The sequence below is a fragment of the Manis pentadactyla genome, chromosome 9, assembly GCF_030020395.1.
Source record: "Manis pentadactyla isolate mManPen7 chromosome 9, mManPen7.hap1, whole genome shotgun sequence".
NCBI classification, from domain to species: Eukaryota; Metazoa; Chordata; class Mammalia; order Pholidota; family Manidae; genus Manis; species Manis pentadactyla.
In genome coordinates, this window is record NC_080027.1 from 21,919,961 (window position 1) to 21,992,049 (window position 72,089).

At 37.1% G+C, this 72,089-nt stretch overlaps 4 protein-coding genes and 1 pseudogene across 4 annotated transcripts; all 5 read right to left on the reverse strand.

Annotated features, from left to right (window-relative positions):
• Nucleotides 1-8,162: 8,162 nt before the first annotated feature.
• LOC118908097 (olfactory receptor 8H1-like) lies at nucleotides 8,163-9,104 on the reverse strand. Its single transcript, XM_036877155.2, has one exon. It carries the CDS (start codon nucleotides 9,102-9,104, stop codon nucleotides 8,163-8,165), a length of 942 nt encoding a protein of 313 aa, XP_036733050.1.
• A 6,061-nt stretch (nucleotides 9,105-15,165) lies between these two features.
• On the reverse strand, nucleotides 15,166-17,244 carry LOC130685021 (olfactory receptor 8I2-like). Its single transcript, XM_057508186.1, has 2 exons — nucleotides 17,230-17,244; nucleotides 15,166-16,125 (listed from the first exon to the last, which is right to left on the reverse strand). The coding sequence occupies exons 1-2, from the start codon at nucleotides 17,242-17,244 to the stop codon at nucleotides 15,166-15,168; spliced, it is 975 nt and encodes a 324-aa protein (XP_057364169.1).
• Nucleotides 17,245-22,703: 5,459 nt separating this feature from the next.
• LOC130678806 (olfactory receptor 1052-like) lies at nucleotides 22,704-23,735 on the reverse strand. The gene has a single exon (XM_036877127.2). The coding sequence runs from the start codon at nucleotides 23,640-23,642 to the stop codon at nucleotides 22,704-22,706; it is 939 nt and encodes a 312-aa protein (XP_036733022.2). The 5' UTR covers nucleotides 23,643-23,735.
• Nucleotides 23,736-33,048: 9,313 nt separating this feature from the next.
• On the reverse strand, nucleotides 33,049-33,995 carry LOC118908103 (olfactory receptor 1052-like; annotated as a pseudogene).
• A 32,693-nt stretch (nucleotides 33,996-66,688) lies between these two features.
• On the reverse strand, nucleotides 66,689-67,621 carry LOC118907984 (olfactory receptor 1052-like). Its single transcript, XM_036877060.2, has one exon. The coding sequence runs from the start codon at nucleotides 67,493-67,495 to the stop codon at nucleotides 66,689-66,691; it is 807 nt and encodes a 268-aa protein (XP_036732955.2). The 5' UTR covers nucleotides 67,496-67,621.
• Between the last annotated feature and the right edge of the window lie 4,468 nt (nucleotides 67,622-72,089).

A 72,089-nucleotide genomic window follows, 5' to 3' on the forward strand; every position in this document is an offset into this window, starting at 1 on the left:
CTTGTCTGTAAACCCTTCAGTATAAATACTGTGGGCAGAGTCAGCCTGCATGTTGATAGCTCAGGGGGACAACTGAAGATAGTCATAAAATTGTAAAACATATTAATATGAAAGAAATACACAAAATTGCTGACCACCTCACTGCAAAGGTCGCATGACCCCCCATTCTGCCTCCTCCTGGTCATTGCTTCCTACCTCCTAGGTTGCGCCAACTCCCTCACTCACCTGAGCGGCTTGCTCAGTCTGTCTTTCTGTGGGCCCAACATCATTAATCATTTTTTCTGTGATATCCCATTACTTTTTCAACATTTTTGTTCTGATACCCAATCCAATCAGATATTATTTATTGTCCTCTCTGGAATGACATCAGTGACCACCTTCCTGTTAGTGGTGTTTTCCTCTCTTGGAATCCTTCTCACTGTCCTGAAGATACAGTCTAGGAGGAGCAGATATAAAGCCACCTCCACCTGTGCTTCCCACCTGACCACAGTGACTCTCTTCTACGGGACAGTGATATTTACTTACCTGGGAACCACCTCTAGCTACCACATTATAAAGACAAAATCTTGTTGGGGTTTTACACCCTTTCACTGCTAATACTAAATCTTGTGATGCATAGTTTGAGAAACACAGAGGCAAAAAGAAGTAGTGAAAAAAATTATTGTGAGAAAGATATTTGCTCAGTGGACATGAATTTTCAAGCAGGAACATTTAAAGAATATTTATTGATGCTACTGGCATTTACACTGTTAAGTGCCTGTGAACTTGTGGGAGAAGAAAAGAATGGTATTTTCTGGGCAGTATATGTGCAAAGATATATTTATCATTGGCTTTTGGAAATACACACACATATATGACATGCATTTTTTGTGTGTGGGAGGGTATGTGTGTGTGCTTATACAAAGACATACATATGCAATGCATTCTGTGAGGAAAGAAGATATTTCTTCTACCCTCTTTGGTTTACTGTCAAAAGACAAATGAAAGGAAGAGATTTCTGTAGGTGCACAAGTAAACCAGCTTGCTCTGTATTTAGAGATGAGGTATATATGCTTCACTGAAGAGGGATAAGGGAAGGGAGAAAAGGCTCCTACAGGGTAAACAAATGGGCTTTTAAGGGACCTAATGAGTGATGAGAAGTTTTGTGATCCCATCTGGTATGGTGGGGAAACTGATCTCTGTCTCCTTCCTCCAACACCCCCAGAGAAAACGTTTATGGCAGGCTCGTTCTCAGAACTTTCTGCTTTCCATTGGATAAGGGAAACTGGAAAACCCTCTTTCGGCCTCAGTTGATTTCCAAGTTTAAGATAGTCTTATGCCACTGTGTCATTTGGATCCCTCCAATTCTCAAATTAGTGTTTTGAATTTCTACTAACTGCCTATTAATAAACTTTTACCACCTTCTACGATTGATTAGTTATGGAATACTGTCTTCAGTTTTGATGAGGAATGTAGAAAAATAGGTGACAATCACACACACATACATACAGAAACACACCCACACTCAGAATGCACACAGCTAGGCAATTCAAGAAGAAACAGTTACAGAGGGTGAGTCAATCTTCCTTCTCCTCTAGAAGGGCTGACCCAAATTACAGATGAGTAAATAAAAGATCAATGGAGTTAAAAGGTTACCCAAGATCAGATGACATTAACATTTGAGAGGTAGAATTTAAACACACATATATTCATATACTCGTACACAGGCCTTCTCCCATTTTACATAAATAGAATTTCCTGTATGTATATTGGATGCCATCCAATTTGCCTAGAACTATTAAGATTTGGATTTCAACTTTAAAAGAATTCCACAGGCACAGAGAACTTTTCCTTAAAACAATTCAATTTTTTGTCAGTTTAACAGAAACACCAAAATAGCAATGTAAATATATTTTCCATTGTATCAGCGAACACTGGAATTCACTAAAAATCAACGTTAGGAAAATTCCATAAAGCAGTTAAGCCATTTGACAGTCCTAATAGTTTTTTTTTAAATAAAATGACCATTATAACCCTATTTGCTTATATTCATCATTCCATATAGTTTTTGTTGTTCTTCTTACTCAACCAGGCATCAAAAACTCAGTCCAGTGCCATTGTTACCACCGTAACTGTTAAGAAAGCAAACACAGCTTTTGCTCATGACACTTTTGCTCTGTGTAGTGAGCAATGGTTTTGAGTGTGTGAAAGAATGTTTATAACCACAAATGGAATAATATTTAGTTCACAGCAATAGATCTCATCTATTAAAATCTAGGTCTATAGACATTTTTCTTACTGCTTGATTGTTAAAGTTATGTAAACATGTAACAAATGCGTCAAGGTAGATTTTATTTCGTTGCTTCTAGGCAGCCCATATTTTCATTTTCTCCCAGAATAATCCCAGTGTCAAATATTTTGACTGCATATCACCCTAACAGCATTGCATTTTTGAAAATGTAAGTAATCACTGTTATTGTTATAACCAAGTTTTCAAAAGAAAACTCTCACCTAATGAGGGATTCCCTAGGACATGGGAAACAGCTTTCTGAATATCTCATAATCACGGACGAAAATTTACTTCCACATTATTGTGTGGTTTTGGAAATACACACACATACATGACATGCATTTCTGAATATCTCATAATCACGGACGATTCCGTGCTTATGCTCCCATTGCTCCCCTCTCTCTCTCATTGCTCAACCACTCTCTCACTCGCCCTCCTGGATTGTTCTACTCACTGTTTTCTCTTTCTTTTCTGACTCATGAAAGAAATGGCTCTTTTATCTTTTATGAATAAACGATCTTCATTTTGTTTTGTCTTGCTTATAATTCATTAATGTTACCTAAGTTCTATCTTTTTGGTTCCCCTATTTTATTAGGTTTGTGGAGGAGGAAAAAATATTTTCATTTTGCCCTTCTAGGTTCTAGGCTGAGTCCCTCCTGTAATAAAAGACACACAGAAATTTTGTAAAACGTATGCCTTCTTTACACATGGAAAAGTGAGCCACTCATCCTTATTCTCTTTCTTGGATTATTCTAGCCATGTTTTCTCTATCTTTCAAGTTAGCTCCTCCTGAAATGGCCCAGACACAACCTTAAATACCACTTCCAGCTAAAGACAAAAGAAGCTGTTAACAGGTGGGGTGCAGTTATGGAAGGTTACCAGAAAAAATAAAGGAAACAAAGGTAAGGTTATTATGCAGATATAAGCCCCTGTGTTCTCCATGGATAAATTTCTAGAGATTTAGTCAGCCTTCTCTCACAGGCAAGGAAAGGGAGATAACCTTACAAATGAACATTTCCCTTACAGATTTATTATACTTAAAATTATATTATATTTTCTCTAATACATTTATATTTCATAATACCGATATTTCTATAGCTCCTTCTCTGGGAAGTGCAATTTTTTACTTGTTTTTAGGCTATTTTTGAATAGTTTATCTACCCATACCTCCACCACCATATTTTGAAAGGCATATAGCCTGTGCAAACTCCTACTATATACTACACTACTCTCTGGGATGCATTTCTCAATGGACCTCTAACTTCTGAGAAACAGCATAAGTGCAAATCTGACTCTACCTGATATCAAGAAGCCAGTTTCATTCAATTTATTTCATTTTCACTAATTTGCTTCTTCAGGAATTCCTGCAATGCTTCTTTAAATAGACCTAGTCTGGAAATATATTCATACTTGTTATTTTGGTAGAGAAGGTATCATAAAGGTAGTAAAATAGACATAAGCTTAAGGAATAAAAATAATTAGCAGGAACATTACAAGAACACCACAGCAATAACAGACTGAAAAATAAAACAGCATAGGAGGGGGGAAAAGATGGTGGCATGAGAAGTGAGACATAAACCTCCTCCCAAAACTACATAAAACACGAAAATACAGCAAATACAACTAATCCTGAAAGAGCAACTTGAAGACTGCAGGAGATGGCCTACATCTGGGGAAAAGAGAAGAACTCAAAGAAGAAGGTCATGATTCAGTAGCAAAGTCATGATTCAGTATGACCCAAGCCTTCCCCCAACCCCAGTTCACAGGCAGGAGGAAGAGAAATGGAGCAGGGAGGGAGTATAAGCCCAGGACTGCTAAACACCCACCCCTGGAGAACTGCTCTGGGAGCATGAACCCACATTACATGGTCCTCTGGAGATTAGAGGAGTTGGAAAGCAAAGACAGGCAGAATACTCAGACTGAAATTCCAGCCTCTTGTGGAGAACAGGTACCCACAACTGGCTGCTCTGGGAAAAAATAAAAGTGGGCACTTTGAAAGACTTCCCATCAGTGAGAGGGGTGCTAAATGGGCAAGGATTATACAGAATTTGCTGCTTAGGAGAAAGGCCAGATGGACAAAATCATCCAGGTGCACTCAGCCCAGCAGGTTGGGAACTTTCAGGAGCTTCAGATGCTCTATCCCACTAGCTAGCAATGCAGCGCTGAGGCCCCAACTGCAATATACATCCTGTCACTCCTTCCTCCCAGCAGGCACTGGTCTGCTTGCCTGATGCCCTCACAACTGCACCAGGCCAGCTGGAGGGCAGCCCTGCCTCTGGCAGCTGCAGGGGCATAATGCAGAGGCTCCCCCTTTGTATTTGGCCCTCTGGACCTAGAAGTGGAGGTAGGCACTGCAGCCAGAAAACAGGAAAGAGCTCTTTCCTCCTGGCAGGCACTGGGACTGCTCACATGGGACCCCCGCCATTGCTCCAGGTGCTGGACAACCCTAGAGGGTAGAGGTTCTGGCACTAGAGGGTGCTGCCTACACAAAGTTATTATTCCATAGTAACCATTAGAAATATGAAACAGAAAAAGAACTTTGCACAAACAAAATCATACAAGCACCAGAAGGGGGCTAAGTGAAACTGAAATCACCAATCTTTTCAACAATGATTTCAAAATAAAAATTATAAACATGCTCAAGGACCTACAGGAAAATATCGCAGAGAGGAGTTCAAGAAAGAAGTGGAAACTTTGAAAAATACAGTATCTGAAATGAAACATACAATGGAGGGACTTAAAAGCAAATTAGATGAGGTAGAGGACACAGTAAATGAAATAGAAATTAGAGAACAGGAAAACAAAGAAGGTGAGGCACAGAAAGAAAAAAGGATCTGTAGGAATGATAGAATAATAAGAGAATTGTAGGACCAATCCAAACAGAACAACATTTGCATGATAGGGTTACCAGAAGAAGAGAGAGAAAAAAGGGAAAGAAAGTCTCTTTGAGGACATGGAAGATTTCCCCAATCTGGGGAAGGAAATAGTCTCTCAGGCTATGAAAGTACAGAGATCTCTAAACACAAGGAACCCTAGGAAGACAAAACCAAGACATATAATAATTATAATAGCAATAATTAAGGACAAGGAGAGAGTATTGAAAGCAGCCAAAGAGAGAAAAAAGACCACATACATAGGAAAACCCAACAGGCTATCATCAGACTCCTCCACAGAAACCTTACGAGCTAGAAGGGAGTAGCATGATATATTTAATGCAATGAAACAGAAAGCCATCCAACCAAGAATACTCTGCCTGGCAAGATTATCATTTAAATTTGAAGGAGGGATTAATCAATTTCCAGAAAAGCAAAAGTTCAGGGAATTTACCTCCCACAAACTATCTCTACAGTGTATTTTAAAGGGACTGCTATAGATGGAAGTGCTCTTAAGGCTAAGCAGCTGTCACCAGAGAAAATAAAACCACAGCGAAGGAAGTAGACTACTCAATTACTAAGGAAATGCAATAAATCACCTACTCGCAAAGTCAGTCAAGGGGTAAACAAAGAGTACAGAATATGACACCTAACTATATAAAGTGAAGGAGGAAGAAAAAGAAGGAATAGAAAAAAAAGAACCTTTAGATTGTATTTGAAATAGTGTAATAAGTGACTTAAATTAGACTGTTAGATAGTGAAGAAGCTATCCTTGAACCTTTAGTAACCACGAATCTAAAGCCTGAAATGGCAATAAGTACATATCTATTGATAATCAAACTAAATGTTAATGGACTGAATGCACCAATTGAAAGACACAGAGTTACAGAATGAATAAAAAAGCAAGACCCATCTACACACTGCCTACAAGAGACTCACTTCAAACCCAAAGACATATACAGGCTAGAAGTGAAGGGGTGGAAAATGATATTTCATGCAAATAAGAGGGAGAAAGAAGCAGGAGTTACAGTACTTCTATCAGACAAAATAGACTTCAAAACAAAGAAAGTAACAAGAGACAAAGGAGGACATTACATAATGATAAAGGGGTCAGTCTAACAAGGGGATATAATCATAATAAATATCTATGCACCTAACATAGGAGCACCTAAATAAATGTTGGCCAGTATTAACAATTCACCAGGTATGAAAATCTACTGCCATGAATGAAAACACTAATTTTTATATATTCTTTTTTATATCTTCATTTTAAAGCAAAGAAAAATCTACAGTAACAAATTATATTGAGGATTTTGATTTCTGTGACCTATAATAAGCCATAATCTAACTAATTATGTTAATTTCTATGTTTTGTGGTCAAACAGATCTGTTTTAAGATCCTGGTTCTATCATGCATTTAGTACCTGTCTGACATTGGTCATGTTAACTTGACTACTATTCTGAGATTTAATAAAACAGAGTAATAATACCAACTTACTTCATAAGGCTGTTATAAGGATTAAATAAAACAATATAGACAAACCAGGGAACTCTGCTTGGTAGGGTCTTCTGGTGACGATTGGAGAAATTATCTTTTTATATAATCAAAAGTCTTGCTATATCTGAGAAGTTGATTTTTGTTGCCCTTCTATATTTTAGCCTACTGGGAAAATTCACCCTACCATTTTTAATAGCTGGAGTAAGAAATCTTTAAGGACATCTGGATTCCTTGTGGCTTCAATGGTATTCCTAAACAATACCTCTATCTGTAATTTTGTAATGTTTCTGAAAGGCTATTTCCTTTGATTTCACCCCTTATATTTGATTTAATTTGATTCTGCTTTCTTAATCTTGGACCGATAACCATGTTCTCAAGCTCATTTCTGAATAAAAAGGACAGAGTAACTTTATGCCCTCAAATTGTGTCTTATAAAATCCATTGATAATTTCAGGGCTGAAGAGCATGATTACTCAATGTATCTTCATTAATTTTCACCTTATTGGTTTTGACTTTTTCTTCTCACACATGAGATGTTATTATGCAGTACATTCGTTATATTTCTGTCCATAGGTTATAATTAAACTTTTAAATAAATATAATTTTATTGATGAAATTAGATATCATGCAAGTTTTTTGGAAAGTAATTTAGCAAAATATTAAAATAAAAGTGTTTATATGTGTTTCACCAAAGAATTATATTATTAGAAATCGATTGAGATGAAAAACATTAGAAAAATTAAATTGTTTTATATGCATACATTATCAGTATACTATAAATTACTTTGTAAAATTAAAAACTCTTAGTATAACACAAGGAGATGGATACTTTGGTAGTTCTAATGTAGAATTAAACTTTTGTCTGTGATTAAAAGTTATTCAGAAAGCTGCTTGCCATGTCTTAAGAAGTCCCTTATTAGGTGAGAATTTTCTTTTGAATCTTGGTTATAACACTAACAATGATAACTTATACTTTGCAAAATACAATGCTGTTATGGTGATAAGCAAATCAAAATATTTGACAAAAGGATCATTCTGCAAGAAAATATAGGTGACTGAGAAACAAAGAAATAAAGTTGCCTTAATACATGTGTTACATGATTACATAACTTTAATCATCAAGCAATAGGAAAAAAATGTCCATAGACACAGATTTTAACATAAGATTTGTTGCTATAAGCTAAATATTATTTCATTCGATAGATATAAACATTCTTTTCACAAAAGTAAAACCAGTGTTTATCACATTGGAAGTCAGTAGAGATTCAAAATAATAATTTGGGAATAGGAGGGATCTAAAAGACACAATGTCAAAAATTATTTTAAACTGAAGATACCTGGGAATCAACTGAGACAGAAAGTATTGTTCAGAGTCCCCTTATGCCATGAAAGGCAGAACATATTTGGTCAAGTAAATGATGAATCAACAGAAAGACAAACAAAGGATTCAATTGCTTTTGGAAAGGGAACAAGGAAATACACAAAAGAGAAGAAAAACTGCCTTAAAAATTTAGCATCATTGTTACTTTATTTTCCTGGAGTCCTTCTGCATGATTCGAATGAGAGCATTTTTTACTTCTTTGTTCCTAAGACTATAAATGAGTGGATTCAGCATGGGGATCACAATTGCATAAAACACAGAAGCAACTTTATCCTTTCCCAAAGAGTAGGACTTACTCGGTTTTAAATAAGCAAACATCAGAGTGCCATGAAAGGTAGTGACTCCCAGGAGATGGGAGGCACAAGTAGAGAAGGCTTTCCGCTTCCCTGCATTGGAAGTAATTTTCAGGATGGTAGACAGAATGGAAACATAGGACACAGATATTGTGATAAGAGACACCAGGAGAGTGGAACCAGCACCAATAAATAACATCATTTCAACCTCATGTGTGTTGGTGCAAGACAGGGCTAAAATTGGGGATGGGTCACAGAAAAAGTGGCGAATTACATTGGAGCCACAGAAATGCAATCTGCTCATGTAAAGCACGTTGACAGTGGAATCCATAAAACCAACAAAGTAGGACCCCAAGATGAAGGAACAGCAGAGTCTTTTGGACATAACAACTGGGTAGTGGAGGGGGTTGCAGATGGCTACGTAGCGATCATATGCCATCGAGGAAAGAAGAATACATTCAGAGGCACCCAAAAGAACAAAAATATACATCTGGGTGAAGCAACTCATGTACGAAATATACTTGGTGGAAGTCAGTAAGTTATGTAAAGTTTTAGGTGTGATGACAGTTGAGTAAGTGAGGTCGAGAAAGGACAGGTGACTGAGGAAAAAGTACATGGGGGTGTGAAGCTGGACGTCCAGGCGGATCACCAGCACCATCCCTACGTTCCCCAGCACTGTGATCAGGTATATCAGCAGGAACAGCAGAAAGAGGACCAGCTGGACCTCCGGGGAATCCGTCAGCCCCAGAAAGATGAAGTAAGGCACCTGTGTGGTATTCCTTCTGCCCATAGTGGTCAGCTGGTTTGAACTGCTGAGAAGTCAGTGTTGACATTAAGCAGCAATGAATTCAGAAATGCTTGTGTCTGTATGAACGACATGGAATATATACTTTACTGTTATGTTGCCAGAAAGTGATAACAATCAGTGAGTTAGAGAATACGACTGAAAAAAAAAATCTTAGTTTTATGACCAAACATAGAAATAGGTATACACTGACATTTAGATATGACATAATAATAGCTAACATCTGGCATAATTAGAATGAACTTGACCTGTTCTAAATGCTTCCTGTTCATAATGCATACAGTTCACATGAGAATATAATGCCATAGGCACCGACCAGTAGCTACATTAAGAGGAGAAGCAGCATCCAGTTTAAGTAACTAATCCAGAGTCAAAACTATTAAATGTTGACCATGATTCTACCAAGATAGATTGACTCCAGAGACCATTTTCATAATGCTGTATTCCTGTTTGCATTTAATTTCAGCAAATGTGAGAAAACATGCTACAGATATAATAAACAATGATAAAAAACAATTTTTGTACATTATTTACCATCCCTTTGTTTCCAGGATACATGACATTTAATATACATGACAAAGAAATTTCCAGCTAGGTAGCTTTAGTAGGCTGTATTAAAACTATGGAATACATGTGAATATTAATTTCAAAAGATATGATCTTTTCCTAACTTGAGCACTCAAAAACAGATGTATTTCAAATACTGTACTTCTAAAATAGGTACATCACTTGTAGACCCTGATTCCATCAATTCTCTGTATTTGGTTCCACAAATCCTGGCATTATTCTTGGTAAAGTCTAAATGACATGGATATGCACACTCATCTCCTAGCATCCCCATTTTATTTTATCTTAACTAGAGCCCTGTAGACTCAAGAGTAATACTTACTGTGAGCCAGAGTTGGTGCAGAAAAAACTTAGTCCAATATTAACTGTCTAGAAATTTGTCAACCTCACATGTTGCTCACAAATTAAATTTGATAACTGTTTTTGTTGAAAATTTCTGTAATATAGTACTTGCGTTCCCTGAGACAAGTTCTGTTTAAATTTTAGTGTGTTCATTTTTTTAAATTTGAGATAAAAAGAAATCAACCTAGAACTTTTGTTCAGGTCCTGTTCAAATGGAAAATTTGATCTGAGAGAACCTCAGGGAGCTCCTGTGAACATAAGGAAAGCAGAGTAGCCTTTCTTACCTCCCGTGCTTTTAATTCCAGGGCCCCTCATGTACTGGGGGTACATGCAATGTTTGGTTATCTCTGGGGACCAATTTTCCAAGGAATGCTGCTTGGCCTGTTTTGCTTGACATGTTTCCAAGAACACAGGTTCGAGGACTAATTGCAGCCCCCTTAGGGTTCCAGGAACCCGTTGCCTTTTCCCTTAGAGGCCACACGGTGGGAGAGCCTGGGGGTTTGTCTTCCTTTAGGATGCTGTGATTTTTTACTAGAATAGTAGAGAAGCCATTACTAGGGAAACAGACTAAACATTTAGACTAAGTAGTCTAAATACATAGACTGATATTTCTTGGAATACTATGACTATTGTTATATTATCAGTTGATAAAAACCATAATTTCAGTATAAGCATTGACAAGAGCCCCATCACTAGCTTCCCCCAGAGGAGTTCATCAGATGATACGTAGATCTTTTGAGGCATCACAAGGAAAATGTGGTGCAGGCTCCTTGATTTGATCTGACAGTCACCTCATCCACCCACAGAGCCATGCATGTGCAGCGGGGCAGACTTTTTGTGTGCTTGTTGGATATTTTATCTTATTTTATTTTATTTATGAAATATAAAAGAACAGAAAGGCCTTTTTATCATGAAATGAGGTTAGATACTGACTGTACAGTATAATAATTATTATTCAAATCTATAGGTACACAAATAAACATTACATGAAGAAAAGAAAATAATTGGGAGAAATTCATCAAGATGTTACAAGTTTTTATTTGTTTTCATTTTGTTATATTCTAATTTTCTCTTAGTGAACATATTGATTCTTATGGTGGTATCACCCTGTTAAATATAAAATGTTTCATTGTGAAAAATGAATCATTCTATCCCAGATGGTATCAGTCACAGAGTAAGGAGGTATTTCTCTAGAAAGAGCTTCTCCACCATTCTAGTCAAAATTTAGGGCCTTACAAAGGAGACAAAGCCCCAGGTTCTCCACTGTGTGGCCTCTAAGGGAAAAGACAACAAGTTCCTGGGACCCTAAAGGAGCTGCAATTAGTCCTTTAACTTGTATTCTTAGAAACATGCTACGTAAAACAGGCCAAGCAGTCTTCTTTGGAAATTGGTCCCCACGGAAGACTAAATATTCTGTGATCATCCACCCCCGGTACATAAGGGCCCTGAAATGACCAGCGTGAGAGGCAAGGCTACTTACTCCTCTCCACTTAATGTTCACAGTAGCTCCCAAGGTTCTTTCAGATCACAATTTCCATTTAACCAGACCTGAACAAACGTTCTAGACTGATTTCTTTTCACCTCAAATAAAACCAAATAAACACACTAATATTTAAACAGAACTTGTCCCAAGGAAAACAAGTTTTACACTACAGAAATTTTTTACCTAAAATGGTTTTCAAATGCAATTTGTGAGCAACATTTGAGATTGATGATTTTCTACACAGACAATATTGGAATAAGGTTTCTTCCCACCAACTCTGGCTCACAGTAGATACATTCTCAAGACTAGAGGGCTTTAGCTGAGATCAAATAAAATGGGACACTACTAGAAGAGAATGCATAACCACATCATTTAGACCTTACCAAGAGTAATGCCAAGATTTGTGGAACCAGAAATAGAGCGTTAATGGAATTAGGGAATAGAAGTAATGTACGTGTTTTAGAAATGCAATATTTGGAAGACATTTGATTTTGAATGGTCAAGTTAGGAAAACATCATATGCTTTGCAATTAATATTAATATATATGGCCCATCGTTTTAATACAGTCTTCTAAAGCCACCTACCTTGAAATTTCTTTGTCATGTATATTAAATGCCCTGTATGTTGGAAACCAAAGGATAGTAAATAATGCCCTAAAATTGTTTTTCTATCATTGTTTATACAAGTAAAATATGAAACAGCTTAAAACATGGGGGTTGTGGAGGAAAGGTATAAGGAGCATCAGAAGTAATATGCTCAAGGTAAGGTCACTGAAAAATTGGCATTTGAGAAAAGATTTGAAGAAGTGAAGGGTTGGTCATGCAAGAACACAGTAGGAAAGTGTTTTGGATGACAGGGTGGTGGGATACCAGTGCAAAGGCCCTGTGCAAAGACCAGTGCAAAGGAAGAGAAAGGACTATGCATTAAGAGATTCATTCTATGGGGTATGAGTGTGCTGGAGGAGGGGTAACAGGAGAAACAAGAAGATTTGGTATGTCACAGGAGATAAGGACTGTGGAGAAGAACACAGCCACAGTGGAGAGGCTGCATGGGGACAGTTGGACTTCCTCTCTTATAAAACCTTTTTCAGAGACCTTCAGTGATAGGGTCACACTGAAAGAGGTGAAGAAAGAGCTGTATTTGGAGGAAGGGGCATTCAGGCAAATGGATAGTAAAGAAAAGGCTCTATAAAATGAGTTCCTTTACCCTAATGTTTTGTATCACTTTGTTTCGGTAAAAACTGCAAAAAATGTCATTCACTAGAATTTGTATTTCATCTCACTCTGATAATCCTTGTCTTTTTAAAGGAATTTATTATACTTAAAAATATTGTATTACTCTATTTCTCTAATACATTTGTATTTCATAATACCAATATTTTTATACCTTCCTTTTCTGGAAAATGTATTTTTTTTATTTGTTGTTTTTAAGCTATTTTTAAATAGTTTATCTATCCGTACCTCCAACCCCATATTTTGAAAGGCATATGTCCAATGCAAACACCTACTATATTTTACACTACTCTCCGGAATGCATTTCTCAATGGACCTCCAACTTTTGAGAATGAGCTTAAGTGTAAATTTGACTCTATCTGATATCAGGAAGCCAATTTTCTTCAATTTATTGTATTTTCACTAAATTATATCTTTAGGAATTTGTGCAATACTTCTAAAAATAGACCTAGTTAGGAAATACACTCATATTTTTTATTTTGATAGAGAAGGTATCATAAAAGTAGTGAAATAGACACAAACTCAAGGAATGCAAATGATTAACAGGAACATTATAAGAACACTCCAGTTTTAAGAGACTGAAAAAATAAAACCACTCACCATGTTTATTTTGAAGTCTGATACATCAAACATATTTAGAATTGAATGCCTTTCTTGAGCATAATAATAATAATAAAAAGATGTCTGACAAATTTCACACACTATGATCACTTCTGGAACATAGCCCCAAATATCAACTGGACAGGTCAAGAGCAAGAGTTCTGGGAGGGTCTGTCAGGAAGACACCCTGAAGCCGAGGCACAGACATGCCTGACCCACTATGGAGAGATGCATATTACAGAGTCTAGAGGGAAGGTACAGAAAGAGCAGCTAGAAGAGAGAAGGAGGGGAGCGATACCAGAGACACGGATGAAGAGCATATCGGAGAATACATATGGACATTTAATCATAACCTTGGGCAAATCCAATGTGTTACTCCTTCTTGTGATGAGACAGAAAAGGACGACCTGTTGTTTGCACCTAGAAAGAGACTAACAAGGAAACATTAATAACATGAAAAGAACAACTAGATATATAATTTATGAATGCTAAATCATTATATCTTTGAGTAGTTTCATAAGTTGTCACATAATAAAATCATAATGTGAAATGTCACATTGTTCAATGAAGTTTTCAAGGGGATGGAGCCAGCTAATATATATCATAGAAGAAAACTAAAAATCCCCAAATCAAATATTACATATACATACACAGACCCCTTCACATGAGTTACCTTCAGCCACACCCAAATATGAAAATTGATTCTCTTTATAGGAGGTTTGTTTGTGATGTAGGATACATGAGAATTCCTACCCAGTTTACTCCAATTAGTTTAAGTCATATATACAAAGCATTATTTTATGCATATTTGTTTCTAGACCCTTATCACTAAGGAAAAACTTATTTGAAAAGTAATGTATCTGTTAATTACTGTGCCATCTTAAATATATCAATAAGAAGTGTTTTTGAAAATTTCCAACAAATAGGATTTTCAACTAAATGAATATTTTTTTGAATGCCAGTATACAAACTGTCTAAATACCAAAGAATGATACAAATATGAATAAGGTAGAATCCTCAGCTTTAATGAATTTATCACTGTGCTTCCCCAAGCAAAATGAAAGCAAGAAAATATTTATTCACAATTTCGTCAGTGATACATTTGCTAGGTGGTGTGGAGAGCACAAATATGAATAAGCAAACTCTTCTGCCAAGGAGTGCACAGTCTTGTAGGAGAGAGAATAATATTATAAACATGCACGTTTCTTTTAACAGCACTTCATCAGGTTGATCATCAATTCCTTCCAACATACATTGAAAATTGATACCCAGCTCCTTGATTACTGCTCACTGAAATGACCTCAGTCTCCCTGCCCGCTGCCCACCGCCCAAAGCCAGGCTTACATTCACTTTTCTTAATTCTATCCCTTTTCTTTGCTCTCAGGCTCTCAACTATTACTCTAGTTGCTCTAACATTAAGAGTCATCATCTCCTATCTCCTCATTTTCTCCTCTCAATCTGCTGATGGCTGATAAACAATGTGAAACCACATGAAAAGTGCATCTACTCATTGTTCACCAGGTTCCATGGCGATGCCAAGCTCACACATGGATGTTCAGGGATGGGTTCAGTCACTGCTCAGATGCTTCTTCCCTTGTTCATCTATGTCTGAATAATTTATGCACTGAAATGATGTCCCAATACAGTCAGTCCTTCCATATTCCACACAGCAAATAAAATAATGATGCACCTCTCAAATTTCTCCAAGACTCTAATTTATGGTATGCCTTCTGAGGTCACTCTACTATATTCTGAATTGTTGGAGCAATTAAATGCCTGGACCCATCCAGGCTGGTTTTAATTGTCATATGCACACACTTGTCATGGAAATAGTTTTCTCTGTGTGGCTCTCAGGAGAGCATTTTTCACATCCTTGTTCCTCAGACTATAGATCAGTGGATTCAGCATGGGAATGACAATGGTATAGAACACAGAGGCCACCTGTGCCTGCATCAGGGATGATGTGTTGTCAGGCTGCAAATATGTGAAGATCAGAGACCCATAGAAGACAGTTACTCCCATGAGGTGGGACGCACAGGTGGAAAAGGCCTTCTGTCTGCCTGCCGCAGACTGGATGCCCAGGATGGCTGAGATGATGGCAGCGTAAGTGACCGCGATGAGGAGAAGAGAACTGAGAAGCGTGAACCCAGCCAAAATGAAGATCACCAGTTCTGTGCTGAAGGCATCTGAGCAGGACAGAGCCAACAGGGCGGTGGTGTCACAGAAGAAGTGACTGATGCTGGAGTCACAGAAAGCCAATCGGCTTATGACACAGACGGATATCAGAGAGTTTGTGAAGCCTATGGTATAGGGCATCACTGCCAGCCAGTTACACACTTTCTGGGACATGACCACTGAATACAACAAGGGGTTGCAGATGGCTGCATAGCGGTCGTAGGCCATTGATCCCAGAAGGAAACACTCACTGCACACCAAACCCACAAAAAAGTACATTTGCACAAAGCAGCCCACAAACGAGATGGTTTTCTGTTCGGATTGGAAATTCACCAGCGCCTTGGGTGTTACAGTGGAGGAATAGACTATGTCAATGAATGCTAAATTGCTAAGAAAAAAGTACATAGGTGTATGAAGCTGAGCATCAATTCTGATTAACATGATTAGTCCAAGGTTCCCCAAGACAGTAAATAGATAAATCAAGAAAAACACCATGAAAAGGCTGAGTTGCAGTTCAGGGTGATCTGCAAATCCAGAGAGGATGAAGAAAGTCACCTCAGTGAAATTGTTCCCAGCCTTTCCTACCGACTCAGGCCTTTGGCTTACCTGCTTAATAACAATAACAAAAGTTAGAGAAAGATTTATGCCTAAAGACCTAATAATCAGAGTTGACTCAGACCCCAATAATGCCTTAGACTCCAGATGGAAAGCATATAGTTAAGGACTTCAAGTTAATTAAGAACTTACATGATTTTCATTGTTTGTATAAAACTGACAAACACTAATAAAAAAATTGCAAGTTCACAATTGGTAACACTGTAAAAAATACCTGTCTGGAATAAAGAGGTTCCTCCTGAGATATGCCATCCCTACCACTGTTTACGGATTTATACTTGGCCAATTTATCTTTGGAGTAAATTATATAATACTCCTGGAAGATATAAAACTCATATAAGAGGTAATTTGTGAATGTAATGATACCTTTGTGTGTGGCAGTCTTAATTTCTTAATACCTAACAACTCTTTTACAGGGAGGGTTGCTTTAAGAGCTTAATAAGATCTTAGATGGACATTTGTGATAATTACTTAGACTCAGTAAAGTTCTCTAAATTTTGTAAAAATAAATAAATAGAAACAAGGAAGAAAGGGAGGAGGGTGGAAAAAAAGAACTGACGAAAGAAAAGAATGGAAGGGAGAAGAGAAAAAGAAAGAGTAAAAGAAAATGAGAAATAGCCTGCCTTCTTTACCTGCTAATGCTAAACTTCTTTATATTTTCTCTACAGCATACTCTTTCTCTCTGTTGGTGAGCTAGGTCCACATGAGGAACTTAATCTATAATACAGTCAAATTGTTTTGTGTATGTAGTGAGCAAGCATCTTTATTTCCAACAGGCACTTGGTTATCTATGACATCGGCCAATAGCTAAGTCACTGGCAAGCAGTAGTTGGTGTTATGTTGAGTATTTAGGCTTAATCATTTGGGTCCCCCATGTTCAAAGGAGTGTTCCTATTTATTTACTCAATCATTCTTTCATTTAAGAAGCACTGAGTCATGGAAGGCATTTTATCTTGCTTGTCATTAAGGGCACTTTTCTTAAATGTTACTGGAAGATGCAGTCATGTAAAAAGAGAAAGTTTCTCAGGGTGACACACACACACACACACACACACACAGAATTACAAGAAGAATCAGATGAAAAATTAGACTTACCTGGGGTTTACCCATCCAGAGGAAACCTTCTTCTCTCTCAGCTATCTTCCATTTATTTTCAGGTTTATGATTACACCACATAAAGAGAAAACATTGTGTAATTTTTCACCAATGTCATTAATTTTTGGCATATCATTATATTTACCTGACTTACAGTTGTGAATCTCATGAAGTGTTAGTATAATTAATTAAGATTATTTTTATATGCCTTGAGAATTAAAATCTAATTTTTTAGCTGAAATCTTGATTCATATACATGGTTAGTTTTGCTTCCTGTGTCTTTCTAAAGCAGTCCCATGATGACAATTGTCTTCCTACATCTAGTGTGTTAAGCAGTCTTGTTACATCATCTCTTCCTCAGACTTAGAAAGGAACTGATCAATTAGCATCCCTTACCTCTTGAGATTTGTATTTTAATTGTGCCCCAAGGCCTGTTCTTAATTTGACTGGGATAAAACTCCAATGGAAGCATTCAAAAATACGTATCCCTTACTTCTGTGTATTTCAGTTTCAATGGCCATGGCCATACTGAGAATAGTTTTTAAGATCAGACTTATTTTTAATATATATATACACACAAGTTACCACTCATGCCAACAAATCAGTTGCACATTTATTTTCAAGGCAGGCATTCAGTGATTTTTACTGGCTGCGCTCAGTGCTACCTACACAAAATCTTTGGCTGAGTATAAGCATGCATGTCAGAAAATGATCAAGAAACCTTAAATGACAATCAACTCATGCTGTAATTATGAGCTTCTAATCATTCCATACTTCCAAATTCAGTTCACATTGTTATCACACTTGTTTTTTGTTTATTTTCTAAAAGCAGCTTCCTTGGCTCTACCCCTATAAAGATTCTGGGTTAGCAGCTCTGAGATTGACCCACAAAAGTGAATTTTTCAAAATGCTTCAGGTTCATTACTATTGACAAACACTTTGACAAACATTAGCTTAGAAGGATGTCAGACATATCTAATTAAATCATTTTTCTACTGTGATTATTACATCCTCTTATTTTACTTATCTTTAAAAAAGATTTAGTATTACAAGGTGGAAACAAGATAGATTCTTCACTGGGGAAGAAAATGAAATACATTTCTAATTCTAGTTATCACATTAGAGATCTTGAAAAAGAGAATAAAACTTTTCTAGATGTTCCACATCACTTACTGATAATCAACATAATCACATTGTAGGACAAAAGAAACAGTACTACATTTTTTCCCCCCTCTATGTGTCTGGAGAAAATAAAACTTAGAAAGAATTGGGTTGTACGCCTGAAATCTCAAATTTCCACCCATTTTCTTACTTACCCTTCAATACACTGCTACTAAGCAGTTATTAGATATTAGATACTATATTTGTGTGAGAGTACAAGAATCATATTTTCTCTACTTTCTCAAAACTTAGTGTTTATTGCCTCTCTCAGGATTCAAAATGTGTGTCAGTCCTTTAATATTCTGATATTTGGAGAGCTAATGTATACAGTGGCTGCTAATTGGTAGGGACTATGTTTGACTGCTACAGGATCAATGGACATTTAAATAATACTTACTCAATTGACTTCATATTTGCTATTAAAACTATTTTGAGATCTAATTACTTATCAGTTATATTTACCTTTTTTCTTTAGGTATTTGCAGACTGATAGAGTTTCTATAGCTACTTCACCCAGCTTCATGAGTGTTAATACCTTATATGCTCATAGTACAATTATTAACACCAAGAAACTGACCCTGATACAATAATATTTACTAAACTACAGATTGTATTCAGTTTCACCAGTTTTTCCATAAAGCCCTTTTCTCTTCTCCAGGATCCAACCAGAATATCATGCCGCAATTCATGTTATGTCTTCTTAGTCTCCTGCCATCTATGGCAATCCCATTTTCTTTCCTTTTCTTTCATGACCATGATACTTTTTAAGATTACTGGTCAAGTAGTTTGTAGAACATTCCTCAGCTTAAGTTTGCCTGATGTGTTCTCATGCTTAAATTGAGTTTGTTCATTATGGGGAAGAGTGCCAGAGAGCTCATACATATGCCCTTTTCATCTTGCCAGTGGCTATACGATGTCATTAGCAATTGCACTAGTGATGTTAAACTCAATCACTTATATTAGTGTCTGCTGGACTTTTTCACTGTACAGTTATGATTTTCTTTGTAATTTATATATATTTAGTGCAGATAATTTAGACAATGTGAATATTCCATTCATACATTTTGCCATCTATCAATATGTAGCCCCTACCAATTAATACTCTGGTATTTGGTAGGAAATTTGCATTCCCCATATTCTTTCAAGATGTTTTTGTTGAAATTATTCTGTAAGAACAAGTTGTTCTTTCTTCCCTACGTATGCACACATGTATTCATTTATTTATACCAAAATGCCCTCGTTGATAATTATTTTGCTCTACAAGTTATTTTCCAAGAGTTCCATCATTTATCTTGTCGCTTAAATTGTTCTAGATTAGCTAATGAAGCTATCATCAAATACCTTCTGTGTATTTTGCCCTTTGGACCTGCTCTTGTGCTTTTATTTTTTCCTTCACTTATATTCTGGCAGCACAATATGCCATGGGTTCATCTTATATTTTCTGGGACTCATCTCTAGAAAAATGTTCCTCAAGAATCCCTGCTGTCTTTTATGGGAGGATGGTGTTTAGAAACATCTATTTTCATGTGTGCACTTGCATTCTTCCCTTAAGAATATGTCATTTACCCTAAGAATGCAGCAGCCCAGTTTGAAAAAGACATGTGCACCCTATGTTTATCACAGCACTATTTACAATAGCCAAGAAATGGAAGCAACCTAAGTGTCCATCAGTAGATGAATGGGTAAAGAAGATGTGGTACATAGACACAAGGGAATACTATTCAGCCATAAGAAAGAAACAAATCCTACCATTTACAACATGGACGGAGCTAGAGGGTATTATGCTTAGTGAATTAAGTCCAGCAGAGAAGGACAAATACCAAATGATTTCCCTCATTTATGGAGTATAACAATGAAGCAAAAATGAAGGAATAAAATAGCAGCAACTTCACGGACTCTAAGAAGGGACTAGTGGTTACCAAAGGGAAGGGGTGAGAGAGGGCAAAGAAGACTGTGGGATATTATGATTGGTGCACATGGTGTGTGTGGGGTCACGGGGAAGACAGTGTAGCTAAGAGAAGACAGATAGGGACTCTGTGGCATCTTATTACACTGATGGACAGTGATTGCAATGGGGTTTGGGGGGACTCAATAATAAGGGTGAATATAATAACCATATTGTTTTTCTTGCAAAACCGTTATGAGTCTATATCAATGGTACGTTAATTTTTTTAAAAAACTAAAGAAACAAAAGAATATGTCATACACATTTACAACTCTTTCAAATTTCCAAGTCTTTGTAATTAATAACTTTTAAAATGAAGATCTAAAATTGGAGACCACATTCATTCCTATGTCATATAATTACATTAAATTACTGGTTTAATTTTTAAAAAGCATAAATATCTAGTCAGAAACAAGATCACCTCAAAGTGCAAAAGTAGATTTTAAAAAAGGGAATTTTTGTCTGGTTGGTTCCCTTAGTGATGGCTGGAGAAACTATCTTTGTATATAAACAAAGTCTTAGTATATCTGAGAAGTTAATTTTTGTCGCCCTTCTATATTTTAGCCTACTGGGAAAATTCACCCTACCAATTTATAGCTTGAGTAAGGAATCTTTAAAGATATCTGGATTCCTTGTGGTTTCAATGGTATTCCTGAACAATACCTCTGTCTATAATTTTGTAATGTTTTCAAAAGGCTATTTCTTCATTTCACTCCTTATATTTGATTTAATGTGATTCTGCTTTCTTAATTTTGGACCAATGACCATGTTCTCAAGTCAGTTTTTGAGTAAAAAGAACAGAGTAACTTTATGCCCTCAAATGGTGTCTTATAAAATCCATTGATAATTTAAGGGCTGAAGAGCATGATTACTCAATGAATCTTCATTAATTTTCACATTATTGGTTTTGACTTTTTCTCTCATTCATGAGATGTTATTATGCAGTGCATGCATTATATTTCTGTCCATAGGTTATAATAATTAAACTTTTAAATACATAATTGCAGTGATGAAATTATATATTATACAAGTCTTTTGGAAAATAATTTAGCAAAATATTAAAATGAAAATATTCATTTTGTTTCACAAAAGAATTCTGTTATTAGAAATCTATTGAGATGAAAACCATTAGAAAAATGAAGAAGTTTTATATACAGACTTTATCAATATACTATAAATTAGTTTGTAAAATTTTTAAATGTAAGTATATAACACAGGAGGTGAACACTCTTGTAGGCCTAATGTAGAATTAAATCTTAGTCTGTGATTACAAAATATTCAGAAAGTTACTTGCCATGTCTTAAGGAATCCCTTATTAGGTGAGAGGTTTGTTTTTTATTGAAAATTTGGTTATAACAGTGATTAGCTATAAAATGCAATGATTTTATGATGAATTCAATCAAAATATTTGACAATGGGATTATTCTGGAAGAAAGTATAGGCTTCACAGAAACAATGAAATAAAACTTGCAATAACACATTTGTTACATATTTATATAACTTTAACCATCAAGTGATAAGTAAAAAGTCTGTAGACATAGATTTTAACAGATAAGATTTATTGCTATAACAGATATTTACTGTTCCATTCGATAGATAATAAATATTCTCTTCAAAACTTAAAACCAGTGTTTATTGATAGGAAGTTAGTAGAGATTCAAAACAATAATTTGAGAATTGGAAAGCTCTAAATTACACAATGACATAAAATTACTTTAAACTGAACACATTTGGGAATCAACAGAGGCAGAAAAAGGGTTTTCCTGAGTTTCTTTTACATCATGAAAAGGAGAAACTTCTGAGAGTGAGGCTGCCATAAATGCTCTCTCCCAGGGATGTTGCAGGAAGAAGACAAAGACCACCTGCCCCTGCATACTGAAGGAATCACAAAACTTCTTATTCCCCATTTTTTCTGTTAAGAACCCATTTGTTTTCCCCATAGAAGCCTTTTCTCCTTTTCCTTGACCCCTTCAGAGAGACATATACACCCCATCTCTAATTACTGAGCAAGCCAGTTGATTTGTGCACATATGAAATATCTCTGTCTTTTCTCCCTTTCATCTGTCTTCTGTCAATTTAATTTCCAGGTCCTCAAACATAAACCTATGAGGGTAAAGAAAAGTCTTCTTCCCTCACAGAATGCACTGCAGATGTATATCTACATATAAGCAGACACAGATACACACACATTATGCATGTCATATACGTGTGTGTGTTGCCAAAAGCCAATGATGAATATGTCTTTACACATATGCTGCCTAGAAAATACCATTCTTTTCTTCTCCCACAAGTCCCAAGGTATTTAACAATGTACCTGCCTATAGCATCAATAAATATTCCTTAAATGTTCCTGCTTGAAAATCCATGATCACTGAGCAAATATTCTTCTCACAATAATTTTTCTCATTGCTTCTTTGGCCTCTGTGTTTCTCACCCCATAGATCACAAGGTGTAGTACTGGCAGCAAAAGGGTGTAAAACACCGACAAGATTTTGGCTGTATTATACAGGTAGCTAGAGCTGGTTCCCAGGTAAGTAAATATCACTGTCCCGTAGAAGAGAGTCACTGTGGTCAGGTGGGAAGCACAGGTGGAGGTGGCTTTATATCTGCTCCTCCTAGACTGTATCTTCAGGACAGTGAGAAGGATTCCAAGATAGGAAATCACCACTATCAGGAAGGTGGTCACTGATGTCATTCCAGAGAGGACAATAAATAAAATCTGGTTGGACTGGGTATCAGAACAAGAAAGTTGAAAAAGTAATGGGATATCACAGAAAAAATGATTAATGATGTTGGGCCCACAGAAAGACAGACTGAGCAAGCCGCTCAGGTGAGTGAGGGAGTTGGCGCAACCTAGGAGGTAGGAAGCGATGACCAGGAGGAGGCAGAATGTGGGCGTCATGTGACCTTTGTAATGAAGTGGTCGGCAAATGGCCACATACCGATCATACGCCATTGCAGCCAGGAGGAAGCATTCGGTGGTCAGGAACATGTTGACGAAGGAATACTGAAGGAAGCAGCCATAGTAGGAGATGACTTTCTGTCCGGCTATGTAGTTCACCAACATTTTAGGAATAAAGACTGAGGAATAGCAGCAATCCAAGAAGGACAACTGGCAAAGGAAAAAATACTTGGGGGAGTGGAGCAGGGCACTAGCCAAAATGACTGTGATAATCCAAACACTGCCTACCACAGTGATGAGATAGATGAGGAGCAGCAGCGCGAAGAGGACAGTGCTCAGCTCAGGGTCATCAGTCATCCCCAGGAGGATGAATTCAGTTATCACACTGACATTTCTGTCAGCCATTTATTTACCTCCCCTACGAGGGATCTGAAGGGAACAGGAGAAAAAAGAAAAACATCAGAGCACAGCTTGCACATATGAGTTCAAATGACTGGCATCTTGAGAAAACTACATTATTTTAGTTGGTAATAGTATTTCACAGTAAATTCAGTTCCTGCAAGCATAAATAATTAGCTTCACATAAAACTTTAGTTGTATTACTGTTTCACCAGGGGATATGAATTGGCGTTACGTACACATGAGAACCTTTGGAAAAATAAAATCTCCTTGGAAAGCCTTAATAGGAATATTTGTTTAACAAAAATAATTCAGGAAATGGATCCTTGAAAACAGGTGATTCCAGATTTCAGGCACAAAGCAAGTACCTTATACTCTAAAGAAGATCCCTTAACAAAGAACAATAACAACAAAAATCATGTAGCTCCTGGGAGCGAGGAGGTTTCCCAGTCCAGGCCAAGTTTCCCATGAATCCGAGGAAACCGAAGCAGGACAAGGGGAAGGGCAGGTTGGGAGAAAGGGTTTCTGTTACTCACAGCTCACTCATATTCGCTAGCCAGCCCTCACTCTGTCATCTCCAGTCCTCTCGAGCCGTGGTACCTGCACTCCCCTCCCCCTGCCTGCCCCTTCCAGCAGGTACTCCCTGGGCGTGTCCCTGGTGACTGGCAGGTATCAGACAAGTCAGGTACCAGGAACAGCAGGGAGGAGAGAATGGCCGTTTTCTCCCCACCCTTTGCCGCAGATGGACCAGAGGCTCTGCTGTGGTCAACATGCCTTGGTATGTAAATGGCTAAGGCGAGGCAGGAGATTATGGAAATTCTGGGTGAACACTTCCATTTACCCCACAAACCTCAATATTTAATGCTATATATTCGAGACATCTAGAAAAGTTATTCCCTATACATGTTTTAAATTTCGACAAACTATACACATGACACATGTGAAACAGTAAAAGCAATAAACAAATAGAATATATAATATAGGTATGTATGTAATATCATTCAGTAAAACTTAACAATTACCAAAAAAAAAATGGAAATTAGGGATGTCTAGAATAGAGAATGAAAAGAAATGCAAACTTTATTTTTTATTATAACATGTCATTATTAAAACATTTGCATTCTCTGCTACTCCAATAGATATTTATCATTTCATCTTCTGATTTTTTTATAATATTTATTATTTAATGATTTGAATTAACCCATAGCAGATTTTTTTTTTCATTAAGTTTCAATCAGAAAACTTTTTCAATATGTTTTAATCCCTACAGTCCAAAAGCCTCAAATCTAATTGCTAGGACAGTGTGTATGCTTTTGGCACATTAGATCACATTGGATCTGGCTTTTTACTCAGGAAAAGTCAGATCATTCAATTGTTTTATTTTAAGCTTTATCACATAATTCAGAATGCATGAGAAGATTCTGATATCTAATATATTTGGGAACCTGTTAAATACTATTTAAGGAAAGTTTTCTTCACTGCAAGACTTACAAGAATATGTAACACACTGCTGCACTTTGGAAATTTCCAATAAGGAAAATAAATATAGGGCATGTTTCACATGAATTTGACAACAGAATCTACTTTCCCTGAACACTGATGAACATGGAGTCCCACCGTCTTTGCTCTGGAATAAAGAAATTTATTCTCTACTGAATAAAGAAGGAAGAAGACATGGGTGTGGCTCTCCACCCTCTACTGCAATCAGTGTGATATACAGTAACAGTTTGAACACTTCAAACCATGCCACAAGGTAGCTTTGGTTATATCCATTTTAGCAGAACACCAGAGGCTTAAAAGAATGACTAGCTACCTTTTCCCACATTAAATTGTGATTTCATGTCTAACTCTTATTTCCCAGCCTAATTATTAGTTTCATCTGTAAACCGTTTTTCAAGAGGTAATTGTGAGAATTAAAAAAGAAAATATGACAAACCTGTGCAACACACCACAGATATCCTCCAGATATTTGCTATATACTCCAAGTAAAACAAATAAGGAATATAGACCCCTGTGTGTGTTAACATACTGAACATAAAGTAATTTTGGGGGTCCTTGCTTTTTTGGTTTAGTTTAGTTAGCTTTGTCTTGACTGACTTTTCATTTACCAAACAGTAATGTTCATCTGGACCACCTTTCATGCCATTATTCTTTTGCTATCAAGTCATTTATGTACAATAATCTAATCTAAGCTTTGTTGAGATAAAATTAATTAAAATTAATAAAATTAATATTAGCTTTGTCGAGATAAACTAAAATTAGCTTTGGTAACAGGACTAAATGAATCGGCATGGTTTTCCTCAGATTTTACAAAATTCAACAGTTTGTAATAATTAGTCTTAGATTTTAAAGAATTTCTTTAAATAAATTCCCTCTTGGAATTTACATAATTACATGAAGCTTCAATACAGCTACCCGAGGAAACAGAGAATAGATCTACTAATTATTTCTAAAAAGCCTGTTGACCTGGCAGAAGTGTAATTCTATTTCACTTATCTCAACAATTGGAATAGATCCGAAGCAGATACTTTCTTTCTTCACATTCCATTCACAACAGTATTGAGAGCTGCTCTTTGTGATAACTGGAGAAAGGGTTATAATTCCTTTGTTAGAATATAAATATAATACTTACCTGAAAGGAAGCTTGGTTCTTTCTTTTAATTTCCGGCTTGTGTTTATATCTGTCTCAGGGCCTTTGGAGGACAGAATCCCTAGAGATACTGTGAATACTCGGTTTCATTAAAACAGATAATGAGAGGCCTAGGGAAAGTAAGTTTCCCCCACTATCATTCCAAACTGTAGCAGTTCACTTATTTGGCCATTTCTTTGTTATAGAGAAAATTGTCACACATGTTCTTGTCTCACCTATATGAGGCTCTACAAGGAAAAGCTGAATTATAAAAATGAACTCCACTGGTGATAATTATGATATATATAATGTCATTATATATACATATTATACATAATGCACATTATTTTTAAGTTTTAAAGAGTGCTAAGTTCAATTTGTTGATGCAGTACTATGCAATGCTATGTTGACTGAAATCAACATGACAGTTACATTTAAGAAAAAGTTTATTCAGTCTTACTGAGGAAAATGGCCCAATAGTAGTTCTTCAGCATATTCAGATAAATTGCTCCCAAAACCCTTGGCTTGGGAACATCTTAAATACTTGTCTTACAACAGGCGGTGGGTGTAGGGAAGAGGTTATGTGGTTCAGTATATCAGGCAATGTCCTGAAAGAACAGACAATGGATAGGCTGATGCCATGTGTGTGAGAGGAAGCGACAATTAGGATTGCTAATTAGTCTCCTAAAGGATTGTACTAGAGACAAGAACCAGACTGGTTTATGTTCTTTTGAGCATACCTGGCTGGTTTTTCTCTGGTCGTGGGTGCTGAGTGAGGGGCTGTAAATTTGGTGACACAAGCAAAGATGGCTGAAGGACATCTTCACAGCACAGCAGATGATATGGCTGACTTGGGGGCCTCTGCAGCTTGCATAGTGCTTTGCCTGTGTGGCCACCAGGAAGAACCACAAAATTTCATTTTATTTCACATATAAATACATTATTATTGGCAGTAATTATGGACAATATCCACCTCTTTTTTTTTTTTTTAAATAATTATTTTTTATTGAAGGGTAGTTGACGCACAGTATTACATTACATTAGTTTCAAGTGTACAACACAGTGGTAGAACATTTATATACATAATTCTAGGTTCCAGCTATCACCCTACCAAGCTGTTACAATATCTTGACTATATTCCTTATGCTATACATTACATTACATCCCGGTTACTTATTTATTTTACCATTGGAAGTCTGTCCTTTTTTTTTTTTTTTTTTTTTTTTTTTTTGTGAGGGCATCTCTCATATTTATTGATCAAATGGTTGTTAACGACAATAAAATTCTGTATAGGGGAGTCAGTGCTCAATGCACAATCATTAATCCACCCCAAGCCTAATTTTCGTCAGTCTCCAATCTTCTGAGGCATAACAAACAAGTTCTTACATGTAGAACAAATTCTTACATAATGAATAAGTTACATGGTGAACAGTACAAGGGCAGTCATCACAGAAACTTTCGGTTTTGCTCATGCATTATAAACTCTAAACAATCAGTTCAAATATGAATACTCATTTGGTTTTTATACTTGATTTATATGTGGATACCACATTTCTCTCTTTATTATTATTATTTTTAATAAAATGCTGAAGTGGTAGGTAGATACAAGATAAAGGTAGAAAACATAGTTTAGTGTTGTAAGAGATCAAATGTAGATGATCAGGTGTGTGCCTGTAGACTATGTGTTAATCCAAGCTAGACCAGGGCAATAAAACATCCACATATGCAGAAGATTTCTCTCAGAACAGGGGGGGTGAGGTTCTAAGCCTCACCTCTGTTGATCCCCAATTTCTCACCTGATGGCCCCCCTGCGACTGTGCCTGTCTTAGGTTGTCCCTCCCTTGAGGAATCTTACATGTCTCTGGCTAACCAGTCATCTTCCGGGGCCATACAGGGAAATGTGAAGTTGGTAAGTGAGAGGGAAGCCTTATTGTTTGAAAAGGTTAGCTTTTTACTTCTTTGCATATTTATGCCCTGTGGCTTCTATGCCCAGCATTTGTCTTGAGGTATCTTTACCACTTGGAAGAATTATGATACTCGGTAAATTTGATATGAGGCACGAATTCTATTTAAGGGTTGTAATTAGGAAGGAAGAAGAAAAGCTATAGAAGTAGCAGGCGGAAGAAAACATGGGAAGATTGATTATTTCTTTGACAAATCTTCTTGTAGAGTAACTTCAGCATATATAGCTTTTAAGCTACTACTTAAATTGCACACACACATTAACATAATAGGAGTATAGTTACATAACCAAAGCATATCTGTAATTACCAGCCATCTCCAGTGAAACCAAGAAAACCAGTTAGGCACCTTAGGCATTTGTGAAAACTTATCTATGATATGGTGGATATTGTCCAACTGAACTTGAACAGTCTGAGAGAAATCAGACAAATTAAAACAACCCATTCCTGGGGACTGTTCACATGCCATATGTTCTTTTAACAGTAAATAGTCTGTAGTTGTAAGAGTTTGGAGCGCTACAATTTGCACTTCTCCAAATTCTTGGTTGAGTTCCAACAGTATAGATCCAGTCAAATTTGTTGTTTTACTGTATGCACAGGCCAGCTTAGATATCTCCTTCCTCATTCCCATGGCAAGTCCAGGAACTGCTGGGATGAGTGCATCTACAGCTGTAGCAGTGCGTGGATCTTTGTTGGGGTTTTTTGATGATCATCTTCTGGCATGAGTCTTCCAGAGAGTGCAGATGTTGGAAGTTCTTTTTCATATCGTATCTTAGTTCATTTTCGGGGTAGCCCAATTAGGCTTTGATCCTCTGTATAAACACAAACAGACCCTTTGCCTACACTTTTATATGCCCTTTATACCCTTGTGTAGAACTCGTTGGAGGTTACCACACAGGAACTGCCCTTTTTTTTTTTTTTTTTTTGCTTTGTTTTTGGTATCACTAATCTACACTTACATGACGAATATTATGTTTACTAGGCTCTCCCCTATACCAGGTCCCCCCTATAAACCCCTTTACAGTCACTGTCCATCAGCATAGCAAAATGTTGTAGAATCACTACTTGCCTTCTCTGTGTTGTACAGCCCTCCCTTTTCTCCTACCCCCCCATGCATGTTAATCTTAATACCCCCCTACTTCTCCCCCCCTTATCCCTCCCTACCCACCCATCCTCCCCAGTCCCTTTCCCTTTGGTACCTGTTAGTCCATTGTTGAGTTCTGTGATTCTGGTGCTGTTTTGTTCCTTCAGTTTTTCCTTTGTTCTTATATTCCACAGATAAGTGAAATCATTTGGTATTTCTCTTTCTCCGCTTGGCTTGTTTCACTGAGCATAATACCCTCCAGCTCCATCCATGTTGCTGCAAATGATTGGATTTGCCCTTTTCTTATGGCTGAGTAGTATTCCATTGTGTATATGTACCACATCTTCTTTATCCATTCATCTATTGATGGACATTTAGGTTGCTTCCAATTCTTGGCTATTGTAAATAGTGCTGCAATAAACATAGGGGTGCATCTGTCTTTCTCAAACTTGATTGCTGCGTTCTTAGGGTAAATTCCTAGGAGTGGAATTCCTGGGTCAAATGGTAAGTCTGTTTTGAGCATTTTGAATATCCACCTCTTTCAGGTACGATAACCCAGAGGAAGTGGAAGCAATTACTAAGTAGAATTCAGGGCTGTGTGTGTGTTTTCATACACTAGATTACCTTTTTAATATTAGAAGTAATTTAGCCAAGTTAAGACACTAAGATGAATTTCATCTCCAACATTTTTGTCACTATACTGGCTGGACATAAAAAGAATGTGTAGAAATACTGGGAAGGCTGATACTTGGAGAATAGAATGGAAAGTATACAAGGCAGTAAATACAGGGTGAAACAATAGGCTAAATGTTAAAAAGGGGGAGAGAAGAAAAGAAGAATAAACAAGTCCCCAAGATTCAGATGCAATTAACCAGCAAACACTGCACAAGCATCAGGTGATGGAAGTTTGCAGTAAAAACTGAACATCTGAGGAACTTGAGAATGCAACATGAGAGTCTATGAATTCTAAGACTTCATAAGGCCTATCTACAGGTAATTGATGCAAGATCTATGGAGAGAGATGTGCCTTGGTTAAACTGAAAAAGAATTGAATTGGTAAAGTTGAATTATGCTGCTTTTGTTGGGGAGTGTAGACAATTATTGGAGCTTTTTTATATTAGAGTTCACATGGGATGCCTATCTGCTCCTTAGATGTCCACGATTCTGGGAGCTGGAATTTGTTCACAGACCACATTTAGCACAGGACAACTGAAAATTGCCCTCAACGTTGGCATCAGCATGATCACATAGTTTTTCACAGCACAAGGCAAAATCTCACATTCCTTGCTTTGGATCTTGGGTCTCTTAATAAGTAACAATCACAAACATAATGCAAATGTAGTGTGACCAATCTGAGTGACGCCAGCAATTTATTTCCTCGATGAGCTGGGCCAGTTTCCAAATTACAAAGTTCAAAGCCATACATATGAAATAAAAAAATTAAGGCCTATTTGGTAGAGATTCTCTGTGGGCTAAGAGGAAAGTTCTATAAGGTAAATATCTGCTGAGCCCTGGTTTCTTTGAGTGTTGATGTTGAACCATAACTGATTTTATATAAGAGGTGAAGGGATTGGAGGGTAAAGTGCCCATTCTCAATTTTTTTCCCTGATATTTTGGTATCAGAATTGATAGACTAGTATCAGACATTTTATTCATGAAGTCTTCATTTGCCTCCTATTGACTAGTTATTGCTACATTTAAGGACACTTGGAATCTGTTTAACTCAGTTTCATTTACTGAATCTCTCTCTGTATGTATAAGTCATTATAAATTTATAACATATGTATATGTTACTCATATAGGGTATTTTACTCATTTTCCAGTCTGTAGTCTACAAATCTGCCACAGTGTCCTTCATTTGCCACAGAATTCTAGGACAGGGATTTTCTTTTTCATATTTAAGCATCTGGTTCTGTTTAAAAGGTTATATAGTAACTATTTTTTAGGATGAGGTAAAGGTCAGCTTTAGACAAAAACAAAAATCATAATTTTTTCTGTAATATAACTCCTCACACACATAAAGTGTGTTATTTTCACTGCATCCTGGAAGCCAGCCCTTTCTTTTATAAGGTTTGTATTATGACAGAATTCATTCAAAATTTATGAATAGTTCAATTAATTTTTCTGTTTCAGTTATCTTGTTTGTATATCATTCCTTGCATTTCACACTCTGGGTTATAAGACAAATGCTTTTAAAAATTATAAAGAATACATAAAATTAGGTTTCCTTATGATTACTATTATTTTTTATTTTATTCTGAAAATTAAATCTTTCATATAAACACATATTTGCATGAATGCCTCATATATAAATGTCACATATATGTTATCTTATGGGACCCAATGTCAAATATGAAATGATCTTGGAAAACTGAGAAGGGCTGTATAAATGTTCCAGGATGTTCTTGGTGCTGTCATATTATTTTATCCTGAAAAGTAACCCTGAAGATGAATTTCATGAATTTCTAATACAGTAAACATTTCAATTTTCACCCTTCAATTTTTCACATTTCATTTCACTACCTTCACAGATACTGGAACCATTCACTTACACAATTTTGGCAGTCACTGGAGGAAAAAATTAAAGCTTTATCTAGCCTACCATGCAAATATATGGATTAACATTTATAGAGCATTTAGCTGTCTCATTGTGCTTCTGAGTCTCATTGCCTTCAGTATTTAAAACAAACTCCAAAAGTTAAATATAATTGCTTTTGTACGTGAACATATTCTCTAGAATACCTTTTTGTTTAGCAATTTAGGAAAAAGAGATCATTAGGAACAATCAGCAATTGTGGGCCTGAGTTTATCATTATGTGTCTGTGCATGGAATTTGAATTAAAGGGAAAACAACTGGCTTCATATGTTGTCCTTACCTGGTATACACAGTATAACTTTTTATTTTTCTATGTAAAATACCTTCAGGAAATTTTTTCCTTAATGCCCAAAGACGGTTCTGAAAGATCCTTAAAGCAAAGAGGCAAAGAGTCTGATTGCTGGTTCCCTAATTAACTTAGAAGTATCTTTTCTAAACATGAAGTAAAAATCTTCAAAGTAAGATTCCTTTGAGTATTAGTGACCCTTCCACGTGGAGCGATAGTAGGATCTATGGCCTTCTATGTGGTTCAAGTTCACTTGTAATCATGGAAACCAAGGCCAGGAATGAGGACATGATTTAGATAAATTACCATGAGCAAAAAGGCAATCTAGAACCAAGTACCCTTTCTATCTTTATGTGTCCCCATTTACTCTGAAGAATGTCTGGCTATAAATAATCAAGGCTAATTTCAGGACATGGATCTGCCAGTTTTGTGGATGATTTAAGTGCCAATATTTTTGCTTTGAAGGTATTTTACTTATTTCTGTGCTCAATGAAGAGACTGAGCTAAATGACATTTTATTTTTTATTAATTTTGTATCTGTGTGTGTGAGCTGGTATGTCTATAGATCTATATTTTCATTTCTACCCATATACAGGAATGAAAATTCCTTCAACTTACCAGAGACAACAAGCCTAAATCTTAGTATGGTTTTTTGATTAGTTTGCACAATAACCAGCCATATGTCCTCTAACATATATTATCCTTCTAGGCTTTTATTTTCTGTTATAAAACAGAGGGTTCCAATTAAATAAACTAAGATTCCTTTGGGCTTAAAGCTTTAATTAATTCATATATATATATGTCATAATCCAAAGCACTGGTTCATATGCTATTTTGGAAAACATATGGTATGAAATTAACAAGGAAAATATTTCATTTCTGTGGCCCTTTTCACAGCATCCTTCACTTCCTTATTCCTTAGGCTGTAAATTAGTGGGTTTAACATAGGAATCACCAGAGTATAAAGCACAGATACCACCTTTTCTTGTTCTAAGGAATACTGGGAGCTTGGCTGAATGTAACTAAAGGTTATTGAGCCATAGAATAAAGTCACAGCCATCAGATGTGAAGCACAGGTGGAGAAGGTTTTGCGTCTGCCTGCAGCTGAAGAGATCCGCAGGATAGCAGCCACGATGAAGATGTAGGAGATGATCACAGTCAAGAAAGTGAGCATGGCAATAATGACAGAGAAGATTAAAAGCAGCAATTCATTCATGGATTTGTCAGAACATGACAGCTTCAACAGTGGGGGAAGGTCACAGAAGAAGTGACTGATGACATTTGGTCCACAGAAGGAGAGTTTCACCAAGCCAATGGTGTGCGTCAATGAGTTGATTAAGCCTCCTACACAAGACCCGATGACCAGGACAGTACAAAACATTTTAGTCATTGCCACTGTATAAAGTAAAGGGTTCACAATGGCCATATAGCGGTCATAAGCCATTGCTATCAGCAAAAAGCCCTCAGTGGTAAGAAGTGACACGAATAAAAAATATTGCACAATGCATGCAGAGAATGAGATGGTCTCCCGTTCCACAAAGAAGTTCAGCAACATTTTAGGTGCAAAGACTGACGAATAGCAGGCATCCACAAATGACAGGCTGCTTAGGAAATGATACATGGGTGTTTGGAGTTTGGGAGTTACTTGGATTAGAATGACCATTCCTAGATTCCCCACCAAAGAAATGGCATAGATCTGCAGGAACAACACAAAGAAGATGACTCTCAGTTCACCACGTTCTGTCAGTCCCAAAAGGACAAACTCGGTAACTAAGTAAAATTAACAGCAGCCATGTGTTTGTTTTTCTTGGCACCTGTTAATGATAAGAACACTGGAATTAACTGAGACTAATTGTGCATCACTATCAAGGTGGCTTGGCATCCCTAACTAGCTGTGCAGCTTGAGTTACTTACTTCTTTTCTCTGGTTGTTTTATCTGTAATGGGGAACATTTAGCTAGAAAGTCTCTAGTCTCTTCAAGCAATGTTCATTTACCTATTCCATAAGGAAATTCCATGAGTGAAAAATAGAAAACTTCAGGGTCTTAGCTTCCAGATGAATTGAAAATGCTGGTCTGAATGTCAAGAAGAAAATGAAAGTGAAATACATTCCAAAATATGTCAAGAAAAGTCCAGTTTATAAAGTACAGTAACTAAAATGCGAAATTTAGTCTGTCCCATCTGAAGTGTCTTTAAACTTCTCATTTTGGGTTTAAGAGAAGCTAATGTCAAATATATCAAGAGATAAGAACAAATTGCATTGTGACATTGAAGCCTGACATATATATCCACTTATTTTTTCATGTTTTGCTCATAGTCCATATTTTTTTAAGTTGAATATGACAAAAGGCAAGGCCTTAACATCCCCAAAATCTACAGTCATCCTTAGAAAATAACCAGAGGCATCTGCTTCTGAGAAAAGTACCCACTGGCATTGGAGGAAGAGGACATTCTCACCTGGAAAATGAAACATGGTGAAGAGCAACTTATAACTGACCTTTGATATTTAATAGACATATCTTACTCAGGAAGTAGTCTTTATAATTTTTCTAAGAAAAAGCAAAGCTAAGCTGTTACAATGAAGTAAACCTATTAAACGTACAGTTACTTCACAATTATTTGGGGGTTTTATTTTGATGTTGCAATACATTTCTTAGAATATTCAATATCTTTTCCATTTATGTACATTTGTTGATTATTACTAAATTTTGTCTGAAAAAATTTATCTTCACATTTACATAAAAAACAAGAATAAATATTTTAAACAGCCGGGTGATGTTTTTGGTGGCTTCATCATTCTTTCACTTGGGAGGCACTGTTTCTTGAGAATGGTAAGTAAAACTCAGAATAGAAACCATATTGCAAGATTACTGAAATAATAAGAAATAAGGAGATACCTGTTAGTTCTTAAATAGCTACAGTGGCAGGTGAGTAGTGCTGCTGGGAATATGTAGTTATGACAGACTGCAATTCATCCTTTGGCAAAAAAAGTTCCAAATTGAATTAGAATATTGATTTTTCATTGTTTCAGGAGAAGTTGCTTACTGATCTTGATGTTAAATTAGAAAAAGAAACCAAAGTATTGGATAAAGGGTAGGAATAAAGGGCAAAATTGCAAATTCCTCCCATCCCTAGTGTTTATCAAATTAAACTCTGAACATACTTTTTTTTCCTTCTTCATCTTTTTTTTTTGTACTTTGGATTGATTGCAGAATGTATGTATATGGGATAGTCAAAGAGATGAACTTAACTTATCAGTGCAAGAAAAAAATGTTCAACACCTTAGCTTATTTAGGAACCTCATGACCACCCATTTCCATGGATTATTTCTTTATATTCTCCCCAAAACAAAAACAAAATGAAAAAGAAAAGGAAAAAAACTAAGTTTGTCTGATGTTTACAGTAACTGATACGTAAGTAATAGTAGTTATACGTAGCAGGACTCAAAGTCAAACTTTTTTTTTTTTGTAGATTATTATATTTTATTGAAGAGTAGTTGACACACAGTATTACATTACACTAGTTTCAGGTGTACAACACAGTGATTCAACATTTATATACATGATAATTCTAGGTATCAGCTATCACCATACCAAGCTGTTACAATATTTTGACTATATTCTTTACGCTATACATTACATCATGGATACTTATTTATTTTACAATTGGAAGTGTGTACTTTTTTTTTTTTGGTGAGGGCATCTCTCATATTTCTTGATCAATGGTTGTTAAAAACAGTAAAATTCTGTATAGGGGAGTCAATGCTCAATGCACAATCATTAATCCACCCAAAGCCTAATTTTCGTCAGTCTCCAAACTTCTGAAGCATAACAAACAAGTTCTTACATGGAGAACAGATTCTTACATAGTGATTAAGTTACATGGTGAACAGTACAAGGGCAGTCATCACAGAAACTTTCAGTTTTGCACATGCATTATGAACTATAAACAGTCAGTACAAATATGAATACTCATTTGATTTTTATACTTGATTTATATGTGGATACCACATTTCTCTCTTTATTATTATTATTTTTAATAAAATGCTGAAGTGGTAGGTAGATACAAGATAAAGGTAGAAAACATAGTTTAGTGTTGTAAGAGAGCAAATGTAGATGATCAGGTGTGTGCCTGCAGACTATGTGTTAATCCAAGCTAGACAAGGGCAATAAAACATCCACGTATGCAGAAGATTTCTCTCAGAACAGGGGGGGTGAGATTCTAAGCCTCACCTCTGTTGATCCCCAATTTCTCATCTGATGGCCCCCCTGTGACTGTGCCTGTCTTAGGTTGTTCCTCCCTTGAGGAATCTTACCCGTCTCTGGCTAACCAGTCATCTTCCGGGGCCATACAGGGAAATGTGAAGTTGGTAAGTGAGAGAGAAGCCTTATTGTTTGAAAAGGTTAGCTTTTTACTTCTTTGCATATTTATGCCCTGTGGCTTCTATGCCCAGCATTTGTCTTGAGGTATCTTTACCACTTGGAAGAATTATGATACTCGGTAAATTTGATATGAGGCATGAATTCTATTTAAGGGTTGTAATTAGGAAGGAAGAAGAAAAGCTATAGAAGTAGCAGGCGGAAGAAAACCTGGGAAGATTGATTATTTCTTTGACATATCTTCTTGTAGAGTAACTTCACCATGTATAGGTTTTAAACTACTAATTAAATTGTGCACACACATTAACATAATAGGAGTATAGTTACATAACCAAAGCATACCTGTAATTACCAGCCATCTCCAGTGAAACCAAGAAAACCAGTTAGGCACCTTAGGCATTTGTGAAAACTTATCTCTGATATGGTGGATATTGTCCAACTGAACTTAACAGTCTGAGGGAAATTAGACAAATTAAAACAACCCATTCCTGGGGACTGTTCACATCCCTTATGTTATTTCAACAGTAAATAGTCTGTAGTTGTAAGATTTTGGAGCGCTACAATTTGCACTTCTCCTAATTCTTGGTTGAGTTCCAACAGTATAGATCCAGTCAAATTTGTTGTTTTACTGTATGCACAGGCCAGCTTAGATATGTCCTTCTTCATTCCCATGGCAAGTCCAGGAACTGGTGGGATGAGTGCATCTACAGCTGTAGCAGTGCGTGGATCTTTGTTGGGGTTTTTGATGATCATCTTCTGGCATGAGTCTTCCCAAGAATGCTGATGTTGGAAGTTCTTTGTCATATAGTATCTTAGTTCATTTTCAGGGTAGCCAAATTAGGCTTTGATCCTCTGTATAAACACAAACAGACCCTTTGCCTACACTTTTATATGCCCTTTATTCCCTTGTGTAGAACTCATTGGAGGTCACCACACAGGAACTGCCCCTTTTTTTTGGTATCATTAATCTACACTTACATGATGAATATTATGTTTACTAGGCTCTCCCCTATACCAGGTCCCCCCTATAAACCTCTTTACAGTCACTGTCCATCAGCATAGCAAAATGTTGTAGAATCACTACTTGCCTTCTCGGTGTTGTACAGCCCTAACCTTTCTCCTACCCCACCCATGCATGCTAAACTTAATACCCCCCTTTTTCTCCCCAACATATCCCTCCCTACCCACCCATCCTCCCCAGTCCCTTTACCTTTGGGACCTGTTACTCCATTCTTGAGTTCTGTGATTCTGCTGCTGTTTTGTTCTTTCAGTTTTTCCTTTGTTCTTATATTCCACAGATGAGTGAAATCATTTGGTATTTCTCTTTCTCTGCTTGGCTTGTTTCACTGAGCATAATACCCTCCAGCTCAATCCATGTTGCTGCAAATGGTTCGATTTGCCCTTTTCTTATGGCTGAGTAGTATTCCATTGTGTATATGTACCACATCTTCTTTATCCATTCATCTATCGATGGACATTTAGGTTGCTTCCAATTCTTGGCTATTGTAAATAGTGCTGCGATAAACATAGGGGTGCACTGATCTTTCTCATACTTGATTGCTGCATTCTTAGGGTAAATTCCTAGGAGTGCAATTCCTGGGTCAAATGGTAAGTCTGTTTTGAGCATTTTGATGTACCTCCATACTGCTTTCCACAATGGTTGAACTAACTTACATTCCCACCAGCAGTATAGGAGGGTTCCCCTTTCTCCACAGCCTCTCTAACATTTGTTGTTGTTTGTCTTTTGGATGGCAGCCATCCTTACTGGTGTGAGGTGATACCTCATTGTAGTTTTAATTTGCATTTCTCTGATAATTAGCGATGTGGAGCATCTTTTCATGCATCTGTTGGCCATCTGTATTTCTTTTTTGGAGAACTGTCTGTTCAGATCCGCTGCCCATTTTTTAATTGGGTTATTTGTTTTTTGTTTGTTGAGGCATGTGAGCTCTTTATATATTCTGGACGTCAAAGCCTTTATCGGATCTGTCATTTTCAAATATTTTCTCCCATACTGTAGTGTTCCTTTTTGTTCTATTGATCGTGTCTTTTGCTGTACAGAAGCTTTTAAGCTCAATATAGTCCCACTTGTTCATTTTTGCTGTTGTTTTCCTTGCCCAGGGAGATATATTCAAGAAGAGGTCACTCATGTTTATGTCTAAGAGGTTTTTGCCTATGTTTTCTTCCAATAGTTTAATGGTTTCATGACTTACATTGAGGTCTTTGATCCATTTTGCGTTTACTTTTGTATATAGGGTTAGACAATGGTCCAGTTTCATTCTCCTACATGTAGCGGTCCAGTTTTGCCAGCACCATCTGTTGAAGAGACTGTCATTTCGCCATTGTATGTCCAGGGCTCCTTTATCAAATATTAATTGACCATATATGTCTGGGTTAATGTCTGGAGTCTCTAGTCTGTTCCACTGGTCTGTGGCTCTGCTCTTGTGCCAGTACCAAATTGTCTTGATTACTGTGGCTTTGTAGTAGAGCTTGAAGTTGGGGAGTGAGATCCCCACCACTTTACTCTTCTTTCTCAGGATTGCTTTAGCTATTCAGGGTCTTTGGTGTTTCCATATGAATTTTGAATTAATTGTTCCAGTTCATTGAAGAATGTTGCTGGTAGTTTAATAGGGATTGCATCAAATCTGTATATTGCTTTGGGCAGGATGGCCATTTTGACGATATTAGTTCTTCCTATCCACAAACATTGGATAAGTTTCCATCTGTTAGCGTCCCCTTTAATTTCTCTTAAGAGTGACTTGTAGTTTTCAGAGTATAAGTCTTTCACTTCTTTGGTTAGGTTTATTCCTAGGTATTTTTTTTTATGCAATTGTGAATGGACTTGTTTTCCTGATTTCTCTTTCTGTTGGTTCATTGTTAGTGTATAGGAAAGCCACAGATTTTTGTATGTTGATTTTGTATCCTGCAACTTTTCTGTATTCCAATATCAGTTCTAGTAGTTTTGGGGTTGAGTCTATAGGGTTTTTTATGTACAGTATCATGTCATCTGCAAATAGTGACAGTTTAACTTCTTCTTTACCAATCTAGATTCCTTGTATTTTTTTGTTTTGTCTGATTGCTGTGGCCAGGACCTCGAGTACTATGTTAAATAACAGGGGGGAGAGTGGGCATCCCTGTCTAGTTCCCAATCTCAGAGGAAATGCTTTCAGCTTCTTGCTGTTCAATATAATGTTGGCTGTGGGTTTATCATAGATGGCCTTTATTATGTTGAGGTACTTGCCCTCTATTCCCATTTTGCTGAGAGTTTTTATCATGAATGGATGTTGAACTTTGTCAAATGCTTTTTCAGCATCTATGGAGATGATCATGTGGTTTTTGTCTTTCTTTTTGTTGATGTGGTGGATGATGTTGATGGACTTTCGAATGTTGTACCATCCTTGCATTCCTGGGATGAATACCACTTGTTCATGGTATATGATATATTTTTGATATATTTTTGAATTCGGTTTGCTAATATTTTGTTGAGTATTTTTGCATCTACATTCATCAGGGATATTGGTCTGTAGTTTTTTTTTTGGCGGGGTCTTTGCCTGGTTTTGGTATTAGGGTGATGTTAGCTTCATAGAATGAGTTTGGGAATATCCCCTCCTCCTCTATTATTTGGAAAACTTTTAGGAGAATGGGTATTATGTCTTCTCTGTATGTCTGATAAAATTCCGAGGTAAATCCATCTGGCCCGGGGGTTTTGTTCTTTGGTAGTTTTTTGATTACCACTTCAATTTCGTTGCTAGTAATTGGTCTGTTTAGATTTTCTGTTTCTTTCTGGGTCAGTCTTGGAAGGTTGTATTTTTATAGGAAGTTGTCCATTTCTCCTAGGTTTCCCAGCTTGTTAGCATATAGGTTTTCATAGTATTCTCTAATAATTCTTTGTATTTCTGTGGGGTCCATCGTGATTTTTCCTTTCTCGTTTCTGATACTGTTGATTTGTGTTGACTCTCTTTTCCTCTTAATAAGTCTGTCTGGAGGCTTATCTATTTTGTTTATTTTCTCGAAGAACAAGCTCTTGGTTTCATGATTTTTGCTATTGTTTTATTCTTCTCAATTTTATTTATTTCTTCTCTGTTCTTTATTATGTCCCTCCTTCTGCTGACCTTAGGCCTCATTTGTTCTTCTTTTTCCAATTTTGATAATTGTGACATTAGACCATTCATTTTGGATTGTTCTTCTTTTTTTAAATATCCTTGGATTGCTATATACTTTCCTCTTAAGACTGCTTTTGCTGCATCCCACAGAAGTTGGGGCTGAGTGTTGTTGTCATTTGTTTCGATGTATTGCTGGATCTCCATTTTGATTTGGTCATTGATCCATTGATTATTTAGCAGCGTGTTGTTAAGCCTCCATGTGTTTGTGAGCCTTCTTGCTTTCTTTGTAAAGTTTATTTCTAGTTTTATGCCTTTGTGGTCTGATAAGTTGGTTGGTAGAATTTCAATCTTTTTGAATTTACTGAGGCTCTTTTTATGGCTTACTATGTGGTCTATTCTGGAGAATGTTCGATGTGCACTTGAGAAGAATGTGTATCCTATTGCTTTTGGATGTAGAGTTCTGTAGATGTCTATTAGGTCCATCTGCTCTACTGTGTTGTTCAGTGCTTCCGTGTCTTTACTTATTTTCTGCCCGGTGGATATATCCTTTGGGGTGAGTGGTGTGTTGAAGTCTCCTAGAATGAATGCATTGCAGTCTATATCCAACTTTAGTTCTGTTAGTATTTGTTTCACATATGCTGGTGCTCCTGTGTTGGGTGCATATATATTTAGAATGGCTATATCCTCTTGTGGGACTGAGCCCGTTATCATTATGTAGTGTCCTTCTTTATCTCTTGTTACTTTCTTTGTTTTGAAGTCTATTTTGTCTGATATTAGTACTGCAACCCCTGCTTTATTCTCGCTGTTGTTTGCCTGAAATATGTTTTTCCATCCCTTGACTTTTAGTCTGTACATGTCTTTGGGTTTGAGGTGAGTTTCTTGTAAGCAGCATGTAGATGTGTCTTGCTTTTTTATCCATTCTATTACTCTGTGTCTTTTGATTGGTGCATTCAGTCCATTAACATTTAGGGTGTCTGTTGAAAGATATGTACTTATTGCCATTGCAGGCTTTAAATTCGTTGTTACCAAAGGTTCAAGGTTAGCCTCTTCAGTATCTTACTGCCTAACTTAGCTCGCTTATTGAGCTGTTATATACACTGTCTGGAGAATCTTTTCTTCTCTCCCTTTTTATTCCTCCTCCTCCATTCTTCATATGTTGGGTGTTTTCTTCTGTGCTCTTTCTAGGAGTGCTCCCATCTAGAGCAGTCCCTGTAAGATGTCCTGTAGAGGTGGTTTGTGGGAAGCAAATTCCCTCAGCTTTTGATTGTCTGGGAATTGTTTAATCCCACCATCATATTTGAATGATAGTCGTGCTGGATACAGTATCCTTGGTTCAAGGCCCTTCTGTTTCATTGCATTAAATATATCATGTCATTCTCTTCTGGCCTGTAGGGTTTCTGTTTAGATGTCTGATGTTAGCCTGATGGGTTTTCCTTTATAGGTGACCTTTTTCTCTCTAGCTGCCTTTAAAACTCTTTCCTTGTCCTTGATCTTTGCCATTTTAGTTATTATGTGTCTTGGTGTTGTCCTCTTTGGATCCTTTCTGTTGGGGGTTCTGTGTATTTCCGTGTTCTGTTCATTTATTTCCTCCCCCAGTTTGGGGAAGTTTTCAGCAATTATTTCTTCTAAGATACTTTCCATCTCTTTTCCTCACTCTTCTTCTTCTGGAACCCCTATAATACGGATATTGTTCCTTTTGGATTGGTCACACAGTTCTCTTAATATTGTTTCATTCCTGGCGATCCTTTTGTCTCTCTCTATGTCAGCTTCTATGCGTTTCTGTTCTCTGCTTTCAATTCCATCAATGGCCTCTTGCAACCTATCCATTCTGGTTATAAACCCTTCCAGAGTTTGTTTCATTTCTGTAATCTACTTTCTGACATCTGTGATCTCCCTCCGGACTTCATCCCATATCTCTTGCATATTCCTCTGCATCTCTGTCAGCATGTTTATGATTCTTATTTTGAATTCTTTTTCAGGAAGACTGGTTAGGTCTGTCTCCTTCTCTGGTGTTGTCTCTGTGATCTTTGTCTGCCTGTAGTTTTGCCTTTTCATGGTGATAGGAATAGTTTGCAGAGCTGGGATGAGTGATGGCTGGAAGAACTTCCCTTCTTATTGGTTTGTGGCCCTCCTCTCCTGGAAGAACAGCGACCTCTAGTGGCTTGTGCTGTGCAGCTGCGCGCAGACGGGGCTTCTGCTTTCTGCCCGGCTTCTATGGAGTTAATCTCCGCTGTTGCTGTGGGCGTGGCCTGGCTCGGGCAGCTACTCCAAAGTGGTGGAGTCGCGTTGGAGGGGGAGCGGCCAGGAGGCTTTTTATCTCCGTAAGGGGCCTCCCTGCTCCCTGCAGCCCAGGGGTTAGGGTGCCCAGAGATCCCCGGATTCCCTACCTCTGGATTAAGTGTCCCGCCCTGCCCCTTTAAGAATTCCAGAAAGCACCCGCCAAAACAAAATAACGACCACAAAAAAAAAGAAAATTTAAAAATTTAAAAAGCTAAATAAATTAATTAAAAATGGCCGCTCATTTTTCTTTATTCTCCGGTACCAGCCTCAGGCATCTGCTCACTGTTCTTGCTGCCCTATTTCCTTAGTTTTGTGGTCCCTATCCCTTTAAGACTTCCAAAAAGCGCTCGCCAAAACAAAACAGAAAAAAAAAATGGTCACTTGCTTTTTTTATGTCCTCCAGTGCCAGGCCTCTGGTACCCACTCACCAGTCCTGCTGCCCTGTTTCCGTAGTATCCATTGCCCTGCGCACGCACTGTGTCTGTGCTCTGGTCCGGATGGCTGGGGCTGAGTGTTCAGCAGTTCTGGGCTCCCTCTCCCTTCTGCTCTGCCTACTCTTCTCCCACTGGGAGCTGGGGTGAGGGGCGTTCGGGTCCCGCCAGGCTGGGGCTTGTATCTTACCCCTTTTACAAGGCACTGGGTTCTCACAGGTGTGGATGTGGTCTGGATGTTGTCCTGTGTCCTCTGGTCTTTATTCTAGGAAGAGTTGTCTTTGTTATATTTTCATATATATATGTGGTTTTGGGAGGAGATTTCTGCTGCTCGCCATCTTGGCTCCTCTCCAAAGTCAAACTTTTTAATACATGAGACCCTAAGGCACAGCCTGCATGGTGTGAAAGCTTAATGCAAGATGATCCAAATGCATTCATGTCAAAAGACACGTTTGCATACAAAGTTTAGTTATATATTTAGCTTAGTTCATATGGGAATAGGGTCCCTGGAGTTTAACTGATCAAAAGAATATAATAAATAACATTATTAAAAGTTCCCCTGCATTTCTTAAGGGATCTATGAAAGTATCAAGAATTTAATGGCTCCCTTAAGGCATTTAATTTTCTAAATGTTACAATAAATAGAAAGAAAGCAGTGACAGGTAAAGGATAAAAAACCCAGAACATATGATCTCTGAACAAAATCACAAAGAATTGAGAGTGATGCCTACTTGTTACTTTAGTAAGTGGTGGTTTTCAGAAGAACACTTTATACATTATGTGGGTCTACTTGTCAGAACATGCACACACACACACACATACACACACATACACACACACACACACACACACACACACACACATGCAAAACCAAAACCCTGCATATCAGCAAGCTTTAAGATCCTAGAGCAAACAATAGAAAAAATTCTCTCCTCTACTCCCTTGGATGGTGGAAATGAACATCAAAGTAAACCAAAACTATAACTTCTTCAAAGGCTTCCTGGAAATGAGCCCATTTACCCATCTCCTCAATGCCTATTCCTCCAGTCTAAAATGTTGTTAGCATGAGGTTTTTGCCTTCATCTCAAAATGAATTATGAGGGATGCTGGTAGCAATATTTCACACTGTTCTCTTACTTATGTATCTAAATAAGAATTTTCCTTTATTGTTTATTCTTAAAACAATTAAATTTTCCCTTCCTAAGTGCAGATTTCCTAAATCCTTAAATTAGAAACTAATGCAGCCGGTGGTAGGAGTGGAAATAGTGATATTCTAAACTTCAGTTAGGCCAGATGATGATCCATTATTTTAGAAGGTCTAGAACATTCTAAGTATCTGGTGCATCCTCTGTTTTTTATAAATACATTATTAATTCCTAGTCCATATATGAAGAATTATATAAGAAATAGAAAGAGATTAAGTTTCTTAGTCCAATAGTCTTTTTTTCTCCTAGGAAATTGTAGACTAAGGACTAAAATACAAATTTTTATTGCTGATGGGAAGCATTTACATTTTATTTATTTTAAACATCCCAAAAATATACTATCATTGTTATACAATCAAAATTCAGTCACTACTTAAAATTATCCACAAATCTCAAATTTACCCTTCCCATTGCTTTCCATACTTTCTTGATTGAAATTCCAGTGTTCATGTTTTCCTCTGAGAGCTTAACACTCACACACATACACACACATATTGCAAAGTGACCTGATAGTAAGTGTGCAGCTTATTTAAATGTTATGTTTTCATACTTAAGTATAACCAACACACAAATCATGGTGCAAATATTCTAGCACTACAAAATGCTCCTTCATGGCCTTAATACCATAACTTAGTATTATCTGTTGTTAAAACTGTATGAATGGAATCTTACACAGAGACTCCTTGTGTCTGACTTCTTTTACAGAAAATTACATTAGTGAACTTCATTTACATTATTGTATATTAATAGCTTTTTAAAAAAATAATGTTTAGCCTTCTATTTTGTGAATACATCAACAGTTATTCATTTATTCTCTTAACAATAGGTCTTTTTTTTTGGTTTCAGTTGTAGACATACACACTAATACTAAGTGGAAATCTTGAGACATAAAGTATATATATTCAGCTTATTGCAAACAGTTGTGCCATTTTCATACCCCTGTCAAAAGCGTCCGAGATTGCACATTTTTGCATATGATCATTGGCTATTTTTAATGTCTTTTATTACAAAGTTTCCTTTCTATTTCTTCCATATTTAGTTGTCTTAAAAAGTTTTTCTTATTTTGGTATCATTAATCTACAATTACACGTGCAACATTATGGTTACTAGAGTACCCCAATTATCAAGTCCCCACCACATACCCCATTACAGTCACTGTCCATCAGTGTAGTAAGATGCCATAGAATCACTACATGTCTTCTCTGTGTTATACTGCCTTGCTTGTGTGCCCCCCACCAGCCTACATTATCTGTGCTAATCATAATGCCCCTTTCCCCCCCTATCCCTTCCTTCCCAACCACCTTCTCCAGTCCCTTTCCCTTTGGTAACTGTTAGTCCACTCTTGGGTTCTGTGAGTCTGATGCTGTTTTGTTCCTTCAGTTTTTGCTTTCTTCTTATACTCCACAGATGAGTGAAATTATTTTGTACTTGTCTTTCTCGGCCTGGCTTATTTCATTGAGCATAATACCCTCTAGCTCCATCCATGTTGTTGCAAATGGCAGCATTTGTTTTCTTCTTATGGCTGAATAATATTCCATTGTGTATATGAACCATATCTTCTTTATCCATTCATCTACTGGTGGACACGTTGGTTGCTTCCATTTCTTGGCTATTGTAAATAGAGCTGCAATAAACATAGGGGTGCATATGTCTTTTTCAAACTGGGAGCCTGCATTCTTCAGGTAAATTCCTAGGAGTGAAATTCCTGGGTCAAATGGTATTTCTATTTTTAGTTTTTTGAGGAACCTCCATACTGATTTCCACAATGGTTGAACTAATTTACATTCCCACCAGCAATGTAGGAAGGTTCCCCTTTCTCCACATCCTTGCCAACACTTGTTGTTGTTTGTCTTTTGGATGGTGGCCATCGTAACTGGTGTGAGGTGATATCTCACTGTGGTTTTAATTTACATTTCTATGATGATTAGCAATGTGGGGCATCTTTTCATTTGCCTCTTGGCCATCTGAATTTCTTCTTTGGAGAATTGTGTGTTCAGCTCCTCTGACCATTTTTTAATTGGATTATTTGGTTTTTGCTTGTTTTTGGTGCATGAGCTCTTTATATAATTTGGATGTCAACCCCTTATCGAATTTATCATTTATAAATATATTCTCCCATACTGTAGGATGCCTTTTTGTTCTACTGATGATGTCCTTTGCTGTACAGAACCTTTTTAGTTTGATATAATCCCACTTGTTCATTTTTGCTTTTGTTTTCCTTGCCCAGGGAGATATGTTCATGAAGAAGTCACTCATGTTTATGTCCAAGAGAGTTTTGCCTATGTTTCCTTCTAAGAGTTTCATGATCTCAGGACTCACATTCAGGTCTTTGATCCATTTCAAGTTTACTTTTGTAAAAATTCAAGCAGTAATCCAGTTTCATTCTCTTACATGTAGGTGACCAGTTTTGCCAATACCAGCTGTTGAATTTCCCCATTTTATATCCATGGCTCCTTTATCGTATATTAATTGATCATATATGCTTTGGTTAATATCTTGACTCTCTATTCTATTCCACTGGTTTATGGGTCTATTCTTGTGCCAGTACCAAATTATCTTGATTACTGTGGCTTTGTAATAGAGCTTGAAGTTGGGGGGGCATAATTCCCCTGCTTTATTCTTCCTTCTCAGGATTGCCTTGGCTATTTGGGGTCTTTGGTGTTTCCATATGAATTTTTGAACTATTTGTTCCAGTTCATTGAAGAAAGCTGTTGGTAATTTGATAGGGATTGCATCGAATCTGTATATTGCTTTGGGCAGGATGGCCATTTTGACAATATTAATTCTTCGTACCCAAGAGCATGGGATGAGTTTCCACTTGTTAGTGTCCTCTTCAATTTCTCTTAAGAGTGTCTTGTAGTTTTCAGGGTATAGGTCTTTCACTTCCTTGGTTATGTTTATTCCTAGATATTTTATTCTTTTTGATGCAATTGCATATTTAGTTCTCTTATTTCTCTTTTTCTTATAAGAGAAAATCAATAAAGTGATTCCTGGAAATTAGTTATTTGTCAGATACCCACACTATATGTATCTTTCCATATTCTGTGGCTTGCTCTTTTCAATTCTTAATGGTACATATCCAGAAACAGAAATCCTCTATTTAAACAAAACCAACTCTTCCACTGTTCTATTTACTTTTACTACTTGTGTGTCCTTTTTAAGAAATTTTTCCCAGTTTGATGTCATGAAGATATAGACTTATGTTTACTTCAAGAGACTCTATTCTTTTATCTTTCACCAAACCAAAAAGTCTCTCACACCTTTGTATTGGTGACTCTCTGTTGTAAAACAAGTAATTATATATGTGTTTGTCATTCTTTTGTGTTTGTTGATATGTTTACCCTTGAGCTAATATCACATTGTCTTAATTGCTGTAGTTTTATATTGAGTATTGTGATGTGATAGTGTTAGGCAGAACACATGAGCAGGATGGAGAGAGCATAAAGGCAGTAAAGCCCACTGAAAGTTACACAAAGAGTTAACCAGATAAAACCACAGAGCCAGAGAGGACTCACAGAGTTAATTAGTTAATTAGCTGCAGTTTCAAAGGCCAGGAGTGACTTGGAATGTCCAGACATTCCTCAGATGAAAAACAATTATAGATAAAGGAAAACATCAGAGCACAGCCCATGACTTCATTATACCAAGTAGATCAGGCCTCCACAGACAAAGACTGTCAATCAAGGACTTCTCTGCCCTACCTCATAAGGTAGCAGAAATATACTTAGCCTGTAAAAAAGGCCCAATTTGTTCTTTAACTTGATCTATGTGCTATTCTTCTTCTTCTGGCTTCTTAATCAATTAAGTAACCTTGTAACCATGGTAAGAGAGAGACCTCTGAAGTGTAAATGAACCTATGTGGATAAAGAATGCTGAGATCCAGATCAAGCCAATTATCTAAATAACTCTATTCTGAAGAGAAAACTTCAAAGAAATTATGAATCACCTGTATACATCATGCCTTACACTGACTCCTACCCAGAAGGCCCTATAAAACGAAAAACCATAAACCCTTAAGAGTGCTTCTTCTCTGAGGTTGCCTGTACTCCCCTTTCTGCAGGTGTCTACTTTTTACTGCTCATCTCACTGTGTTTGTCTCAGCACTCTTCCAGGAGTGTCTTTGCTATTTTTCTATTTAGTTATAGCAAGTAGGGAGGGGCTAATGAGAGCTCTGATTTGGACTTGCAATGCTGCCTGGGTGACCTGGACAGGACATCAGCTGTTCCATCATGCTCTTTAGTAACTTGCCTGTTTAACCTGAAGTAGGCCCACTCTAGTCAAGGTGCAATAAAACTTACTTTGCCTTCTTGACTTTGTATTCACTCTGACTTTCCTGGGTCTCTGAACCAAGTTCTTTCCCAAAATGTCAGTGAACAAATTTCGTTCGCATTCTTCAAATTGTGTAGCCTAGTGTAGATCATTAACTAAGCAAATGAAATATATCCCTTGTCATTTTACAAACAGACACACACATATACACAAAGAATTGGAGAGATCTTCATTAGAATTTCATTGAATTTATAGATTAATTTGTGGAGAGTTAACATTTAACAGTATAAAACTTACCAACCTATGCATATGTCTTCTTATTTATCTAGGCCTTCTATAATTTATACTAGTAGTATTTTCTTGTTTTCAATAGAGAGGTCTTACACATTTTTTCTTAGATTTTTCTGTTAGTTATTTGATAAGACTTGATGCTATTATGTGTTTATTTTAGCTTCTATTTTTCCAATTCCTTTTTCGATGCTCTATTCAAATACACCTGATATATGAAAATTTACATCAAATTATTAACCTTGCTTAACTAAGGTATTACTTTCCATTCTTTCTTTATTTTTTTAAAAATTTTATCTTATCTTCAATCTACAAATACATGAAGAACATTGTTAACTAGGCCCTCCCCTACCCCAATCCCCCCCCACAAACCCCATTACAGTTACTGTCCATCAGCACAGTGAGATGTTGTAGAATCACTACTTGTCTTCTCTGGGTTGCACAGCCCTCCCCATTCCTCCCCCCCACATTATACATGATAATTGTAATACCCTCTTTCCTCTTCCCCGCCCTTAACCCTCCCTACCATTCCATTCTACCCAGTCTCTTTCCCATTGGTAGTTGTTAGCCCATTCTTGGGTTCTGTGATTCTGCTGCTGTTTTGTTCCTTCAGGTTTTCCTTTGTTCTTATACTCCACAGATGAGTGAAATCATTTGGAATTTGTCTTTTTCCACTTGACTCATTTCACTGACCATAATACCCCCTAGCTCCATCCATGTTCTTGCAAATTGTAGGATTTGTTTTCTTCTTATGGCTGAATAATATTCCATTGTGTATATGTAGCATATCTTCTTTATCCATTCATCTACCGATGGACACTTAAGTTGCTTCCATTTCTTGGCTATTGTAAATAGTGCTGCGATAAACATAGGGGTGCATCTCTCTTTTTAAAACTGGAGTGCTGCATTCTTAGGGTAAATTCCTAGAAGTGGAATTCCTGGGTCAAATGGTAAGTCTATTTTGAGCATTTTGAGGAAACTCCATATGAGTTTCCACAATTGTTGAAATAATTTACATTCCCACCATCAGTGTAGGAGGGTCCCCCTTTCTCCACAACCTCTCCAACATTTGTTGTTTGTCTTTTGGGTGGTAGCAATCCTTACTGGTGTGAGGTGGTATCTCATTGTGGTTTTAATTTTCATTTCTCTGATGACAAGTGATGTGGAGCATCTTTTCATGTGTCTGTTGGCCATCTGAATTTCTTCTTTGGAGAACTGATCGTTCAGCTCCTCTGCCCATTTTTAATTGGATTATTTGCCTTTTGATTGTTGAGGTACTTGAGCTCTTTAAATATTTTGGATGTCAAGCCATTATCGGATCTGTCATTTACGAATGTATTCCTCCATACTGTAGGTGCCTTTTTGTTCTATTGACGGTGTCCTTTGCTGTACAAAAGCTTTTCAGCTTGATATAGTCCCACTTGTTCAATTTTAGTTTTGTTTTCCTTGCTCAGGGAGATATGTTCATGAAGAAGTCGCTAATGTTTATGTCCAAGAGATTTTTGCCTATGTTTTTTTCTAAGAGTTTTATGGTTTCATGACTTACATTCAGGTCTTTGATCCATTTTGAATTTACTTTTGTGCATAGGGTTAGACAGTGATCCAGTTTCACTCTCTTACATGTAGCTGTCCAGTTTTGCCAGCACCATCTGTTGAAGAGACTGTCATTTCCCCATTGTATGTCCATGGCTCTTTTATCGAATATTAATTGACCATATATGTTTGGGTTAATGTCTGGAGCCTCTAATCTGTTCTGCTGGTCTGTGGCTCTGTTCTTGTGCCAGTACCAAATTGTCTTGATTACTATGGCTTTGTAGTAGAGGTTGAAGTTGGGGAGTGAGCTCCCCACCACTATATTCTTCTTTCCTAGGATTGCTTTGGCTATTCGGGGTCTTTGGTGTTTCCTTATGAATTTTGGAACTATTTGTTCCAGTTCGTTGAAGAATGTTGTTGGTAATTTGATAAGTATTGCGTCAAATCTGTATATTGCTTTGGGCCGGATGGCCATTTTGACTATATTAATTCTTCCTAGCCAGGAGCATGGGATGAGTTTTCATTTGTTAGTGTCCTCTTTAATTTCTCTTAAGAGTGTCTTATAGTTTTCAGGGTATAGGTCTTTCACTTCCTTGGTTAGGTTTATTCCTAGGTTTTTTTATTCTTTTTGATGCAATTGTGAATGGAATTGTTTTCCTGATTTCTCTTTCTATTGGCTCATTCTTAGTGTATAGGAAAGCCAAAGATTTCTGTGTGTTAATTTTGTATCCTGCAACGTTGCTGTATTCCAATAACAGTTCTAGTAGTTTTGGAGTGGGGTCTTTAGGGTTTTTTATGTACAATATCATGTCATCTGCAAATAGTGACAGTTTAACTTCTTCTTTACCAATCTGGATTCCTTGTATTTCTTTGTTTTGTCTAATTGCCATGGCTAGGACCTCCAGTAATATGTTAAATTACAGTGGAGAGAGTGGGCATCCCTGTCTTGTTTCCGATCTCAGAGTAAAAGCTTTCAGCTTCTCGCTGTTCAGTGTAATGTTGGCTGTGGGTTTATCATATATGGCCTTTATTATGTTGAGGTACTTGCCCTCTATACCTATTTTGTTGAGAGTTTTTATCATGTTGAATCAATGTTGAATTTTATCAAATGCTTTTTCAGTATCTATGGAGATGATCATGTGGTTTTTGTTTTTCTTTTTGTTGATGTGGTGGATGATGTTAATGGATTTTTAATGTTGTACCATCCATGCATCCCTGGAATAAATCCCCCTTGGTCATGGTATATGATCCTTTTGATGTATTTTTGAATTGTGATTGCTAATATTTTGTTGAGTATACTTTTTTTAGGGGTGGAAGTACATTTTTTATTTTATTTTTTTATTTTATTTTATTTTGGTATCATTAATCTATAATTACATGAAGGACATTATGTTTACTAGACTCTCCCCTTCACCAAGTCCTCCCAAATCCCTGTTCACAGTCACTGTCCATCAACATAGTAAGATGCTGTAAAATCACTACTTGTCTTCTCTGTGTTGCACAGCCTTCACCGAAACCCTCACCAACAATATACATGCTAATCGTAATGCCCCCTTTCTTTTCTTCCCACCATTATCCCTCCCTTCCCACCCGTCCTCCCCAGTCCCTTTACCTTTGGTAACTATTAGTCCATTCTTGGGTTCTGTGCTTCTGCTGCTGTTTTGATCCTTCAGTTTTCTTTTGTTCTTATATTCCATATATGAGTGAAATCATTTGGTACTTGTCTTTCTCTGCCTGGCTTATTTCACTGAGCATAATACCCTCTAGCTCCATCCATGTTGTTGCGAATGGTAGGATTTGGTTTTTTCTTATGGCTGAGTAGTATTCCATTGTGTATATGTACCACATCTTCTTTATCCATTCATCTACTGATGGACATTTAGGTTGCTTCCATATGTTGTCTGTTGTAAATAGTGCAGCAATAATCGTAAGGGTCCATCTGTCTTTTTCGAACTGGAGTGCTGCATTCTTAAGGTAAATTCCTAGAAGTGGAATTCCTGGGTCAAATGGTATTTCTATTTTGAGCATTTTGAGGTACCTCCATACTGATTTCCACAATGTTTGAACTAATTTACATTCCCACCAGCAGTGTAGGAGGGTTCCCCTTTCTCCACAACCTCGTCAACATTTGTTGTTGTTTGTCTTTTGGATGGTAGCCATCCTTACTGGTGTGAGATGATATCTCATTGTGGTTTTAATTTGCATTTCTCTGATGACAAGCGATGTGGAGCATATTTTCATGTGTCTGTGGGCCATCTGAATTTCTTCTTTAGAGAAAAGTCTATTCAGCTCCTCTGCCCATTCTTTAATTGGATTATTTGTTTTTTGTTTGTTGATGCGTGTGAGCTCTTTATATATTTTGGATGTCAACCCATTATCAGATCTGTCATTTTCGAATATATTCTCCCATACTGTAGGATACCTTTTTGTTCTATTGATGGTGTCCTTTGCTGTACAGAAGCTTTTCAGCTTGTTATAGTTCCATTTGTTCATTTTTGTGTTTGTTTCCCTTGCCCAGGGAGATATGTTTCAGAATAGGTCAGTCATGTTTATGTCTAAGAGATTTTTGCCTATGTTTTTTTCTAAGAGTTTTATGGTTTCATGACTTACATTCAAGTTTTTAATCCATTTCTAATTTACTTTTGTGTATGGGGTTAGACAGTGATCCAGTTTCATTCTCCTACATGTAGCTGTCCAGTTTTGCCAGCACCATCTGTTGAAGAGACTGTCATTTCCCCATTGTATGTCCATGGCCCTTTATCGAATGTTAATTGACCATGTATGTTTGGGTTAATGTTTCGAGTCTCTATTCTGTTCCATTGGTCTGTGGCTCTGTTCTTGTGCCAGTACCAAATTGTCCTGATTAACGTGGCTTTGTAGTAGAGCTTGAACTTGGGGAGTGAGATACCCCCAATTTATTCTTCCTTCTCAGGATTGCTTTAGCTATTCGGGGTCTTTGGTGTTTCCAAAAGAATTTTTGAACTGTTTGTTCCAGTTCATTGAAGAAAGCTGTTGGTAATTTGATAGGGATTACATCAAATCTGTATATTGCTTTGGGCAGGATGGCCATTTTGATGATATTAATTCTTCCTAGCCAAGAGTATGGGATGAGTTTCCATTTGTTGGTGACCTCTTTAATTTCTCTTAAGAGTGTCTTATAGTTTTCAGGGTATAGGTCTTTCACATCCTTGGTTAGGTTTATTCCTAGGTATTTTATTTTTTTTGATGCTATTGTGAATAGAATTGTCTTCCTGATTTCTCTTTCTATTAGATTATTGTTAGTGTATAGGAAAGCCACAGATTTCTGTGTGTTAATTTTGTATCCTGCAGCTTTGCTGAATTCTGATATTAGCTCTAGTAGTTTTGGAGTGGAGTCTTTAGGGTTTTTTATGTACAATATCATGTCATCTGCAAATAGTGACAGTTTAACTTCTTCTTTACCAATCTGGATTCCTTGTATTTCTTTGTTTTGTCTAACTGCCATGGCTAGGACCTCCAGTACTATGTTGAATAACAGTGGGGATAGTGGGCATCCCTGTCTTGTTCCTGATCGCAGAGGAAAAGCTTTCAGGTTCTCGCTGTTCAGTATGATGTTGGCTGTGGGTTTATCATATATGGCCTTTATTATGTTGAGGTACTTGCCCTCTATACCCATTTTGTTGAGAGTTTTTATCATGAATTGTTGTTGCATTTTATCGAATGCTTTTTCAGCATCTATGGAGATGATCATGTGGTTTTTGTCTTTCTATTTGTTGATGTGGTGGATGATGTTGATGGATTTTCGAATGTTGTACCATCCTTGCATCCCAGGGATGAATCCCACTTGGTCATGGTGTACAATCCTTTTGATGTATTTTTGAATTCGATTTGCTAATATTTTATTGAGTATTTTTGCATCTACCTTCATCAGGGATATTGGTCTGTAGTTTTCTTTTTTTGTGGGGTCTTTGCCTGGTTTTGGAATTAGGGTGATGGTGGCTTCATAGAATGAGTTTGGGAGTATTCCCTCCTCTTCTATTTTTTGGAAAACTTTAAGGAGAATGGGTATTATGTCTTCTCTGTATGTCTGATAAAATTCCGAGGTAAATCCATCTTGCCCAGGGGTTTTGTTCTTTGGTAGTTTTTTGATTACTGCCTCAATTTTGTTGCTGGTAATTGGTCTGTTTAGATTTTCTGTTTCTTTCTGGGTCAGTCTTGGAAGGTTGTATTTGTCTAGGAAGTTGTCCATTTCTCCTAGGTTTCCCAGCTTGTTAGCATATAGGTTTTCATAGTATTCTCTAATAATTCTTTGTATTTCTGTGGGGTCTGTCGTGATTTTTCCTTTCTCGTTTCTGATACTGTTGATTTGTGTTGACTCTCTTTTCCTCTTAATAAGTCTGGCTAGAGGCTTATCTATTTTGTTTATTTTCTCGAAGAACCAGCTCTTGGTTTCATTGATTTTTGCTATTGTTTTACTCTTCTCAATTTTATTTATTCCTTCTCTGATCTTTATTATGTCCCTCCGTCTGCTGACCTTAGGCCTCATTTGTTCTTTTTCCAATTTTCATAGTTGTAACATTAGACCATTCATTTGGGATTGTTCTTCCTTCTTTAAATATGCCTGGATTGCTATATACTTTCCTCTTAAGACTGCTTTTGCTGTGTCCCACAGTAGTTGGGGCTTTGTGTTGTTGTTGTCATTTGTTTCCATATATTGCTGGATCTCCATTTTGATTTGGTCATTGATCCATTGATTATTTAGGAATGTATTTTTAAGCCTCCATGTGTTTGTGAGACTTTTTGCTTTCTTTGTACAGTTTATTTCTAGTTTTATGCCTTTGTGGTCTGAAAAGTTGGTTGGTAGGATTTCAATCTTTTGGAATTTACTGAGGCTCTTTTTGTGGCTTAGTATGTGGTGTATTCTGTAGAATGTTCCATGTGCACTTGAGAAGAATGTGTATCCTGTTGCTTTTGGATGTAGAGTTCTGTAGATATCTATTAGGACCATCTGTTCTAGTGTGATGTTCAGTGCCTGTGTGTCCTTACTTATTTTCTGTCTGGTGCATCTGTCCTTTGGAGTGAGTGGTGTGTTGAAGTCTTCCAGAATCAATGCGCTGCATTCTATTTCCTCCTTTAGTTCTGTTAGTATTTGTTTCAGGTATGTTGGTGCTCCTGTATTGGGTGCATATATATTTATAATGGTTATATCCTCTTTTTGGACTGAGCCCTTTATCATTATGTAATGTCCTTCTTTGTCTTTTGTTACTTTCTTTATTTTGAAGTCTGTTTTGTCTGATACCAGAATTGCAACACATGCTTTCTTCTCTCTGTTGTTTGTATGAAATATCTTTTTCCATCCGTTGACTTTAAGTCTGTGAATGTCTTTGCGTTTGAGGTGAATCTCTTGTAAGCAGCATATGGATGAGTCTTGCATTTTTATCCTTTCTATTACTCTGTGTCTTTTGATTGGTGCATTCAGTCCGTTTACCTTTAGGGTGATTATTGAAAGGTATGTACTTATTACCATTGCAGGCTTTAAGTTTGTGGTTACCAAAGGTTCAGGGTTAGCTTTTTTACTCTCTTACTGTCTAACTTAGATTGCTTATTGAGCTATTATAAACACAGTCTGATGATTCTTTATTTCTCTCCCTTCTTATTCCTCCTCCTCCCTTCTTCATATGTTGTGTGTTTTGTTCTGTGCTCTTTTTAGGAGTGCTCCCATCTAGAGCAGTCCCGGTAAGATGCCCTGTAGAGGTGGTTTGTCGGTGGCCAATTCCCTCAACTTTTGCTTGTCTGGGAGTTGTTTAATCCCTCCTTCATATTTAAGTGATATTCATGCTGGATACAGTAGTCTTGGTTCGAGGCCCTTCTGTTTCATTGCATTAAGTATATCATGCCATTCTCTTCTGGCCTGTAGGGTTTCTGTTGAGAAGTCTGATGATAGCCTGATGGGTTTTCCTTTGTAGGTGCCCTTTTTTTTCCTCTCTAGCTGCCTTTAATACTTTGTCCTTGTCTTTGATCTTTGCCATTTTAATTATTATGTGTCTTGATGTTGCCCTCCTTCGATCCCATGTCATGGGAGTTCTGTGTACCTCTGTGTTCTGAGAGGCCATTTCTTCCCCTTGTTTGGGGAAGTTTTCAGCAATTATTTCTTCAAAGACACTTTCTATCCCTTTTTCTCTCTTCTTCTTCTTCTGGAACCCCTATAATGCGGATATTGTTCCATTTTGATTGGTCACTCAGCTCTCTTAGAATTCTTTCATTCCTGGAGATCATTTTATCTCTCTCTGCATCAGCTTCTCTGCGTTCCTGTTCTCTGTTTTCTAGTCCATTAATGGTCTCTTGCATCTCGTCCATTCTGTTTTGAAGTCCTTCCAGAACTTGTTTTATTTCTGTATTCTCCCTCCTTAGTTCTTGCATATTTCTCTACAAGTCCATCAGCATGGTTATGACTTTTGTTTTGAATTCTTTTTCAGGAAGACTGGTTAAATCTATCTCCCCAGATTCCTTCTCAGGGGAAGATTTAGCAGGTGTTGAAGCTGTCTGGGTTAGTCTTGTCTGGATCAAATTTTTTTGCCTTTTTATGTTGATAGGTGCATTGCTGAGCTATTGGCTTTCTGTCAGGAGGGAGAGCTAAGGCTTTCCACTTGCTCCAGGTGTCTTTAGTGGGACAACTGCGTCCCCTAGCGGCTTGTTTTGGACAATTGCGTGTAGACTGGGTCTCTGTATCTTGCCCGGCCGGTATGGAGGAAGCTCCCATGCTGTGGGCATGGCCAGCCTCAGGCGGCTGCTCTGCTAGGGCGGGGCCCCAGAGGGGTAATGGACGGGGGCTGTTTGGCTGTTTACCTCTGTGAGGGGTCTCAGAGCTGTTGCCCAAGGGGTTAGTGTGCCCAGAGTTCCCTGGAATTTCCAGCAGCTGGACTATGTCCCAGGATGCTTCCATCCAGCTGTGGCGTCCCTGTCCCTTTAAGACTTTCAAAAAGCACTCGCTTTTCTTTGTCACAGGTGCGCTGGCTTTGGGACCCACTCCAAGATCTTGCTTCCCTGTTTCCCTAGTTTTCAGCACCCCACGCATGCACTGTGTCTGTGCTCTGGTGCGGATGGCCGGACCTGGGTGATTAGCATTCCTGGGCTCCCTCTCCCTCCTGCTCCAACTCCTCTCCTCCTGCCGGGATCTGGGGTTAGGGGCGCTCTGGCCCCGCCAGGCTGGTGCTTGTACCTTACCCCTTTCACCAGGCGCTGCGTTCTCGCAGGTGTGGATGTAGTCTGGCTGTTGTCCTGTGTCTTCTGGTCTCTCTCTTAGGATTAGTTGTGTTTGTTGTATTTTCAAAAATATATACGTTTTTTGGAGAAGATTCCCCCTGTCCTATTCACACCGCCATCTTGGCTCCGCCCCCCTTTTGTTGAGTATTTTTACATCTACGTTTATCAGAGATATTGGTCTGTAATTTTCTTTTTTAATGGGGTCTTTGCCTGGTTTTGGTTTTAGGGTGATGTTGGCTTCATAGAATGAGTTTGGGAGTATTCCCTCCTCTTTTATTTTTTGGAAAACTTTGAGGAGAATGCATATTTTATCTTCTCTGCATGTCTGATAAAATTTTGAGGTAAATCCGTCTGGCCCGGGATTTTTTTTCTTGGGTAGTTTTTTGATTACTGCTTCAATTTCGTTGCTGGTAATTGGTTTGTTTAGATTTTGTGTTTCGTCCTTGGTCAGTCTTGGAAGGTTGTATTTTTCTAGGAAGTTGTCCATTTCTTCTAGGTTTTCTGGCTTGTTAGCATATAGGTTTTCATAGTAGTCTCTAATAATTCTTTTTATTTCTGTTGGGTCCATTGTGATGTTTCCTTTCTCGTTTCTGATTCTCTTCATGTGTGTTGATTCTCTTTTACTCTTAGTAAGTCTGGCTAGAGGTTTATCTATTTTGTTTATTTTCTCGAAGAACCAGCTCTTGGTTTCATTGATTTTTTTCTATTGTTATATTCTTCTCAATTTTGTTTATTTCTTCTCTGATCTTTATTATGTCCCTCCATCTGCTGACTTTAGGCATCATTTGTTCTTCTTTTTCCAATTTTGACAATTGTGACGTTAGACTATTCATTTGGGTTTGTTCTTCCTTCTTTAAATATGCCTGGATGGCTATATACTTACCTCTTAAGACTGCTTTTGCTGCATCCCACAGAAACTGGGCCTTTGTGTTGTTGTTGTCATTTATTTCCATATATTCCTTGATCTCCATTTATTTTGGTCATTGATCCATTGTCTATTTAGAAGCGTTTTTTTAAGCCTCCATGTGTTTGTGAGACTTTTTGCTTTCTGTGTCCAATTTATTTCTAGTTTTATACCTTTGTGGTCTGAAAAGTTGGTTGACAGAATTTCAATCTTTTGGAATTTACTGAGGCTCTTTTTCTGGCCTAGTATGTGGTCTATTTTAGATAATGTTCCATGTGCACTTGAGAAGAATGTGTATCCTGTTGCTTTTGGGTGTAGAGTTCTATAGATGTCTATTAGATCCATCTGTTCTACTGTGTTGTTCAGTGCCTCTGTGTCCTTACTTATTTTCTGTCTGGTGGATCTATCCTTTGGATTGAGTGGTGTGTTGAAGTCTCCTAAAATGAATGCATTGCATTCTATTTCCCCCTTTAGTTCCGTTATGATTTTTTTCACATATGCTTGTGCAACCTGTGTTGATTGCATATATATTTATAATGGTTGAATCCTCTTGTTGGACTGAGCCCTTTATCATTATGTAATGTCCTTCTTTATCTCTTGCTACTTTCTTTGTTTTGAAGCCTATTTTGTCTGATACTAGTACTGCAACACCTGCTTTTTTCTCCCTATTTGCATGAAATATCTTTTTCCATCCCTTAACTTTTAGTCTGTGTATATCTTTGGGCTTGAGGTGAGTCTCTTGTAAGCAGCATACAGATGGGTCTTGTTTTTTTATCCATTCAGTGACTCTGTGTCTCTTTTTGGTGCATTCAGTACATTTGCATTTAGGGTGATTATTGATAGGTATGTACTTATTGCCATTTCAGGCTTTAGATTCATGGTTACCAAAGGTTCCAGGTTACTTTCCTTACTATCTAAGAGTCTAACTTAACTCACTTAGTATGCTGTTACAAACACTATCTAAAGGTTCTTTTCTATTTCTCCTCTGTTTTCTTCTTCCTTCATTATATATTAGGTATCAAATTCTGTACTTTTTGTCTATCCCTTGATTGACTTTGGGTATAGTCAATTTAATTTGGCATCTGCCTTGCAGTCAGCTGCTCCACCCTCCCTACCGTGGTTTTATTACCTCTGGTGACAGCTATCCAACCCTAGGAACACTGCCATTTATAGCAGTCCCTCCAAAATAGACTGCAGAGATAGTTTGTGGGAGGTAAATTCTCTCAGCTTTTGCTTATCTGGAAATTGTTTAATCCCTCCTTCAAATTTAAATGACAATGTTGCCGGATAAAGTAATCTTGGTTCCAGGCCCTTCTGCTTCATGGCATTAAATACATTATGCCACTCCCTTCTGGCCTGTAAGGTTTCTGCTGAGAAGTCTGCTGTTAGCCTGATGGGCTTTCCTTTGTATGTGATCTTATTTCTGTCTCTGGCTGCTTTTAACAGTCTGTCCTTATCCTTGATCTTCCCCATTTTAATTACTATGTGTCTTGGTGTTGTGTACCTTGGGTCCCTTGTGTAGGGGGATCTGTGGTTCTCCATGGCCTGAGAGACTATGTCCTTCCCCAGATTGGGGACATTTTCAGCAACTACCTCCTCAAAGACCCTTTCTATCCCTTTCTATCTCTCTTCTTCTTCTGGTTTCCCTATAATGAGAATATTGTTCCGCTTGGATTGGTCACACAGTTCTCTCAATATTATTTCATTTTTAGAGATCCTTTTTTCTCTCTGTGCCTCAGCTTCTTTGTACTCCTCTTCTCTAGTTTCCATTTCATTTATTCTCTCCTCCACCATATCCAACCTGCTTTTAATACCCTCCATCATGCTCTTCAACAATTGGATCTCCGACCTGAATTCATTCCTGAGTTCTTGGATGTCTTTCCATACCTCCATTAGAATGTTGATGATTTTTATTTTGAACTCCCTTTCAGGAAGAGTCATGAGGTCCATATCATTTAAAACTTTCTTGGGAGTTGCATTAATAATTTTACTCTGGACAGGGTTCCTTTGGCGTTTCATGTTTGTATATGGCGCCCTCTAGTATCCAGAAGCTCTATTCTGCAGCTGCTCAGTCCCTGAAGCAATGTCGGGAGTCACACTGGAGCGGTATCGGTGCACCTTTTGGTGAGGTCTGCTCTTTTCTCCAGGTGTGTGCAGTCTGATGTGATTGTTGTTCTCTCAGGATTAGTTGCACCAATTAAATTTTCTAATTGTATCCAGTTTTAGGAGGAAGCCTCTGTCTCTCCTCTCACGCTACCGTCTTTCACTTTTCATTCTTTTATAGGTCCCTTTGGAGCCTCTCCATGCACAATTGTGTCATCTAGGAATAAAGATAATATTAGTTGTTCATCACATACTCCCTTTTATTCTTTTTCTAGACTTTGTGCTAGCTAAACTCTTCTGTATAATTTCAAATAGAAGTGACTATTATGCACAACCCCATTTTGCTCCTCAAATCAATCATGGGCATGGTAATGCTGGACATGTCATCATTAACATTAACTGTAATATTGACTCTATTTAAATTTTACATTTTGTTGAACTTTATATTTTGCTATTTCATTATAGCAAGTAGGGAGGGGCTACTGAGAGCTCTGATAATGGCTTGCAGTGCTGCCTGGGTGACCTGGACTGGACTTCATAAATATTTTCAAGCACTTCTTGTGGTAATTATAAGCTTATTTTTTCCTGTTAGGTCAGTTGTCATTATATTAAACTATCTTATTTTCCCCAGAGCAAGCCCCCATTGTATTTACAAATATTTTCTCTAGAATTTTGGCTTATCTGTATAAGATAGACTGGCATATAATTAATTTTCCTTGTCAGCATTTGATATCCATGTTTCAGAGGTCCCATTAAGTTAGTTGTTGTTGTTTTTCTTTGTTTCTTTACTTTCTGAAAGAATCTTTGAATGATATTTCCTATTGCTTATGTATCAGAGAAACATCTCAACCTGGAGCTTTCTTGAAAAACATAACATTTTATCACTGTAAATTTACTCTCTTAAACATAATTAAAACCATGTAGAGATCCTAATTATTTGTATCTGTTTTAGCCTATCTTATCTCTCAAGGAACTATTCATTTCACCTAAGATATCATCTTATGAACTTTTTAATAGCTGGAAGATCTCCTATGCTATTCTACTTTTCATTCATGGTATAAAGAATTTGCATTAACTCTCTTTTTTCCTGATCATTTCTGCTACAGTTCCATCATGTTTGTGAAAATTTTTTACAATCCTACAAATTTAGAATTAATTTTTTCTTCCTACTTGTTATTTTTTCATTAAGAAATAATCCATTTTATAAAGGTAATTTGTCCCCTAATTTTGATTTCTCAAAATACTGACTGTAGCTTCCTCTAAGTTTGTGTTTACATGGTATATTGTAACTTTTTCCATATTTTTACTTTCAAGATGTCTGTGCCCCTGTATTCCTTAAACAACATATATTTGATTCTTGTATTTTATTGTTATGTGTTTTATTAATCTACTCTAGGGCTCTCAATCTAGGGAAATTTTTCCCTACGGGGGATGTTTGACAATGTCTAGAGACTTTCTTGGTTATCCCAACTGGGGAGGGGGATACTGCTGGCATTCAGTGTTTAACCTACAATGAATAGCACAGCCTCCATAACAAAAAATTATGAATCCCAAACAACAATAATGCTGAGGCTGATAAATCTTGATTGAGTTTACCAATCTATAATTGGCATAACAGATTTTGTATGAAACATTCCACTATTTGATTTATGTTTTCCCTTCTGAATTTTATTTTTTCTTTGTTGTGTTCAAATTTTGTCTTATTTGGTCTTTTAGCAACATGATTTGATTATTTTATTGGTTGTTAGAGAAATTGTAATATATATTTTCCGTATTAGAATATTTTAAAAGTGAACTATTTGCTATGTTCAACACTGAAAGAAGTTTTCAACAGTTTAATTCACTAATTCCTTCTATTCTTCATTATTTTAGTCCTCTATCTTATTTTTCCATGTGCTATAATCCCCTTATCATCATTTTTGATGTAACTTCCATCAGTCAATATTCTTTAACATTTTTCACATATTTACCCTGTGGATACCTTTCTTCAAAATGCTCTGTATTTTCCTTCTGCTTAAAACTTCTTTAAGTATGTCTTATTATAGAGTCTGAAAGAGTCTCACCTACATTTTATGATTTCTTTGAATCACTAACTCTAATTCTTACTGTTGTTCCTTTGACCACAATATGCCTATGTATGGGCTTGTCTGCATTTCTTTTAGTTGGGATCTTCTGACCTTGAATTTTGTTGAAGATTTATCAGTTTTGGGAACAGTTTAGTCACTTCTAACTCCAGGGGTAAAATATGTTTCCGACCTGGGGCAAATAAACCTTTGAAACCAAATTCAGACAAAGGGAGAAATAAAGTGGGAGAAACCTGTTTATTGCTTATAAGCAATACCCAGAAGGCCCTATAAAACTCCAAACCCTAAACCCTTAAGGGTGCCTCTTCTCCTTTCCTTGAGTGTGTACCTTTTGCCTTAATAAAGACTTCATACTGCTCAACTCATTATGTTTTGCGTCTGTGCTCTTCCAGTGGTAAGATTCGTTGCCTCTCTGCTATTTCATTCTATTCTCTAGACTTAAGCACAAGTCTTCATTCTGTCTCTGTTCTACTCCTGATAAGTAGGGAGGGGCTGCTGAGAGCTCTGATTTGGGCTTGCAAGCTCCTGTCCCCTGAGTGACCCAGACTGGACTGCAGCTATAAGATCATGCTCTTTAGTAAGCCTGCCTTAAAGTATCCTTTCTTTGCCTTTAGGAAGATCTCAGAGCATAATCTCACTCCATCCAGTGCTCTGAAGCTCCCCCAAATTCAGGGCTGTTGGGGCCTTGGTTTATACACCATGCAGATTCAAGGGGACACTGGATGCCAGGTGACATTGGCTTTAGGATTTGGCAAAGGATTTGCCCTATGCCAAGCGGGAGTTCAGTGAGCTCCCCTTTCCTCTCCCGGTCCTTTCTTGATCTCCACTGCCTGTAAGGAAGTTGTCAGTTCCTGCAATTCTCACTTACTGAATTCCTTCCTCACCTTTCACTCTGACTTCCCTGTGTCTCTGAACATAATTCCTTCCCCAAAACCTCTGTTTATTTATTTACTTGGATGCCAGGCCTGCTCAAGCCTAGAATATGGTGAGTGCCTGAGAAGAAATACCAGCATGTGTGATGAAATCTGCAGAGCATCTGCCACCAGCTCTGCTGACTCCTCTGAACCCCTTGCAGACCCTCCCGTGCCTGCCCAGCCTACATTTCCCATGGCCCCTGAATCAGTGAGCAAAAGTCAGCTCACATGTCCAAGTTTACACCTGTCTGAATTCTAATCCACTCTAGTTATCTCTTCCTTAGTAGCTGCTCAAGAGATAACGAACTTCGCTCAAGAGATAATGTCTGCATCTTACCTCAATTTTCTTCTTATTTTTAAATAAATGTTGTGTGGATCACAAGCAATTGCATCTATCCAGAATTAAAAGTGTTCGTGTCACTATATATGCACTTTCTGCATGTTTCTGTAACTGTTTATTTTGAACAATTTCAAACTTGTAGAAGAGATTTAGGAAAGATAAAAATTTGCAAGAATATTTAAAGGATCACTCATATACCCCTTAGCTACAAACACAATTTGTAATTGAGACCTTTACTTTATTACTCTTTTAATCTCTCTTACAGTCTCTACTCTTACTGTAAGTATAAATAAGTATTCAAATGTATAACACATTTATAAATACATGTATTTGTAATAATATTCATTTACAATAATAATATTGTACTATCCAATGCATAGTCACACTCTCCAAATGTTTGATCTAATGTTAGGTAATACATTCATTTTTCTCACAATAGTGAGTCTGTCCTGTGTGCTATATCATATAGGAGTATTTTGCATTTTTATCTTGTGTTATTTACATGTTTGAAATCTTTGACCTTAACAGATTTATACATAATTTTGTTTTGTATCTTGCAGAGTTTCAATATCTAACAGATATTAAAATCACATTAAACTCAATACATTTAATCTGTATCTATATGTTGTCTACATACCTATCATCTATATACCCATTATCTAGCTATATAATCCTACCTATCTATGAAACTTAGAAGTGGTATATTTATTTTCTCTTTCAAGTGACATGTGTTGTCATCTTTTGTTTGCTTCTCTGTTGAAACAAATACTGAAGTAATCTTTGCCTTCTCTCTCCCTCACCTCCTGCTGGTGCTGCATCAAAATGAATCTTGAATGTGTGCTTCTCACAAGCTTCATTGTGAGAGTTCTGGCCTCGCGTGCCATCAGTGCCCAGCTGAGTGGACGTGCAGCCTCCTGCCAGGGCTCGTCCGTCACTTCTGCCGTTCTGTGGGCTAGTTATCTTCAGTACAGCAGCCAGAGTGAGCTTGTTCATCATAAATCAGACCGTGTCATTCTCTGGCCTGACTCCTGTCCTATGCCCGTCTCTGCCCTTGGATTCAGAATCCCTGCAGATGCCCACATCGTCTGGATCCCTTTCCCTATTTGGCAACGTTGCCTGCTTTATCAGTCCTTCCCCTTTTTGCTCCACTTCTGATCATTTTGTTGCCTCTGGAACTCTCCAGGAAACCACCCCCACCCCACCCCCAGCTCTTCAGCTTTGCTCTTGGCTCTGCTCTCTTCCTAGAAAGCTCTTCCTTCAAAAATTCTCACCACATGCAGGTTCTTGCATTTAATGTATGTCTCCTAACCAATTTATCTTAGTAGGCACACAGGCTGAAAACCGTTCAGTCATGTAAACCCTTTCTTCTTTCCCCAATAGAAAAAACTGAATCATTTTTCAAGTCCCATTGGTGATTTTCATGACTATCCCTGCCTATGTCTCCTTCACTTTATTACTCACCTATAGCACTTCTTGTTTCCCTCAAAATAATTTTTTTTCATTACAGCTTCAGTATAATATTTTCCAAATTGTTCTTTGAGTTTCTAATATGTGACAATGCTGGCATCCTAGGAAATTTCCTAAAGCACACCATTTCCAATTCATTTAGGGTTTCATTATTGCTATTAAAAGAGTTCTAAAACATGTTATATTGACATTAAAGGATCTTCACACATGGTATAAATACTTGCCACACTTATTTTCTACTGCTTTTACTTAAAGAGTTCATGCTAAACCATATCCATATATGTTCTTATCTTTAAATAGTCAAAAAAATTCCTCCCCATTTACCATGTACTTCCACTGACTGTTCATCTAATAAGTAATTTTTATTCACAGTTTGCACCTTTTTAGATTTGGATCTCTCAAAATAGCTGTCACAATAAAGGTATCCAATAAAAATGTGTTGGATGAAAAAGCTATAACTGATGTGAGTTATATTTCCTAAAGACTCTAAGATGCTATTAAAATGCTTTATTTAAATACAAAACAGAAGATATATATTTTACTTGAATTATGACATTTTTACCAAAAAAATGATGGCAAAACAATCATGCCAAAGGACCATTTCAATTTTTCTGAGATAACAATGCAATTCATAAATGAATATTTTATAGTAGACTTTTGATTTGAGTCTATATCAAATTCTTTTAATTCCACAATGAGTTATTTCAGGGTCTAGCAGGAAAAATTTCTAGAAAAAAAATTTGTATCATTTCTTGAGAGAATGACCTATTAAATCAGACAAGAATGGATGATGAAGTTCAATGATTTCCAGTCTTCATGGCAAACTTAACACTCAGTTCTCAAATATCATAGGAGTATCTTGATTAGGGTTTCATGATTGTATCTGTGATACAATTATAAGGAAAATCTATATGCTAGCAGATTAATGGTTGTGAGTAAAGCCTTACACAAGATTGAGTCAAATAAGGGTTGTCTTCCACCCTAGTGATCTTTTTGCTGCATCTTTCACATCCTTATTCCTCAGGCTATAAATCAGTGGGTTTAGCATGGGGATCACCAATGTATAGAACACAGCAGAGACTTTCTCCTGTTCCAGGGAATACTTAGAACTTGGCTGGATGTAACTAAAGGTCACAGACCCGTAGAACAAGGTCACAGCAGTCAGGTGGGAGGCACAAGTGGAGAAAGCTTTGCGCCTCCCCGCGGCTGAGCGGATTCTCTGGATGGCAACAGCGATGCGAATGTAAGAGGCCATGACGACAATGAAAGTGAATGCTGCAATGACTGCAGAAAATATCAAAAGCAGCATCTCGTTGTTATGTGCATCAGAGCAGGAGAGCCTCAGAAGAGGGGGAATATCACAGAAATAATGATTCACAACGTTAGGACCACAGAAGTCTAGTCTGAGCAAACCTATTGTGTGTGTCAATGAGTTAATGAGCCCAGCCATGTAAGATACCAGAACCATATGAATACAAACCCTCTGGGTCATTATGACTGTATACAACAAGGGATTAGCTATCGCCACATAGCGGTCATAAGCCATCATAGACAGGAGGATGCACTCTGTGGTTACATACACTGCAAAAAAGAAACTTTGTAGAACACAGCCAGGAAATGTGCTGATCTTTTGCTCTGACAGAAAGTTGACCAGCATCTTAGGAGCAAAGACAGTTGAGTAGCAGATATCACAGAAAGCGAGGTTGCTAAGGAAGAAGTACATTGGAGTATGAAGTTGAGAATTTAACCAAATCAAAATAATCATCCCCCCATTGCCTAGCAGAGTGATGGAATAAATAAGGGTGAAGAGCAAAAAGAGAGGGATCTGCACATTAGGATTTTCAGTTAAACCTACCAGAAGGAATTCCTTCACAACTGTATGGTTCCACCCTGCCAGGCATTCAGGCTTATAGCAATCTTTCATCGCAGAACAGGATGATATCATTCAGATGAAAAAGCGAAATAGGATTCCTTCCATGATCTGGTACAGTAATAGAATGGAGCATTTAATTTCACCCTGTAGTTAGATGAAGAAAGGAAATGAACTTTAGCAGTGGGTCATATGAGTTTTGGCAATCCATCTATAGTGACTCGAATTTGTGGAACTGGAGACTATTTTATCCCTCACTTCTCAGTTTGTATATCATGATAACTGGGATAAGAAAATTCTCTCAGATCAAAAAAGTGTTACTTAGTTAAACTGACAGTCAACCAAGACATTCCTTACACCAAACCTCTCACCATTCTGGCATAAACAAGCCCCCTGTTTATATGGGTTATGAACTGTAGCACCCAGTGATAAAAATGTATCCTCATCCTATGGCCAACCTGTTCCTACTTTTACACCCTCAGATACCGCATGATGCTGACTTTAATAACATGAACCCCTATCCTTTCCAAATCAAACATCTGAACTTTTTGTCTACCTTCTGCTCTGATTCCCCTCTTGGAAATCAATGACTGTGCCCTCCAAGAGACTTGAATTACAAAAACGAGGTAGAGTGCTGTTTTTTTTATTGTTTAATATTAAGGCCAGTCAAAAAACAGCAGTGTAATTTCACCTAAAAGCCCTTCCCTTTCACATCTTTATGTAACTTCACTTACACCTATCAAGCAGTTCTGCTTTGAAAAATGTAGGCTGCCCCTTGGTTTCACTTGCTTTTTTGACATGTTGTAATATTAATTCACCAATATTCATGACTAAATATTTATAATAATTCATGTATGCTTTCATACATAATAAATATATATACATTACTTATAAATCTGTGCCAAATTCATATTTGGTAGAGAAAAAGCAGTGAACAAGAAAATTTATCTTGCTTTCAATGACCACACATTTTTTTAGGGAAATAAGCAAACCTATTGAGAGGCTATATACTATTACGACAAGTGCTATAAAACAAAGAGGAGGAGAGTAAATAGGAAGAGACAGTAGGCACTCTGTTATGGGCTGATTAGTTTACTTTTGCTACTGTAACAAGCTACCAAAATTGGTGGCTTAGCACAACAATCATTCCTCCTATGCCAGGCTCTGTGTTAGGCATTACAGATCACAGGAAGGGTATATGAGTTGTGCTCTCTTGGGACTTGAGGTCTACTAAGGTCAGCATTTGGGTAAGTTTGAGATGCAACCTTCAAGGTATTGCTAAATGAAAGCAAAAAGTTCATTCTATGAGTGTAACCTCATCCCTCATCAACTGAGGTTATAAGTTAGATTCTGTCTATATTTCAGATCAGTGGCCTTGGGAAGTACATGTGAATCCAAGTCTAGCTGTTTCCAAGGGAAAGAAATGAGTTGTTGAAAATAACAAGAATTTTTATTTTGTGTTAATACAACTAGATTATAAAATATAGAATTGTAATTTCAAAACCTAGAAATAAGTTCAACCCAAACAAAAACTAAGGCAAAAAGTCTTTGGCGATGAAAGGCCATTTCTGTATGTTTATTGATGGTAACCTTTTTCTTCTGCAAGGCTTTTTTACTGGAAAGAGAACATCACATTACTGAGTATATCAGACCTGGCATGGCTTCAGTTCCAATATAGCTCTACCTTTGCTTTACTATATATTTTGCCTGTCTACAACAAACCATAAAAAGGAACCGGTACGACAGAGTGTGTATGATTTTTCCATTTATCACATAGAGAAAGAGTTTAAAAATAGAGTTTCTGCCAGTTCAGCTAGCATAAGGTCTCACACTGTGGGTGTAACGATGAACTGACACATGAGACCCGTGGACATGTCTCAGCACCAGGATGCAGAGGAACAGTAACTGTGTGTGGGAGAGCAGGGAGGGAGGGAGGAAACCAAATGGGACACTAGTAGATCACAGCAAGCCTCTAGCAACCTCTTTATCTATTGAACTTGCAGCAGAGGACAATCTATAGAGAAAAGTAACACCAAGGGTCATGGTATCATTTCCTTTCGTGCTGTCAGAATTACAACTGGGACACAGATTCATTCCGTCTCCAAATGCAGGGCTTCTGGGACCATTCAGTGTTGTCTTCCTGATAAAATAAGAGGCTGCCTAGAAAACTAACAGTGTAAGCATTTACTTAGGAAAATAAATACCAAAAGTAACATTTTTATAACATAATGACATGCTCGAATTCATTTTTTCCAGCTTTCAGATCAATAGCTTGAATTGTTAGGGTTTTAAAAAAATATGAAACTCCTTCATAGTCATCTGATTTATACTCATCAGTGATCAGTGACACAGTTGGTTTGAAGGATATTGGGAAAAAATTAAAAGCATTTCTCATAATGGTAAAACAAGGAATCCAACCAAATGCCTATCAGAAGGGTTCATGTTTCAAAAATAATAGACTCTCCATAATATAGATCCGTAGTTGCTAATCCAAATTGAAATACTTCACTATATGCTTTCATAACGTTTTACTGACAGAATATAATTATGTTGATATATGTATAAATTTATTATAGTATTTTATGTAAATAATATATTTCATTATTCATTATTATAAAATCATATTTGCAAATATATATACTGATCATTTTATGAACTATTATAGATTACATATGTAAATTCATAATCCTATAACTTCACAAATATATACATGCACTTATTATTTATAATGATATAAATTAAATGCTTATGATTAAAAATGGTTTATAAGACAAAAGAAGCAAGAAATCAAAGGCAAATAATAAAACTTAAGAAACTCTTAATCACAATAAAAATTTCAAAAAAACAAAATCAACAACCACAATGCAAAGAAAGAGCCAAAACTGTAGCTTAGATAACCTAATTTACAAACAATAGGCAGTGCTCAAAAAGACAAATGCACCCCCATGCTTATTGCAACACTATTTACAATAGCCAAGATACAGAAGCAACCTAAGTGTCCATCAGCAGATGAATGGATAAAGAAGATGTGGTACATATATGCAATGGAGTATTATTTAGCCATAAGAAGAAAACAAATTCTACCTTTTGCAACAACATGGATGGAGCTAGAGGGTATTATGCTCAGTGAAATAAGCCAGGCAGAGAAAGACAAGTACCAAATGATTTCACTCAGCTGTGGAACATAAGAAAAAAGCAAAAACTGAAGGAACAGAATAGTAGCAGACTCATAGATCCCAAGAATGGACTAACAGTTGCCAAAGGGAATGGGACTGAGGGTGGTGGAGTGGAAAGGGAGGGAGAAGGGGAAGAAGGAATATTATGATTAGCACACCTAATGTAGCAGGGGGGCCTGGGGAAGGCAGTATAGCACAAAGAAGACAAGTAGTGATTCTGTAGCATCTTACTATGCTCATGGACAGTGACTGTAATGGGGTATGTGGTGGGGACTTGATAATGGGGGAATCTAGTAACCACAGTGTTGATCATGTAATTGTATATTAATGATACCAAATCAAAATAAATTAATAAATAAAAAACAATGGACAGTGATTTTAAGCCTATTTATTCAGGTAGCAAAGATGTAGCAAAACAGTCTTGACCTCTGACAGCAAGTGGCTGTGTGTGTACTCTGGTTTTGTTACAGAAAGTATGTAGTGACTGACTCAAGGAAAATAGAAAATAATTCTCAAATTATTATTATTGGAATCATAAAATAAAATTAGACCTAGCATATTCTGAAAACTATTACTAGACAAAATTAGAAAGAACAGATTTTCCTTGTGATACATCAAAAATGCATTACAATTCTCAGATGTTCCATTTTAAAGAATTTTCCATAACTGTCCAAGTAGCCTTGAGTTACTACATAAACCAAATATAAAACACCATAAATATGCACACACACTCAACACACACAAATACCAACTATGGTATTATGTAAATATTGCCCTTTTCCCATAAAATGAGAAAAAAAATTTTGAAAGAAATATAAGCCACAGGTTGAGAGATTGTTCTCTGGCCATTCGGAAGCAATACTGAAATCATACAGCTGAAAGCAGATTCTTTTTAGTGTGGGAAGATAGTAATTATTGAAAGTTTAAAATAAGTCTATTTCCCATTTCCTAAACATACTTACAACTAAGCAAAGTCCAGAATAGGCAGAATATCTAGTGAGGAAGACCAGGTTTTCATAATTCATGAAGGATTTACTGTTGAAGGTAGAGATTCTTCAGTGTGTGGTTTCTTTCCTCTGGGGACACAAACTGTTGCTCATTGTGTCGATGTGATTCTCAGATGTCCACAGGCTGGATCATTAGCATCCTTTCTGGTCTCTTGAGACTGGAAATAATCATCCAGCTGCAGGTCCTCTCAAGCATTGTTCAGGAGATGCCTCTACTTTCATTCTGATCAAATGTACTCACTTTTATAAATAAAAGAATTTTCAAATGGGGTATGTTCTCTAAAACTCAAACATCCTGCGGTAAAA

What these genes read in the sequence shown, in the direction of transcription:
- LOC118907984 (XM_036877060.2), bottom strand. Translation starts at nt 67,495, where the DNA reads ATGATTATTTTGATTTGGTTAAATTCTCAACTTCATACTCCAATGTAC.
- LOC118908097 (XM_036877155.2), bottom strand. Translation starts at nt 9,104, where the DNA reads ATGGGCAGAAGGAATACCACACAGGTGCCTTACTTCATCTTTCTGGGG.
- LOC130678806 (XM_036877127.2), bottom strand. Translation starts at nt 23,642, where the DNA reads ATGGCTGACAGAAATGTCAGTGTGATAACTGAATTCATCCTCCTGGGG.